Here is a 72,089-nt window from a genome sequence, read left to right as displayed (position 1 = left end):
ATAGGCTTGCTCGTAATTCTGTCAAAGCACCACCTATGTGGGGTATGTCCAGAATGGCAGGGAACGGACCAGGTCCTGTGAAAAGAAAGACTTGTCAGTTAGGCTAAATCATGCACAAGGCGCTGGTCTTAATATACGAGATTCTGTAAAAATAGGAAATAACATGAATTCAACAGCTTTTGACAATTTTTGGATGAAATATTCCTGCCTGATATACAACCCGAAAAAGTTGGGACGCTTTGTAAAATGTGAATAAAAAAAAGAATGCTATGATTTACAAATCATGTCAACCCAATATTTATTTGAGAATAGTTCAAAGGCAACATATCAACTGTTGAAGGAGAGAAATTGTATTGATTTTTGGGGAAAATATGTTCATTTTTAATTAAATGCCAGCAACATGTCTTAAAAAAGTTGGGACAGGGGCATTTTTACCACTGTGTTCAACAATTCTATGAATGTTTAGGAACTGAGACCAGACCAATTGCTAGAGTTTTGAGAATGAAATGTGGTCCCATTCCTGCCCGATATAGGATCAACAATCTGGGGACTTTTTAAATCATGTTTTACATTCCATCATACACCCATAAACAGGTCTGGACTGCAGACAGGACATTTTAGCACTCGGGCTACTTTAAATATGTGCAGAATTATGTTAATTTTTATTATTATTATTATTATTATTATTATTTTCTTCAAATATTCAAAGTCTTCCCTGAAAAGACGTTGTCTGGATGACAGTATACAGTATGTTCCTTAAAACCTGTGTTCATCATTCAGAATTGCAAAATGCTCATGCCATAGGCTCTAATGCACCTCCACACCATCATGGATGCTGGGTTTTGAAATAAGCATTATAACAAGTTGGATAGTTGAATAGTCCCTTTCCTCTTTAGCCCTGATAGGACTCTATGATTTCCAAAAGGAATTGCACATTTTGATTGGTCTAACCACAGGTCCCTTTTCCACTTTACATCAGTCCATTTTAAATGAGCTCAGGCTCAGATAAGATGGTAGCATTTCTGTATCCTGTCTAAATAAAATGTATTCCAGTGTTTTCCATACATTGACTTATTTGTGGCGGCCCACCACAATATCAACATTGACCACCACACAATGATTTTCCTGGTTGTACTAAATTGTGCTTAAATCTGGTTAGAATCATTACTGGTTAACCATATCTGGTTAGAATCAAAACTGATTTGTTTTGTTTGATTGACCAGAAGGCTAACTTGACCCCTTTCCTAGGAATTCCTCTGTTCCGTTTGGTTAGCTGTTGGAATTTGACACACATTTCAGTTTTTCCTGAAACCTCGATGGTGTTTATGGTATTTACTGTTCTTACAATCTGTTAAAGTCATTCTGCGCTAAAACGCCTATTAATAAGCATTTCTAGAAAACATGTTAAGTAGCCTAGGCTATGCTATGCTATGGAAGCCCTTAGAAAAATGTAATGTTTGAACTTCTGGTAGGCCTAACATACCTAATTTGCATATTACATAACTGCAAGAGAAAAAATCCTTCAGACTGACCAGGTGGCACAAACAGTGAACCTCTTATATTGCCACCTTCCAAGGGAAAGTTTTGCACACCATCAGCCATGAATCGCCTCTCAAGGGTTTCTTGGGCAACAACCTGTCCATCGCATATCACCTCAATGTCAACTGACAGTGGCGCTGACACATCCCTCTTGGTTAGCGTACTGTGTGGAACAAGTGGTCGCATCAACGAAAACAACCCCATAGAATCAATTCCACTGTAGCTCCCACCCATCGATGGACATCTACCCAAGTCGATGTGTCCGTTTTTGTCAGAACAAAAAGTGGCAAATGCTTCGAAGGAAACGCCTTTGCTGTCTGTAAGTTTGGATCGCAACTCCACAGATTGCTCAGGGGGGAGTCCGGTGACTTCCATGTGAACAGGCTCGTCAAAATAACTGCATGGCCAAGGTGAAAGTTGTAGGGACACCTTTGAGTCCTCACTTAGCTTCGCAGCCAAACATTTCCTATATGCTGCCCGACAACTCCTGTTCAAAAAAGCCATTTTCTTATTTCCCCACTTCCTTCTTCTTGTTGTTTTTATGACAGTGACAGTAAAGAAAATTCCAATATGGCCGCCATTCGCGAATCCTTCAAAATAAAAGTCAGAACATATTCATTAATTTTTCAATGAAAAAAGTAATGAATATGTTTTAAAAATATTAATTTAAAACTGTATTGTGTTACTAAATGGAAAGTAAAGTTAGAAAATAATTAAATAAGACATTTAAATCAAAAATACACCAGAATGCTATATTGTTTCTACACCAATATAATTAAACTGTGTGGCTGATAAAAAAATAAAGCTGTGCATATTTAAAAGGGGGGTGAAATGGAATCCTTATAACATGTACTTTCAGAATATATATAGATGTTTATACCAAATTCGCCTTTGTAGGTACCAGGCCATAGAACTTTGGGAAATCCCATTCAAGTCAATGGAGCTTTCTACTAGCATTGTGAAGAGCCATATAATAAATATAGATATTTATACCAAGTTCACCTTTGTACTGTAGGTACCAGGCCATGCTAAGTCTGTACCAAGTCACATACCAGGCCTATCATTGCCACATACTGTTGAACTTGAAATTGTGTGGCTGTGAAAATAATAACTTGTGAATATTTAAAAGGGGGGTAAAATGGAATCCTTATAACATGTTATTTCAGGAAATACGATATGGTTGTAAAACCAAATAGATGCGTATGTAAAACCAAATTGAAGGCACCAAAACAGATACAGAAATACATGTGTAATGTTCAAATATTTACAAAAAGAAATATGTACAAATATAGAATTAAAAATAAATGGCCTGCATATGCAAACAATTGTCTTTGTGTCTTGTGGCTTGGTTTTCACTTTGACATACAAGTTGTAGAAGCATCTCAAGGACCATTGATAGATGAGGATGCACCAGAGCTCAATTACAAGCATCATAACAAAGAGTCTGAATACTTATGTAAATTATATATTTCAATCTTTTATTTATTATACATTTACAAAACACTTAAAACACCTGTTTTTTTCTGGAGTATTGTGTGTAGATTTATGAGAAAAACATAACAAAATGTGTAAAACTTGAAAGGGTCTGAAAACTTTCTGGTTGCACTGTATAGGACTGAAAGATTAAAAGAGAAAAACAGATGAGTGTTCAGGAAGATAGGCCTGTTTAGTTGAAAGCCCACTCACCACGTCAAGGTACAGGCCACAAGTGGGATGTTAGTATGACAGGACAAGACAGAGGACAAGGTTAGTAAAACACATATATAAATAAAAAGTAATAAAAGACAGTAAAAAAGTACATAAACAGTGTTTCCCTGTGTTTGTTAGTCTGCATGTGGCAGTAACCTGTGTTTTTTTCAGGAAACTTCGTTTAACTTTGTTTAACTTGTTGACGCCTTTCCTGAGTTCACCCCATACCGCACGGCGGAGGGGCTAGTGTGAGCCTGCTGTCTGCGTTCGCGCACTGCTGCTGGCCGCCGTTTCAGTGTTATTTTCCTTTTGTGTGTGCCAAGTTTCCGGGTTGTTGTTTGTTAACTACTGTGTACCTTATCTGGCTGTTCGCGGCTAGTTGGGCTTGGTGTGAGCCTGCTGGGTGCGTTCGCGCACCGGCGTGGGCCACCGTTATTATTTCTGTTTACTGCTCTGGCAGCCGGAACCTGTGTGGGCCTGATCAGTGCGTATGTGCTCGGCCGCTTAGGCGCTAATGTTACTGTGTGCTTCTTGTTAGCTTTGTTGTTGTGTGCTAGGCTACTTGCAAAAGGTAAGTTTAGCTGTTTGTGTCTGCTAGGTGCAGTCTTGCACGAGGTGCAGGCTGCTGTGTGTCTTTTCTCCAGTTGTCCACTGGTGTACGTCGGCGCGTACACTGGTGGCCGCCTTCTTTGTGTATCTGTTGTGTACCCCCGTCGCTGCTGTCCGCAGCTAGCTGGGCCAGTGTGAGCCTGCTAAGCGTGTCCGCACGCTGCTTCAGGCCACCCGTGTACTGTATTACACCACTGCTGTATCTCTTTACGGGCTGCTGCTTGCAGACCCAGTGCGTTGTACGGCCAAGGTAAGTGCCTTATTGTATTGTATTGTGTTGTATTGCATTGTGTTTTTCTGTGGTAGGCTATGGCGGTACACTACTGCAGAATCTGTAGGGCCACGATGGCCCCCAATGACGGGTATAGAGAGTGTCCCGCTTGCCTTGGGGCCGCCCACCTCCTGGAGGATGTCGACAGCCCCTGCAGCGCAGCCTGTGACCTTCCTAGGGAGGAACGGCTCCGCCGGGCTGACCAGGCATGTGGCCACGTGCGTGGACAGGACAGGCGGCGCTCACCCGACCGACCATCCCACTCTCATAGGCATGGCCGTAAGCATACGCACAAGCGTAAACGGCAACATGAGTCCCCTTCCAGGCATGATCAGGTGGAGGTCCCTGGACCTGCTAAGCGCTCGGCTCCAGCTGCCATGACTGAGGGTAATGGCACAGATTCTCTCAGCTCTCCAGGCTCTAGCTAGGAGAATGGACAGGCTGAAGGGTCTCCAGGGCACGTCATCCCCTTCTCTGCCCCCTGGCCAGGAAGGTCTCTCCCCATCCAGGCCTGAGAGCCATGGTGCGGATGTTGATCTGGGTGATGTGGATGTGCTGTCGCTCCATGCCCCTCGTTCTACGATCGATGACGTAAGCGGGGACGGCCTCCTGGATTAGCTACATTCAGACATGGTGGAGCCAACTGATGAATCCACGGTGCCAGGGGAGGTCCCCGTCGGCTCCTTGATGTCACGGGTGTTGAGTGCCTCCAAGATCCTGGGTCTTCAGGCCCCTATGCCAGACATGGCTTCCCTTGGGGGCGTCTGGGAAGGCGTCTCGCACAGCAGCCCACCACCCTGTATACCCGTGGCAGTGGATTACACGAAGGCGCTGCGGACGGCATGGGGTAAGTCGCTACAGCGCCCCCAATTCAATCCAGGTTGCCGTCAGCTGGCAAAGGCTGCCTATCCGGCCGACTCAGGGCTAGGGGATATGCCACCGGTCGAGCAGTCCATCGCCGCCTGGACTTCCCTGGGGCCTGCCAATGCATCTCCCAATCCACGCTGCCCGCGTAAGGAGTGTGCCAAGACGGACCGTCTCATCAGTCACTGCTTTGACGCATCAGCACGGGCAGCCCGTATGGGCAACGCCCTGGCTATCACTCTGGCGGCTCTGCGAAAAACGATGAGCCCGGAGGACCATGATGCAAGGGCCCTGGTGGATACCGCACTGTCAGCCCACTCCCAGCTGACGCGTGATGTGGGGAGTGCTATGGCCTCTGCGGTGCTGTGCCGTAGACAGGTGTGGCTTGCCCAAACCTCTCTCCCTGATGCCATCAGGACAGACCTGTTAGGTCTCCCCGTGGTGCCTGGGCATGTGTTCCATCCAGACTCCCAGGGGGTGCTGGACAGAGTGGAACAGGCTGGCGCTTCTAGAGAAACTGGTCAGCGTGTGTGCCACAGGCGGGCTCCGGTTCCCCACAGGGCAGCATCAGGTGAGTATGGGCGGTGGCAGCCCGCCCGAACACCACAGGTAAGTATCAACTATGCTGCCCCACGGGACCGGCGCTTTCGTGCACCAGACCAGAGCTCAGCCCCAACTCCCTGGCCCAGAGGACAGCAAAGACCTCGACGGGGCGCAGGCAGAGGTGCAGGCCACGGTGGCGGTCCTGCCTAGGGATCCGGGGCTGCCCGTCGATTGCCCTTCCCAGCTGTCCAGGACCTTCGGCTGGGCAGCTGACAGGCTTTCGGCTGGGCAGACTGGTCACCGCCCACAAAGTCCAGAGGCTGTTGGGCTTAATGGCCGCGGCAGCTGCGGTACTGCCATTGGGCCTGCTGAAGGCACGCCCCCTGCAGTGTTGGTTCAATGCCTTTCAGCTCCACCCGAGAGACGACAGGCATGTGAAGTTGCGGGTGTCTCCTGCTTGCATCCGAGCCCTGCGTCCTTGGAGGGACAGGAGGTTCTTACTCCAGGGTGTTCCACTGGGGGGCCTTCCTCACAAGAGGCAAGTCATCTTGACAGACGCTTCTCTGACAGGCTGGGGAGCTGTCTGGGAAGGGCTGTCAGCGAGGGGCGTGTGGCCTCCCTCCTGGACGTCAGAGCACATCAACGTCCTCGAGCTGAAGGCCATCCATCTCGCCCTGCAGAGGTTCCTGCCAGGGTTGCGAAGCCAACATGTTCTGGTGAGGTCAGACAGCACCTCGGCGGTGTATCATGTCAATCACCAAGGCGGCACGAGGTCCTGGCGGTGCCTCCAGGTGGCGGAGGAGTTGCTGTCATGGGCATGGCCGCGTCTGGCTTCAGTGAGGGCAGTACACGTTCCAAGCGTGGAGAACAGGGCGGCCGACATTCTCTCCAGGACCGGGCCACTCCCGGGGAATGGAGATTGAACCCAGAGGTGGTCAGCCAGGTCTGGGCTCAGTATGGGACTGCACAAGTGGACCTGTTTGCGTCGGCAGAAACGACTCACTGCCCAGAGTGGTACTCTCTCGTGGGACAGGGAGGCAGTTTGGGCCTGGATGCTCTGTCACAAGACTGGCCTGACAGGCTTGACAGGCCAGACAGGCTTGTTGTACGCTTTTCCTCCATCCCCTCTTGTACCTCAGGTCCTACGGAGGATCAGGGAGGGCCAACACACAGTTCTGCTGGTTGTTCCACGGTGGCCAGCGAGGCCTTGGTTCCCAGACCTTCTCCGGCTCCTGCGGGGTCAGCCATGGCAGTTACCCGGCCGGGCGGATCTTCTGTCACAAGCAGACGGGCAGATCTGGCATCCGAACCCAGGTGCCCTGCACCTGTGGGTTTGGCCCCTGCAGAGTCCGTCATTGAACAGCTAGCTGAGTCTGTGCAGGAGACTCTGAACAACGCCAAGGCTGCTCACAGGCGCTAGGGGGAAGCGAGACGGCCACCATTCAACCCGAAAAAAGTCATATAACCATTCCAATGACTCTGAAGCTGGTAAATGAAGGTAAATGAAGCTAAAAAACTTGCATATTAAGCTAAAAAACCTGCATAGTGTGCCTTTAACTTGAATTCAACAGTTTTTAACAAATTAGCGTAGCATGATTATGATGAACCAGATTTAAGCACAATTTAGTACAACCTGGAAAATCATTGTGTGGTGGTTAATGTTGATATTGTGGTGGGCCGCCACAAATAAGTCAATGTATGGGAAACACTGATAAATGACAATTATACATGATAAAGTTTCCATGCCCCTTCATGAAATGTTCTATAATGTATCCCTTTATAACTTCCTCTACTACTGTTCAAGTAAGTAAGGGGGTGCAAACTTTTTCTTGGACAAATAAACAATGGTAAACAATGACAGAAAAACTTCACAAGGACATAACATAAATAAGGACAATAATAAATAAATAAATACACATACATACACATGCACATACATTACCTTAGTGACAGCAGGGGTGTGCATTTTACAAGGACCTCAGCAGGAGCCAGTGCAAAACACTGCAATATTCACACAATGTCAACATTAAACACAACACACACAATTATCACACACACACACACACACACACACACACACACACACACACACACACACACACAACACATATTGCAAATGGCCACAGTTTGAATATTGCACATTGTCCGACATCAAATATTGCACAATTCTCCAATAAATATTATGAATAAGTATAAGTTATATATTATAATTACAATAATACATATTTATCCATAAATAAATAAATAAATACATGTTAAATGCAAACCCCAATATATCCAGGAAAAATATTACAGTATCACCTGGTGACTTAATTCATACTCTAAAATCCTCCGCATATTGCTACTGCAAAATTTGTTTAAATTTGTTTGAAAAAGGAAAGATTTAACAAAAAAACAAACATACACTCCACAGTTTATGCTATCAGACTGTTTTATAAATGTTGGGCATTTATTATAAAATTCATATCTAAATACAAGATTCACCAGCTTCCCATGGATCGCTAGATACTGTAACAATAGGTATCTCTGCAATGTTGGCATTATTTTTATCATTTCATAATCAAATGTTTTGATTGAATCAAAGACTTTTGCTGTTACAGTTATTTAATTATTTTGGGGGTGTTGTTCCCTCAGCTCCAAAATCATAACAGCCCAATGCATGTTGTTAAAATGTACTGGAATCACTACTGTGTGGTAGCGCCACCAATTATTTTCAGGCTTATATATTTTTGGTAATACATTGATGTCAGGGCAAAATATACTTTTTAAACACTGACTTATAAATGTCGATGGGACCATTACAATGTCATTTGTTGTCAGTTTTGCTTGGAGCATTTTCATATAAAGGTCTATTATTTTATCATCTAGCCATTCACTACTTCTAATCACGTTCATATCCTTCTCTGTCATATTTGGAGGCAAGTTAACATCTCCTTGAGGAATCCATTCTTGAATTTCAAATGGTTCATGACTACCACACTGTTTATTATGACCGCCGCTAGCGAAGCAGTCATATAATGATTGTCAAAGTTTTTTTTTTTTTTTTCCCCGTCATCTACTTCCTGAATTTTTGGTCAACGATACCCGGGACACCGAAACACCGGTGCACATGAAATTTGGTGGGTATGTAGCCCCACTAGGTAAAAAATGAAAATGCAATATCATTCTGCTTTAATCGCCCCTATCTTCAGTTAAGATGTTCAGAACTGCACCAAATGTTATGTGTATGATTGACCTGGCATTCTCTGGGGGTATGCCAAGTTTCGTAGAATTTCATCCATGGGGGGGTTTAAAAAAATGGAGGTTATGTGTACATTTAGTGACTGTACACTCATTGGCCTGTAGATGGTGGTGCACACATATACACATGCACACACACACAGGCACGCACATACTATCGGTATTAGAACGGCCGATACATAATTACAAATTCAGTAGGATTAAAAGAAAGCCAAATATTCATCATATCATCATCATGGCTGCATTTCCAGTATTAGCGATACATAGTCGTTTGTCCACTAGATGGCGCATCATTGCAGTGAGACGTAATTTTGTTGGAAGTTAAAAGTTGGTTGGAAAAACAAGGCCCATTTGGACATGTCAGTTATTTGCACCACTGGTTAGATGTAAAACAGCATTTCGTTTCAGACTACTGTTACTTAATTTGTGCATTGACAATAACGTTTCAGACTACTGTTACTTAATTTGTGCATTGACAATAAAGTATCACATGAACTAAAGATGACTAAAATCTTATGTAGAAGAAGAAACATTCACAAAAAATCCATCCATCCAAAAATTACGTTTGTTTTTGATAGCTTTTGAAAACAGCATGGAACTGACAGAGATGTTTTTGTTTATTAATAAATAAATAAATAAAAATATAACATATATGCTGATACCTTTTGCTTTTCCCAAATACAATGTAGCCTACAGGTGTAAGTGACCTTTCATCAATCCAGTTGCAATGGATGAACTGTGATGAACTGCCCTACTTGTGATTGTTTAGAGATTTTAAAGGTTTTATAACAATGCTACAACTTCTTTGGCTATTCTACAATCTATTCACCTTTTCAGCGCCAGAAGGCTACTTTCTGTGCAGCCGCACACACACACACAGGCATGCCAAACAAGCATACACAAAAGTTTCAAGAGTGGGGGATGGAGTAAAAGATGGAGACAAATTGAAGTGTGATTTATTATCGCGGAACGGATGTACAGAACTGAGCGGCGGTCATATTTTGTACAGCTATGCGGTACATCTAGTTAAATATGTGTTGTTCCTCATATAAACGGCATATATTAATCTGTTCAGTGGTCTCCACACAGTATTCAACTAAAAAGAATACGGGATTAAGTTGTATTAAGTTTGCAATTTCTGTTTATTTGTCTGAAACACAATCAAAACTTAACAACTGTATAAAAGGTTTTTCTGAGAGAGATACCAAAAGGGATGCCAGTGAATACTTGTAAATAAAACTGTGTTGAGTGTAAGATGTAATGGGCCTGGTATGGCCTGGTACCTACAAAGGGCGAACTTGGTATAAACATCTATATATATTCTGAAAGTACATGTTATAAGGATTTCATTTCACCCCACTTTTACATATTTTTTTGCATTTTTTTTGCACTATCAAAAACCAACAGAGCTTGATCAGCTGGAGACTTCGCTCACTGCCATGCACAACTGAAAGGCTGAGGAAGTCATTTGTTCCTAGGGCCATTGAACTGTTCAATGCCTCACTAAAGGGAAGAGGAGAGATAGACTTCTCTGCTTAGTCTGTCTGCCTCTCCACCCTCTCCATGTCCATGTTTTTTGAGTAATGACTGCCCACTACTGCTTACTACTGTTTTACTACTGTTTTACTATTGTACACAGCCTAATGTTTTCACTACTGTTTTACTGCTACACTGTTACCTCAACCTGTTCTTGCACTGAAATAGTTTTTTATTTTACCTTGTCTACATTACACTTTACTCTCCTATTTGTCTATATTATTTATGCTGGTCTCTAGACCTTACTGTTGCACTGTTGGACTAATGTTGGACTACTTTTTGCACCTTTTTGCACCTTCACCATGACACCCACTCTCTTGAGCACCTTGCCAGGCACACACAACTAAGGACTATGGTTGGACTACTGTTTGCACCTTCACCATGACACTCACTCCCTTTAGCACCTCACCAGTCCTGGCCCTGTCACTACAAGCGTCTTATGCTTGATCACCCTCAAGCACATTGGACTTTCTTAATTTAACTTATATAGTGTATTTAGTATTTAGTTTTGTTAGTTTCTTATCTTATCTTCTACTGTCATTATTGTACAGTGGAGTTTAGTTATATGTTTATACTATACTAATGTTTACCATTTCTGTTGTAAGTGCATGTTGTGTGTTATGTCTGTATGCTACTGAGACCCTTGAATTGTATCTATCTATCTATCTATCTATCTATCTATCCATATGCACAACTTATTGTTTTCACAGCCACACAATTTGAAGTTCAACAGTGTATGTCAATGGTAGACATAGTATATGACTCGGTACAGAGTTAGTATGGCCTGGTACCTACAAAGGCGAATTTGGTATAAACATCTATATATATTCTGAAAGTACATGTTATAAGGATTCCATTTCACCCCTCTTTTACATATGCACAACTTATTGTTTTCACAGCCACACAATTTGAAGTTCAATGGTGTGCTAATGACAGGCCTATAATACAGTATATGACTCGGTACACACTTAGTATGGCCTGGTACTCACAAAGGTGAACTTGGTATAAATATCTATATATATTCTGAAAGTACATGTTATAAGGATTTCATTTCACCCCCCTTTTACATATGCACAACTTATTGTTTTCACAGCCACACAATTTGAAGTTCAACAGTGCATGTCAATGGTAGACATAGTATATGACTCGGTACAGAGTTAGTATGGCCTGGTACCTACAAAGGCGAATTTGGTATAAACATCTATATATATTCTGAAAGTACATGTTATAAGGATTTCAATTCACCCCACTTTTACATATGCACAACTTATTGTTTTCACAGCCACACAATTTGAAGTTGAACAGTGTGCCAATGACAGGCCTATAATATATGACTCGGTACAGAGTTAGTATGGCCTGGTACCTATAAAGGCGAATTTGGTATAAATATCTATATGTATTCTGAAAGTACATGTTATAAGGATTCCATTTCACCCCCCTTTTAAATATGCACAGCTTTATTTTTTTTATCAGCCACACAGTTTAATTATATTGGTGTAGAAAAAATATAGCATTCTAAGGTGTATTTTTGATTTAAATGTCTTATTTAATTATTTTCTAACTTTACTTTCCATTTAGTAACACAATACAGTTTTAAATTAATATTTTAAAATATTTGAAAATATTTTAAAAACATATTCATTACTTTTTCATTGAAAAATTAATGAATATGTTCTGACTTTTATTTTGAAGGTTTTGCGAATGGCGGCCATATTGGAATTTTCTTTACTGTCGCTAGTTTTACACATAGACAGAGAGGGAGTTAAGTCATTTAGAGACGAATGACCGCGTCGCAGGAAGTGCATCATAATAAAGGGACGCCAGACCCTCTTGTAACAGCTGTACTCAGTGATACTGCAGACTCGTAAAAATTAGTTAGAAAATAAGGCAGAAAAACGACAAGTTTCCTCATGCTGCTTCCTTATGTTGGAATGTGCAAAAATGTACAAACAATCAAGAGGATGCCTTCTTGTATGTGATTTCTGCAACAGTGATACTGCAAACGTGTTGATAGCCTATTGTTGATTTATATGCTGTAGCCTAAAGCATGTCACACAGTAGCCTAGCCTACAGAAAACACTTAATTGATGTGATATAATGATAACTTGTATGCCTACAATGGTTTATTAAACATCATAGTCATTTATTTAGTCAGTCATCATGTTCATGTTAATGAATAGGAAGGACACCTAAACGTTAGCCATAAACCAAAATTTCGCGCAGTATCTGCCGTGAGTCCCTATGCGTGAATCACGAGCTCCTTCCAGCTGACTGGCAGATCTCGTGGACAGTCAGTCGCGATCGATTATTTAATAAATAAATGTGAATTACGAATAATAATAAAAAGCTTCTACCTAATGTGACTATTTTTTCCATGAACTGTAAAAGAAAACACGTTTTTTCCAGCTGTATTCTCCATAAAGAGTAAAGTAAATTATGTACTTATTTCCGGAATTGACGTCACTTCCTGGACACGTCTGAGGCTGGTCTAATGGGTCTGAGGTCTCTCAATGACTTAACCCCTACTGACGCTTTCACCCGCTCTGGCTGTATGCTTATTACGTCACTTTAGCATTGATTTCGGAAAAAAGTTTATTACTCTGTAAGTCAGTTACGAGGTTATGACACCAATCACACAATGTTGTATTATTCCGGAAATAGAAGCAAGCGAGTGGAGTGTGGAGTGGCGGTTTGTTTGTATCTCCAAGAGATATTTTCTTTTCTTGTTTTCATTTTTTTTTTTTTGTTGTTGTTGTTGTTTTTTCATTTGGCGGTTTGGCATAATCTGATTTGTGACTGGGTCTGGATAGTATAATGGAGGAAGATGATGGGAATGATGATTGGTTAAAAGGTCTAGAGGACTGGAAAAGTCAAGGTTATGTACAGTACACGGTAGAGGGAGAGGAGGAAACAATACCAGTGGGGTATACTACGAAGCACGTTAGACATATCTAGGCCAGGGGTTCCCAAACTTTTCCACGACAAGGCCCCCCAAATACTTGATGTTTTATTAATTAAACCCATCGACAATACTACGGCAAATGTAAAAATACATTAAGCTAATCTAATAATTATTTTAGCCACAACCACATCGCGATGGAGCATACAGTGTGTAAACATTTTATTTGGGGCTTTCTGCTATATACGCCAGCAGCCAGACCAATGGATACCTTGTCTTAGCTGAATTACTGAAGCTAAGCAGGTGTGGGCCTGGTTAGTACTTGGATGGGAGACCTCCTTGGAAAACTAGGTTGCTGCTGGAAGTGGTGGTGTTGGTGGGTGGCCAGTAGGTGGCACTCTTCCCTCTGGCCAAAAAAAAAAAAAGATCGATCCCAATGCCCCAGTGCCGTGACGGGGACACTGCACTGTAGGAGATGCCGTCCTTCGGATGAGACGTTAAACCGAGGTCCTGACTCACTGTGGTCATTAAAGATCCCATGGCACTTATCGCAAAGAGTAGGGGGTTCCCCGGTGTCCTGGCTAAATTCCCAACCTGGCTCATTCAATCTGGCCCCCTAATCATCCTCCACTGTAATTGGCTCATTCACTCCCTCACTCTCCACCTCAAGCTGGTGTGTGGTGAGCGTTCTGGCGCATAATGGCTGCCGTGCATCACCCAGGTGGGTGCTACACATTGGTGGTGGTTACTAGTGAGGTCCCCCCCAACCATGTGATGCGCTTTGAGTATTGAGAAAAGCGCTACATAAATGTATGTTCAGATATGTGTCACATTATTATAATGGCATTGTATAACAACCCTCATAGTATATTTTAAATGTTTCAAATGTATTTATTTCTTGCTTTTATTTTTCCTTCCAACTTGCTGAGGCCCCCCTGGTACCCCCTCGCGGCCCCCACTTTGAAAACCACTGATCTAGGCTATGTAGACATATCGAGGCTTGACAAAGCCTTGACTCAGGGGTATACGTTAAGTGATACTACGATTGCAGTTATGTGATATATTTGTCAAACTAGGCTTTCAGCTCAGATCTGTGCGCAGACAGCTCAGACAGCTCAGATCTGTGTTCCTTTAAAGGAACCATATGTAAGATTGTGGCCAAAACTGGTACTGCAATCACTTTCAAAATACTGAAGAGCGATGTATCCCCTCCCCCTCCCCCCTGACTCGAGGTTGCCAACCCTGATGGCGAAACACTACTGACTTCGTGATTAGTAGATAGGTGGAGGGTGGCGCATCAGGCCAAAACACAACATGACAATTACAAAACACAACATCAACATCAGTTGAGGGCTGCAACTTCACTTTTTAAATGACAATATCCTGGCCGGACTACTGTTGTCAGTGATATAAGTATTTGAAATGAACATGATTTCTTAATGTCTAGTGACATATCAGGGCCATTTTATGATTAATTGAAATATTTTTATTACATACGGTTCCTTTAACGGACAACTCCGAGCTGCGCTGATATTCTTCTCTCTTGCACTGCAAGCTCGCGCTGCCAACGTTCTCAATCAGAACGCACTTTCCGCTCAGTCCATAGCTGTCTTAAAGGGCCAGCCGCCCTTTTTAACACTGATTTTATGCAGGGTGAAACAAATGATCCATCATTAACACCTTATTGATTTCACAGTGGAATGCAAGAAGTCTTATAGCAAATGGGCAGGAGTTGAAAGGTTTTATTTATAATTTAGAGGTTAAGCCAGATGTAATTTGCATTCAGGAGACATGGCTTAAACAGTCATTAGATTTTGTTATAAAGGGGTACATAAGTATTAGAAGGGATAGAGTGGAGGGAAGTGGTGGAGGGTGTGCCACATTTGTTAAAAGAGGGATGCAGTTTAGAGAGGTTAAGAAGGGTGTGGATTTAGAATATATTGTAATAGAAATATGGACAGATAGTGCTAGTATGGGTATCATTAATTTTTACAATCCATGCAGACAACTAGAAGTTGAGAATCTGGATGAAATGTGGGATAACTTAAATGGGAAAAGTATTTGGTGTGGTGATTTTAATGCACACAGTACTCTTTGGGGGGATAGGGATGATTCTAATGGAAATGTGATTGAGGAATATTTGGGTGAGAAGGGGCTAGTATATGCTTGAATGATGGCTCAGGTACGAGAATAGATAAAGCTAGGGGATATGAATCTGCAATAGATCTGACTCTGGCTACAAAGACAGTAGCTGATAAAGGTAGCTGGGAAGTATTGAGGGAAAGTACTATAGGCAGTGACCATTTTCCAATTGCAATTAAGGTAGGAGTGGAGGTGATAAGGGAGAGTGTAATGAGGGAAGGTAGGTGGATGTTAGAAAGAGCAGATTGGGACAAATGTAGAGAGTTCAGTGAATACAGATTGGTGGGTGTAAATAAGGATCAAAGTGTTGAGAATTTATGTAGGGAAATCAGCAGCAGCGTATTAGATGCAGCAGAAGTAGCTGTACCTAAAACTAAGAATAAAAATGTCACCAGAATTGTACCTTGGTGGTCTAAGGATTGCAGTGAGAGTATAAAGCATAGAAATAGAGCCTTTAGATTTTTGAAAAGGTCACACAACTTTCAGAATATGATTGAGTACAAAAGATTGCAAGCAATAGTGAGACAGACAATAAGGAAGGCAAAAAAGTATACTGGGAAAAGTTTTGTGATTCTATTGGTAGAACTACACCAATACAACAAGTGTGGGGTATGATAAAGAAAATGAGGGGTAACGGGAGAGAATATGAGTATCCAATAATGATGGATGATAACAGGATTATTACTAATAGTAGACAAGGCCGAAGTTACAGCAAAGACATTAGTAAAGGTACATAGTGAAGCAAATTTAAATCAGGTAGAAAGGGAAGGAAGGGAAGCTACTAAGCTAAGATATAGTGCTGAGTTGGGTAATGATATTGAGGAAGGTGGTGTGATGGAGGTTCTATTTACAATGAAGGAACTGAATTGTGCTTTGAAGAAGGTGGGTAAATCTACACCAGGGAATGACAAGGTTTGCTATGCAATGATAGAAAATCTAACTGATAAACAGGGGTGAAAGTAAGCCGGTACTGGCCGGTACGGAGTACCACTAAAATATTTGGAGAGGGTACGCCGTACCGGAAAGAAAACTATACTGTCTCTGAAAAATATAGCACTTTCAGCATGACAACACAACTGCTAACGTCAAATTACCAGAAGCAACACGTTTCCCCCAAAATATATTTCATATACATCGTTCTGAACTGTATCTGAATTGTGTCTAAACCTCCCGTGCAGCTGGACAGACAACGAGCAAGCTATAGCGCGCGTACAGTAGCCTACAGTAATTGCGCCAACGTGCACTGGTATCCAAAGTGTTTTAGCAAACGGACGTTTCTTGGAAAGTCTCCCAAATAAAAAAAACATACAGGCTAAAGAAAAATATGTTGATGTTTCAATAGCCTATTCTGGTTTTATGTGTGCAGTGTTTCGCTGGAGAGACAGGAGACAGACAGTGCGTGTACGGCTTAACCAGATCTTGCGCAGCAATAATGAAAGTGTTTTAGCGGACAGAAGTATGTTGCAGTCTCCCAAATAAAAAGGCATGACTCAAAGAAACGTGTTTCATGATATACAGTAGCCTATATAAAAAAAAAATTGATTGGAAGTGGGAGCGAGCAGAGTAACTAGGTTAAATAAATAAATGTTGAAATTAAGTGTTTGCAATTTATTCATAATCAAAAACAGATGCAGGTGGGTTAAAGAGTGATACTAGAGTGATAAGAAGTCCTAGTGAATGCTTGATAAGTAGACTATAATACAGTAAATAAACAAAAATAATAAATAATTAGGCTAAGTGAAATTTTCGGCGCGCGCTCTAGGCGCGCATTATAACTCTATATCATAGTACCACCAAGAAATAAAAACTACTTTCACCCCTGCTGATAAAGGTAAGGAAGTAATATTGGCTCTTTTTAATAAAATATGGGTAGAAGGGGTAATCCCTTGCACTTGGAAGGAATTAATTATTATTCCTATAGGAAACCTGGTAAAGACGCTAAATTGCCTAGTAGTTATAGGCCTATTGCACTGACATCTCAGTTGGGTAAGACCATGGAACGAATGGTAAATGATAGATTAGTATTCTTTTTAGAAACTAAAGATGGATTAAGGAATTACCAGAGTGGTTTTAGGAAAGGTAGGGGGGACCATGGACCCAACTGTGTTACTTGAAGATGACATAAGGAAAGCTCAGGTAAACAAAGAAACGTTGGTGTGGCTTTATTTGCAGATGATGGAGCAATGTGGAAAAGGGGAGGAAATGTCAATCACATTGTAAATAAGATACAACAAGCAGTGGATACAGTACACACATGGACAATTGAATGGGGATTCAGGATATATGTGGAAAAAACTAAGGTAATTTTCTTCACAAAGAAGAAAATAAGCCAGGAGTTACAGATTCAAATATCAGGTAAAGAATTGGAAAGAGTAGAGAGCTTTAAATATCTAGGTATATGGTTTGACAAAAGATTAACATGGGCAGTTCATATTCAGAAGATGGTAGAAAAGTGTAAAAAGGTATTGTAATGAGGTGTTTGCGTGGGGTGGAATGGGGTGCAACTAGTGCTATGCATACAATATATGAAGGGTTCAGATGCAAAAGCCTCTAAATGCCACCTATGTCAAAAATGAGATAAAGATGGTGAGGGGATGCTCTTCACACATAGTATACGCTAATCAAATAATTTAACTTCTAAACCCACTAAATACTACTATCTTCCTGCTCTGAAATATCGATTTATAGGCAAAAACCTATAGGAGCCTGAATTTAAATGCTCATTTAAAAGAAAAGTGGTCAGACGGATTTAGAGGGTTTTGCATCTGAACTCTTCATATATTGGACTGATTAGATCAGTTTTTGATTATGGGTGTGTTGTATATGGGTCTGCTGCTAAGACAGCTTTAAATAAACTAGACAGAGTGCAGAGTCGAGGTTTAAGACTATGTTGTGGAGCCATGAAGACAACTCCAGTGGCAGCCATCCAAGTAGAGATGGAGGAGTTGCCTTTAGATCTCAGAAGGGACCAGCTTAGCCTGGTATTTTGGGCAAACCTTAAAGGTCATAGGGAAGACCATTTTAGTTAATCTACATTGGTAGAGAGTCAAGAGAGACAGAATGGTACAAAAAGTAGTTTTGGGTGGACTATTAAACAGAAAATAAATGAGATGGAAATAGCCTTGTTGGATCTAAGTCCTACAGTAGTGTTTCCAAGAGTTCCTCTAAGATCTTTCAGTTGATCTCAGTCTCTTGGAAGAAGCTAAGAATGGGGATATAGATAGTAATGTGGTGCAGGGGTATTTAAGTGAAAGATATGGGGATAGGATTATATTGTACACAGATGGGTCCAAAAGGGATGTGAGAGTGGGGGTGGCTTTTGTTATTCCAAAATTAAAAGTAGTAACACAAAAAACAATTAATGATAATTTAGCAGTCTATACAGCAGAACTAATTGCTATTTTAATGGCGCTCTCTTGGGCTGAGAGTAACAGGCCAAGAAGTTTAGTAATTGCTTCAGACTCAGCGTCAGCTCTGATGAGTATTCAGAACATAAATTCACAATCTAGACAAGACATTGTTATAGAAATGGTCCAAATGGCTAGTACATTAATGAAAGCTGGAGTCAGTGTTGGACTTGTATGGGTTCCTGCCCATAAAGGAGTAACAGGGAATGAGTTGGCTGATAAGTATGCAAAAAAGGCAACAGAAATGGAGTATATAAGTTTAAACATTAAGTATAGTAAAGCTGAGGTGAAATCAATCATTAAAGGAAAGATAAAGGAGAAGGGGCAAGTATTGTGGGAAAATGGTCAGACTGGTAGGAGATTTTATAATATCCAAAAAAGAGTGGGGGTGAGTAGAAGTACTTGCAGAAATACACAGGAGGAGAACATCATTTCAAGAATGAGATTTGGGCACACAGGGTAAACAGCACTTTAATTATTTTTAATGAAAAAACATGCTGATGGGAGGTGTAGTGTATGTAACACACAGGATACCATAGAGCATGCTATTGAAGAATGTACTAGATATAATAATGAGAGGCAACAGTTAATCCAGCAGCTAGAAGATGAAGAGATACCTTTTCTAAGGTAAGGGATATTTTGCTAAGGAATTCTGGTGATTTTTGTTTTGGGGTTTTCTTTTCCTTTTTTAGAAGAACAGGTTTAATAAAGATGATTTAAGTGTAGGGAAATATTTTATTCAGACCCACACTCCATTTCAGATGGTGGCGGTAATGCAAACAGACATTGTCTGCCAACCGCCATAAAAACAAGAAGAAGAAGAAGAAGAAGAAGAATATTTGCGAAACTTTTGTCCAGGAGTTGCGAAAAATAGAAAATGGCCTTCTTGAACAGAAGTTGTAGAGCAGCATACAGGAAATGTTTGGCTGTAAATCTGAGTGTGGACTCAAAGGTGTCCTTACAACTTTCACCTTGGCCATGCAGTTATTTTGACGAGCCTGTTCACATCAAAGTCTCCGGACTCCCCCCTGAGCAACCTGTGGAGTTGCGATCCAAACTTACAGATAGCAAAGGCGTTTCATTCGAAGCCTCGGTCAGATTTTGTTCTGACAAAAATGGACACATCGAGTTGGATAGATGTCCATCGACCGGTGGGAGCTACCGTGGAATTGATTCTATGGGGTTGTTTTCGTCGATGCGACCACTTGTTCCACACAGTAGGCTAACCAAGAGAGATGCGTCAGCGCCATTGTCAGTTGACATTGAGGTGATATGCGATGGACAGGTTGTTGCCCAAGAAACCCTTGAGAGGCGATTCATGGCTGATGGTGTGCAGAAATTTCCCTTGGAAGGTGGCAATATAAGAGGTTCACTGTTTGTGCCACCTGGTCAGTCTGAACGATATTTTCTCTGTCAAGTTCACTGCTCTTGACATGGTCAACAAAAAGACATAGCATATATAAAGCACTTCCGTATAGGAGGGAAAGTAATCTCTGCGTTCCCAGAGTTTAGCTGAGTGGATGGGATTGTTTTTTAGAAAAAATATATCTCGGTGCACATTGGGATCTTAATTTAATGCCTTCCATATGTTAGGCACTGGGGTCACCTCTATTGCTTCAAGTGGTCATACCTTATTTTTAGGATCAGTTGAATTGTTTTGAGTTTTTGTCGTAACACGGTGATAAGGAACTACCAAAGATCCTTGATTACTAGCTAATTTGCTTAACTGGCTTAACATATTTTTGTAATAACGGAACGTGATGTAAACCGCGTGGTGATAACCTTTATGTCAGGATAACTGGTGTTGTGCTTCTACTCACATGAAGAGATAGCTCAAAGTGTTAAGCAAAGATTCTATAGTTAACTAAGATGAATCATAAGACGATTCATCAATGGAACGAAATGGCACTAGTTCCGGTGTTGCACCAAATTCTGTGACCTGTCGAATTTTGTGACTCTAGAGGGCGCTGTTTTATTGGAGTCTATGAATGTACTGAGCTGTACTGACACACTGATGAGGCAATTCTGTTATTTGTATAATTCTTCTAATAAACTTTGTACATTTTTGAAACATGGAACATTGTCTGGGTGTGGGTGTATTACTCCACAGGCCTGCATGTGTATCTTCCTCTCTATACTATCTCTATAGAGTACAGCTAAAGCCTACCCCACCACTCCAGCGAAGAGGTGGACTTCAGCTGGACAGGTCACATATGTTGATAAGCCTACTGTCAAATTATGTTTGACAGTAGCCCACTATATTTACTATTACCCCACTATAACTCTGCAGAAATGGACTGATGTTGTACATTGTCATTGACATCAGCAAACACTTTATTTACATTATTGACAACCTCCTTGTCATTGTCCGTTAATTTACTTTTTGCCACCTCAAACTGATAAACAAACTTAAGGAGGCAGTTAGTGACCTCCACAGCATTTTTTTCTGCAGTTACAGTGACATAATTTGACAGTAGCCTATCAAAATATGTAATCTGTCCTGCTGAAGTCCATCTGTTCACAGGAGTGGTGAGGGGTAGGCTTTAGCTCTACTCTATAATAATACACCCACACCCAGTCAGTGTTCCATGTTTCAAAAATGTACAAAGTTTATTAGAAGAATTATACACATAACAGAATTGCCAGTTATGTGCCAGAATTGTCAGTGTGTCAGTACAGCTCAGTACATTCATAGACTCTAATAAAACAGCGCCCTCTAGAGTCACAAAATTCGACAGGTCACAGAATTTGGTGCAACACCTGACTCCTAAATAGGCGTGTCAAAACATAAACTTTTCTCTGAATAAGCAATAATAACATATACATATAATTTTGTATACTATTTTACAGTCATTGTTTGTGTGTGATGCCAATGAAACACTCTTTCGGACACGGAATGAATAATTTCATTTTGCCCCGTTAACCGAGCTAGCTAGCTAGCTAGCTAACGTTAGCATAGTAAACGGAAAGTGAATGGGAATGTTCGCTAGCTAGCTAGCAGCTAAGAACTTTGGTTAAACTTATATATTGTTGCAAACAAACCTGAAATAACATATGTTCAGCAACTTTGTGGTAGTCTACTAGTTCTAGCAAAAAATATGTTAGGTTAGTTTATCAACCATCTCTGAGTCTAGAGCCTCTGAGAACAGGTGGCTGTGCACCAGAGCTTTGAGGAGACAGTGACAGATCACGAACAAAGCTATTTTTGTCTTTATTTGTTTCGTTGGAAAATACAATTTCAATGTCGGAATGTTAGGGAGACATGTGGCTTCTAGAAAATGGGTTCAAAACTTACATCGCTGAATGTAGGGCTAAGGGATTGGTCATATTCCGTGAAAATGTTCATTTCTCCCATAGGAATACATAGACACTGGACCTCCCGCTAGACTCCTAAATGGGCGTGACTGCTTCGAACCCCACGTCACAACGCATAGACATAATATACATAGACGCCGCATCGACCGCTGCTCCCTACTAGCGCTGACGAGATTTGGAGCCGCCATCTTGGACCGGTCATCCACTCCACTCAGTGTAATCTGTTTGGCCGGTGCAATGAGCTGTCAGCACACTTAATTAATCATATCTCACTGAATACCGAACAGATTTTCACGCGGTTTTTTTTGCTGCAAAGGTCATACATGTAGCTATGATACAGGCCACATTGTTCGAAAATACAAAATACAACCAATAGTACGGTAATGTTAAATCTTACTTGTGAAAAGTAAATCCCCCGAGTATGGTCCGCCGATTTGAGCAGGAACATGCTGCACAGTGCTGTCATCTTGTGTTTTCTGCTGCAACGCAATGAGGAGTATGACCGGTCCAAGATGGCGGCCGCATTTCTTGTTTCCAGCAGCCAATGCGGCGTCTATGTATATTATGTCTATGTCACAACGTGCCAGAATTTACCCTCTTATGAATCGTCTCGCTTTATCAACCGTCTCTGTGTTAAGTGTCAATGCTAACCAGGCTAATAAACAAACCATGCTACCGTGAGTAACGTTGAAGGGTAAAGTCACGTGACTTCTTTTGTAGTTCGTTTATGAAACAAAAGGAGCAATTTCGATTTTCTTAAATAAGGCAAAATAGGGTCTGACATTTTCACAGTTAGAATATTATTACTGTATAGACACTGAAAAATATTTTTGGTGGATAACATCGCTGATTTGGCTTCACAATATTTTTTTTTAAAATAGGTCTATGGGACTTAACATTGGAGCTGCTCTTCGATAGGAACGCAACCACTTGGGGCGCTGGTTTTCACTTTCACTTTTCACAGGTGCATGCCTAGGTGTATTCATGGGTTTCATCAGGTCCCTTTCCACAGGTGTATAAAATCAAGCACCTTAATTATCAATGCAGACTGCATGGTGCTTGATCTGTGGAAAGGGACCTGATGAAACCCATGAATAAGGAATTATTTTGATGGTAGGCCTAATGATCAGATCACTTCTCAATCTGCTAGGCATATAGCTCTAGTCTACGTGCAGTAAATAGTTCTAGTATTTTTTTTTTCAAGTAGAGTAGAACTACTAGGGCTACTGTATGTCGCTGCTTGTTGACATCTTATTATCATGTAGCCCAGGGCCCAAGGGGCGTCACTAGACCTTATTCACTGGGGCACGTGCCTTAGTAAAAGTCTCCAGTGTCCCAGTAAAATTCTAGCGCGGCTCTAGCTGGAAACGGCATTCATGAGCGCATCTCCGTGCCTGCTTTAATCATGGCTCGAGCCTGTCACTTACCAGCCAATAACAAAAAAAACTGGGTAAGATTGAACGCAACAACCAATGAAAATCGTTCACATGATTCTTCCGAGTGTTTCGTTGTACTGCACACACATACACTGTGGAATCCGCTGGGGCTCGTTACATCACTTTGAGCACAGAGTAAGTAGTCCCCTGTTTAATGTTACAACAAATTCACAACTTGTTTGACAGAAAAAATGACAAGTTGATCGCTGTTAGAGAGTGTTGCCCACATAATTAGCATCTTTTTTTTCAATGCTTAGCGTCATTGTAGCCTAAATTTAGCGTCATTGTCATTTAGCAACAGTTTACCAGCTTGTGCTTTCTAATGTGGAGACACAGCACTCCATAGAAATGCATGGGGCTAGTTTGTCACGCCAATATGGCCGTTGTCTACACATATCTCACCCCTTCCTCGGCAAAACGTCGACATGTGAATACATTGAGCCAATCATGTGGTGTGATGTGAAGACATCGTGCCAATCATGTGTTGTGATCTCGCCGCTGGAGTAAGATTGGTGTCGTGAAGCCTTGCGCACGCGCATTTCTGCTGAATAGGATGCCCGACGAGTGCCCATAAAGCGTTGTCATATGGCCGCCGAGTGGAGGGACTTGCCTAAAAGGACTTTGCTTGTGCTCTCTCACTCAAACACTCACACCATGCGTAGGCTGCATGCACACATGCGGACAATTAATAAGGATTTATACTATACTGTAGAGAGAGTCCTGTAAAAGTAGCCTATACTGTTTGTGAAGCTGTCCTACTGTAAAACTAAACAGCCTTCTGATAAACTATTCAGAGATGGACATCAGAAAATTCTTCCTGAACAGAGGGAGAGGAACAGTGAGGAGGATGAGGGAGGTATGATAATTTTGCCCACATTAACGGTACATTAACATTTATGCTGGTAATAGCCAGTGCTGTGATTTGATCTATGATTTAATGGCAAACTTAAATAAGTTTGCTGCATTTGCAAATGTAGCCTATAATAATACACAGAATCAGAGTCATCTGTGTAGATTATTATACGTAGGCTACATTTGCAAATTATCACCAAAAGTCAGTATGAAGGCTTTAGTAGGCTATTTAAGCTACAAAGAACTGCAGTATTGCCAGGATGTCTATAGGACCCTTGCCTGGGATGGAAGTATATCTCAATTTTGACTAAAAATAAGCTTCCCTTGTGTTAGTAGGAAAGCCTATTAAAGTCATGCAGTGAGTATAGGCCTACTTATGCCTATGTGTTTGGATGTTGCTGGATAGTGGCTGCTACAACAATTGAGGGAGAGAGTGCTGGAGGAGGAGGAGGAGGAGGAGAAGAAGGTCAAAAAGAAAAAGAGAGGGGAGAAAGAGCACAGGCTGGGCAGTCCAGAATGCAGGGGGAGGAGGAGGAGGAGGAGAAGAAGAGAGGGGAGAAAGAGCACAGGCTGGGCAGTCCAGTATGCAGGGGGAGGAGAAGAAGGTCGAAGAGAGGGGAGAAAGAGCACAGGCTGGGCAGTCCAGTATGCAGGGGGAGGAGGAGGAGGAGGATGAGAGAGACAGGCAAGAAACGGATGAGAACATGATGGGCTATGCAGAGTATGGAGGAGCATGTCTGTGACCTAGGGGAGATATGTGATGGTCCAAATCAGACTAGCCATTTATTTCATATTGCGCGCACAGTTCATTTTTTTTATGTATTGGGAGTTGAGGGCCTGTGCCCCAGCAAAGCTCAAGGTTTAGAATCGCCCCTGAATGTAGCCTATGATCGCTAAACTTTGATTCTTTTTAATGTCGCAATCGGTTATCTCCGTTCAGCTGCGCTTGTGGTTCAGCTGTGGGCACGCAATTAGCGGCAGGGATGGGCGGTGATGAGCGATGTTTAAGTGACAGCTTAGTACAGTGGTCCCCAAACTTTTTCTTCCGAGGGCCAGCTCACTATGCCTGGCTCTAAGAGAGGGCCAGAGACTCGGAGTATATCAACCATAAATAGCTTAGTGCATCTCTACTATAAACCTGATTTACATTTACATTTTATTCACATTCTACAAAGCATCAAAACTTTTTCGGAATTCGGGTTGTATATCAGGCAGGAATATTTCATCCAAAAATGTCAAAAGCTGTTGAATTCATGTTTTTACAGAATCTCGTATATTAAAACCAGGGCCTTGTGCATGATTTAGCCTAACTGATAAAAGCCTTTGTTTTCACAGGACCTGGTCCTTTCCCTGCCATTCTGGACATACCCCACTTAGGTGGCGCTTTGACAGAATTACGAGCAAGCCTATTAGCGAATAAAGGTTATGTGGTCATGGCTTTGGCATATCATGGTTATCAGGATTTGCCCAAAGTTTTGAGGAAGCTTGACCTGGAGTACTTGGAGGAAGCCGTGGCATTCTTGCGGGCTCACCCCAAGGTTAGTGTTGGAAGGATGCTCAATTAACCACAGTTTCTTTCTAAAAATGTCCTTCAACTCTCTTGTTCAGCTGTGTGCATCTTTCCTAAGTCATTAAAGGAAAGTGAACAAAACAGCAATCTGCAGGGGGTTAGAGACTAGAAAGTTTTAGGTTAAGTTTAAGGTTACATTTTTGATTGATTTGATTTCAATCAACAGCACAAACATGCTCTTTAATCATTTTAACTGCATACTGTATGATATGTAATTTCTCTGAAACAATTCTTTAATATTTGTTTTTTTTCTCAGGTAAAAGGACCAGGCATAGGGATCCTCTCCATCTCCAAGAGTGGAGATCTAGCACTTGCAATGTCAGCATTCCTTCCTGGGATCTCCGCAACTGTCTCCATCAATGGTTCCAATGGTGCCACTGTCTGTCCCATCCACTATAAAGGCATGGTGATCCCCCCTCTCAACATCGACACGGGCAAAATAATCCTCAGAAAGGATGGGCTTCTGGATATAAGGGACGGCCTTCTAGATCCTATGCTGGAAGAGAACCGGAACTCTGTGATTCCCATTGAGCGTGCCGGCTGCCACTTCCTGTTTGTGGCCGCTGAAGACGACAGGAACTGGAACAGCCTTTTATTCAGTGAACAGGCTGCTCAACGACTCCGGGACCACGGGAAAGACAACTATGAGCTGGTGCGGTACCCGAAGGCAGGTCACTTCCTGGATGTTCCCTACATGCCCCACTGCCCCTCCAGTTTCCATCCAGCAGTGGGCGCTGTGGTGGTCCTAGGAGGGGAACCCCAGGCTCATGCTGAGGCCCAGGTTGATCTGTGGAAGAGGGTCCAGCAGTTTTTCAGAAGGCATCTGTAGATAACACACTACCCATAATGCCATGTTGTTGTATATTTACTAAGGCTGTCAATCGATTAAAAAAATATCCTAATTACATACTCTGTGATTAATTAATCTAAATGAATCCCATGCATCCATTTTTGCTATGAACATCTTAAAAACAAATTTGGCAGATGAGTGAGTCAATGAAGAGCCAAACCAACATTATAGACTTTAAAGTTCAACGTCTCTCTCACCGGGAAAAATATATTCTGGAATGCCGTATCCAGGCCTGACATGACAATATCCGCACATGTAGACTGTTTTTTTTTGCCTGTAAAAGGGCTATTTCTTTCTCTTCTTACCCTTCCTCTTCCCCCTCCTCGTCCTCCTCTTGCTCCTCATTGTCCTCTTCCTCTAAGTTCACCTTCTTGTCCTTGTCATCCTCTCCCTCTCACTTCTTCACCTTTGCGTCCTCTTCCTCCTCCTCCTTCTTCACCTCCACGTCCTATTCTTTGGCCTCCTCTAATTCTTACTCTTCTCACTCTTCATGGTCCCTCCATAGTACCCATCGTACATTACCTGTGGCTTATTTATAGTGCTTAGGCTGATTGCAAAGTGAACTAATTATCTAAAACAGTTTTTACATGAGAAACTTCCTGGCTCCCTCAACCAGAAGCTACAGCAGGTCATCTTTAATGCTAAACTGAACACCTTGGAATGCATCCAGTATTTCCATTTCTGTTTGGTCTGATCACTGAGGTGATTTAAGACTATGTCGTCAATGTGAATAGTTGCTTTCTCTGGAACACTGAGGAACATGGTTTTGTTGGGGATTGGAATTTTGATGTTTACACTTCTCTCCATCGCATATCATAATTCTACTGTTTGGAGTGTTTACAAGCCATTTATTACCTACTCTTTCTACTCTTGTTACCGTGTTGTTATCCTCGATGGTCATAGTAGGCTACCTGTGCATTCTTCATCAGGGGTGGATACACCAGAAGCCTATGGAAAAAATGATACAAACTATGCTAACTATCATAGTTTTAAATGAATGACGAATTGATCTAGTGTTAAAGTGTTTGAGATAAACCAAGGTCGTGTCCAAAGTGAAAGAAATTTTCATATTTTTTTTTATATTAATCTAGGCCTATTTAGTTTGTTTATTTACTTACTTGCAGATTACTTATTCCTAAATAAATGAAAAGATTTCACACGTGATTGTACATTTGTAAAGGGACAATGGGGTGTGAGTCAGTAACATGATCTTTCAGGCCTGAAGTGAAGTGAAAGTGCGCCATCTCATGGCCAAGAAACATTTCATGTCCATAGACCTTTTTCCACTTTCGCATAGTAAGTAGTAGGGCAAGTGCAGCAGAATCAAAACCTTTTTTAATGTATTTACTTACACTCTATCTGATTATATGTGCAAGAAAGTTATATACTGTATGTCTTCCTGCATCAGCTCCTCAGCAGGAATGTGACAGCAGCCTTCAACGGAACAATTGGAATATTTGCAGTTCTTATTGCAGAAATGCAGTATTTTGGACGTGGAATTACTACTGTACTGTAGTATAACTGAGTCCTTCTGTTGACAGTTGATATAGACTAATGTGAGATTGTTAGCGCAATGGTTCAAGTACAAGAGGAACTGCAGGTGCATGAGCTCTGCTCTGCCCCTTGTGCAGACTCCACATCCAGCTGTTTCCACCAATCTCTCTTACTTGTACACTTTTATATAGTGTCCCACTGCTTTACGGCTCTCATCTTTTTTTTCTTGAATTTCCCCTGGGGATCAATAAAGTATCAGTATTCACAAATACAGTACACATTTTTCTCAAAAACAGCAGTGATGCTGTGAAAATCACAGAATCTTGTTAAAGTGTTGGCTAATAATCCCGTCCCCCTAACGCAATCTGAATTTGAGAATAAGCCTTAAAATGTAAGCCTATATTAAAGCAATACGTCCTTTGGCTATGTTTTTAAATGTACAGGCTCTACGGTTTGAAAGCTATTAAACAACACGCATAGCCTATGCATTTCAAATACTGTAGGAAACATTTCAAATAGGAAGCGCACGCTTAAAACGTCCATGTTAAACAACGAACAAATTAGTGAGGCGGTTCAAACATGGCCAGGTCCAGGCAGACTAGCCTTAAAAGTTTTTTTCAGAGGACAGACGCGATGGATGATGATAAATTGGTAACGTCTGAAGCCTCAGATGTCCGGTCAACTCCACCACCACCAGATAAAAAGCATAAGTGTCGGGCGTATATGTCGGAATCATGACGTTGGAAGTGGAGTTGCGGGGTTGCGGCCGCTCCAAGACACTGTCATTCTCCGTGTACAGAACACAGACAGCTTTCTCTGTCTATGTTCTGCAGGGTTAGGGCCTCCTCGACGACGAGATTGCTGGTCCGCGGATAATTTCCGGCACAATTAAACGATATCATCGGACCGCGGACCGAAAGAAAAAGAAACTAAACATTTCCCAGAATAGGAAATATTTCTTCATTTATTGTTATCAAATAAAGAGGCATAGCATTAGGGGGTAGTGGTGTGAGCGCTCATTCTTGTGTGTGCGCATCTGTGCAAGTTAAACAGTGGAACCACTGGAGATAACGTGGGTATAGCAGCAACAAACAACGTAGCCTTTTTAAAACAATGAACAAAGCGGACTCTTGCTGTCCATGAAAACATAGATACTGGCTAGATCTTGTTAGGCATGTTTACGTCAGTTAGGCTAATGAACATGTTGCATTCTATTCAGCCTGATTATGTCATTCTTTAAGCTACATAGCCTGTCTCTAGTGTTCCTCGACTTGACTAGGTATTTAAGAAGCGATAATAGGACATTTGACCGGCATATCATTAAAATGTCCGGAAAACGAAACCTCTGCCGGTCACTTTGACCCGCCCTATTTTTCCCAGCGGAAACTTGGTGACATGACACTGTCATGAACGTGTCATAAACAAGTCATAAATGTTTATGACATGACACTTCTGTTAATAAGTGACATTTGTTTTTGTCATAACAAATTAGGGTTAGGAATAGAGTTAGAGGTCAGGATTAGGGTTAGAGCTATAGGGTTCATGTGTCATGACAGTGTCATATGTTCATGACAGTGTCATGTCACTGTTATGTCGATACTGTCATGTAAAGTGTTACCATTGTTAGTGTTTATTTTTACACTACAGTGTCAACAACAACAAAAACATATCAACAACAGGATAGTAATAATAATATAATACTTTTTCTCAGCTTGCAGGGCCAGGACCCTTCCCTGGCATTGTGGATCTTTACACTCTAGGCGGTGGCCCATCAGAACCGAGAGCCAGTTTGCTGGCCAATAAAGGCTTTGTGGTACTCGCTCTGGCTTTTTACCGCTACAAGGATTTGCCTAAAAAAGTTGACAAACTAGATCTGGAGTACTTTGAAGAGGGAGTACGTTTCTTGCAGAAACACCCCAAAGTGAGTAACAAAAATACAGATTGCCTTCACGCACAGTGTATAATACAGGAACAGTGATGTATTTGATATGCTATATATTAAATAATCAGATACATGTCTTGCTTTTTCTGTTTTGTTGAATGTGAAAGGCTCTGGAGTTGGAGTTATTTCAATCTCCAAGAGTGGAGATCTAGCTCTCTCAATGGCATCATTCCTGTCAGGTATCAAAGCAGTTGTCACCATTAATGGTTGCTGTGCCAACACCCTTTTTCCCCTCAAATACAAAGATACCGTCATCCCTGCTCTCATGGCTGACTTAAAGAAAGCACCCATGACAGAGCAAGGACTTCTTAACATCAGCATGATCTTGCAAGATCCTGCGGCCAATGAGAACCTGGCCACTGTTATTCCCGTTGAGCGTGCCGAATGCAAGTTCATGTTTGTAGCATCTGAAGACGACATGAACTGGGACAGTGTCTTTTTCGCAGAACTAGCTGCCCAACGACTGAGAGACAGTGGGAAGGAGAACTTTGAGATAGTGAGGTACCCCAAGGCAGGACACTTTGTGGACGTTCCCTACATGCCCTTCTACCCCTCTGGCGTCCATGCGGCAGTGGGTAAAGTGGTGACGTTTGGAGGAGAGGCTAAAACTAACGCACACGCTCAGGTGGAGTTGTGGGGGAGAGTTCAGGAGTTTTTCCACAAGCATTTAGACACAGGCAACGCATAAAGCAATGCTGTAATACATTACAAGGCACACATTATTCTCTCATAATCTTTTCAATAAATCAAACATTTTTGGCACTCACTTCAGTACACTTTCTCATGGTCTTTTGGTGTGACGCCTTTCACATAAATAGGCCAAAATAAAATTACTTTTTTCTCAATATTAAACCTATGTTACCATGTTGCAGTGAGTAGGCCTATGTTTTAAGGGTGCTATCATATAGCAATGTGGGTCATTGTTGTGCTAAGTGCATGAAATCACATATAATGTGACACCATATCATATTGTGTGACAGGGTTTTTCTCATACCATGAATCATTTTTTTTCAATATTACCTTTAAATCTATGTAACCATGTTGCAGCGAGTGGTTGTTAGGGTGCTATATCATATAACCCCAAAACAGAAAAAGCTGGGACGTTGTGTAAAATGTGAATAAAAACAGAATGTAATAATCTGCAAATCTCTTAAACTTATATTTAGTTGTAAAAAGGACACAGACAACATATCAAATGTTGAAAATGACACATTTGACTAGTTCATGGAAAATATATGTTCATTTTGAATTTGATACCAGCAACATGTTTAAAAAAAAGTTGGGACAAGGGTAACAAAATGCTGGAAAAGTTGTGTAATGAGAAAGAAGTTTGATGCCCAATTCAAAACTGCAGCCAAAATTGTAACAGCTACAATTGTATTGAGACATGATACAGAACATACCACCCTCTTATCTGGCCCTGAGCATGTTTAAAATGGACTTAGGTCCTGTGGTTAGACCAATCAATGTTTGCCATTCTTTTTGGAAATCATGGACTCATCTGGGCTAAAGAGGAGAGGGCCTATCCAAGTATCCAACCAAACCCAACATCTATGACGGTGTGGAGGAGCATTAATGCCTATAGCATGGGCATCTTGCACATTTGGCAAAGCACAATCAATTCTGAATGATGTATACAGGTTTTGAACAACATATACTGCCATCCAGGCAATGTCTTTTCCAGGGACGACCTTGAATATTTCAGGAAAACGATGACAAAATGAATTCTGCACATATTTAGAATATTTCTCCATAGAGGAAGAGTCCAGGTGCTAAGATGGCCTGTCTGCAGTCCAGATTTGTCAAATTAGGTGCATAATGGAATGAAAAGCATGACTAAGAATACCCCATACTGTTTAGCAACTGAAATCCTATATCGGGGAGTAATGGGACATTTCATTCTCAAAACTCTAGCAAATGGTCTTCTCAGTTCCTTAACATTTACAATTGTGTTAAATGAAGAGGAAAAGCAGCACAGTGGTAAACATGCTCCCGTCCCAACTTTTTTTGAAACATGTTGCTGGCATCAAATTCAAAAGTAACATATACTTTAAAATAGTCCAAATTTTCATTTTCATGTACATTTGATATGTTGTCCTTTTTGCTGCTAAATATGGGTTTACGAGACTTGTATATTCTGTTTTTTATTAGCATTTTACACAACGTCCCAACTTTCTGTTTTGGGGTTGTACAACAACATTGTTAATTGTTGTGAAACCTCATAGTGTGATGTCATATCATGTTGTGTGACAGGGTTTTCTCAACACACCATATTATTTATACTTATCACCCGGAGAGAAGAAATACTCTAAGAATAAGAATAGAAATACTCTAAGAATACTCAACTAATAGTTAAGTTTAATGCATGTGTTGTCATATTTAACATGTTTTAACTCTTATTATTTAAGATGTACATCTGCACACACTTCATGTTTAATGTTAAATAGTAGTCTGAGAAAATACATCATGACTTTAAAGGCAACAGTAGAATGCATGTTGTCTTTATTATTGTATTGATCATTTAATCTGATTATTTTTAAAGGGTATGTTTAAAATAAATAAATACATATTTGAATATATTGTTGATTTTTGAGACATTCAGAGAAATGATTCTTCAGTTCTGTGTCTTAAACCCAAGTGCTATACAAAGGTATGCTGTTTTACACTGTTGTGATTTTAACTGTGAACCTATATGTGATTTACCTGTCTTAAACTGATTGTCTGTGAAATACATATTTCCGCATTTACAGATTGTTATGTGGTATGATTCATCCACTGGGATGACACCAAATCAGAAGCCAAGTATATTGAAAGATTGAGGACATGACTGAGTTGACATAAAAAACAATGCAAAATGTAACAAATTTGCGCAAGGAAATGGGTCATTCTATGAAACGGGCGTCATTTGATGAGATGCATAAGGCACAAACTAGAGCCAAAGTGTGCTTCTAAAGCCTAAAGCTTATAATTAAAGAGTTCTTGTTAACATGATGTACAAGGAAATTCTATTCCTAAAGAGTATTACACCATTTTCCACAAGTGCATTGCCATTACCATGTGTCCAGGTTGACCAACATGACATTTAACAGCTAAAATATCACCACATAAATGTGATTCTTATCAAACTTTTGTTATTTTCAGATGTAAATATATTTTCCTGATGACATTACACATGTTTGTCCCTGTTCTCTCCCCTCTCTACCTCTGCTCAGGTGTGATGCAGATAATTGCCTTGATTGGGAGCACCTGGCCCTGATTGATTAGGAGTTAGGCTTTTGGCGTGGGGACTGCTGCCTCTCAGCCTGCCTCTCAGCCGTGGATTTCGTCTTGTCTTTTGATTTGGACTTTGTGTCATGTCTAGTGTTTTGTTATAGTTTATCTTCATGTAGGGATGGGCAGAACGAGGCTTTGTGAAACAACGAAACGTTGGAAGCAATTGCGCCGGAATTGTGTCGAGGCTTCAAAACAATCCGACACACGTAACTCCATGGTGACCTCTAGTGGCCAGTTTTGCTAACATCACATTTTGACCGTGAAACACAACTGCTCCAGACGAAGAATATAAATAGCCAACATGGAACGCATAATTACGTCTACAGCCACGTGGTTCAGTGGTTAACACACTTTCATTCGGCCGGAGCGGCCGGTGTTCGACTCCCTGCTGGTGCTTAAAAAGTTCAGACTAGTATATGCCTTCAGTAACTAGAACATTTTTATATCTGCCAGTTACAGATGTTTTGTTATTTCAGTTTCATAGTACATTATCCTTTGGAATATGCTGGAGAGGAAAATGCTACAATGGTTTTAAAATGTAGGCTATGCTTATGGCCCAGGGTTTTTTTGGGGAACATGTAGGGAAATAAAGGATACATGAATGAAGCAGGTTAGACTAATCAGGTTCAACATGCCAGTGGGGTTGACAAGCGTGTGTACATGCAAAGAAAGTAGTAGGCCTACAAGAAAGTGTTTATTGACGTTTCCTTGACGTTTCAGTCAATTCACACACACGCACGCACGCACGCACGCACACACACACAATTCTAAAGGATGGAAAGCTTTCTGACCCCGACATACGCAGTTTCTGTGACGTGGACCGTTGAAGGGGTCTATCTATACAGTTTGGAGCAAGGCACTTTTATTTTGAAGAAATTTTTTTTATGTACAGAAATGACTCTTAGACTCTTAACTCAACGTTGCGTAACCTACAGTAGCGCTGATCTGCAGGCAGACCCTCTTCGTAAAAAGTATAACGTCCTGTCAAAGAGTCATATTGTCAGATGTTGTACAGAGCTTTTTACTTTTTACATCTGAAACCTCTTACGAGAGTATCTGTTAGGATGTCTGCTTCTGATAGGCCTACTGCTGTAGGTCTACATTTTATACCAACGCGTTGTCATTTTGATGACACAGTACAGGTCATTGTGCGCGGACTCTTTCCTAAACAAATGGTGAAGTTGGTGGCTGAAGTTGAAGATGACAAAGGTATGATTTTCCGGTCGTCTGCAGTACACAGAGCTACCGAACATGGAGAAGTGGATTTAAATAGCTCTCCCTCTCTGGGTGGAACATATAATGGAACTGAGCCTATGGGACTTTTTTGGTCTTTGGGCCCATTGACCCCTCACAATAAATTCACATGGTGGGATGCATCAAGGCCTGTGTTAGTGGATGTTAAGGTGGTCAGTCACGAAAGACCGGAACATGTTCTTGCCAAGGAGACACACCAAAGGCGCTTCATGAAGGAAGGTGTCCAGAGGGTTGTCGTGACAGACGGTAGAATACGGGGAACTCTTTTTATTCCACCAGGTAAGCCTATTTCATGCAAAGACAGAACAATTCGGACAAAGACAGAAATAATGCATGCAGGAATGACTTCGAACTGCAAATGATATGCACTCGAAGCTATGCATAGTTTTGAGCTATTTGTAGCCTACACGCAGAGCCCTTATCCAGGCGCGTAGCAAGCGTGGGGGATGTGGGTGTTATAACGTACACACTTTTGCTGGAACACGATTCTATCCCCCACACTTTTTGTCAGATTAAATTTAAAGTAAAATATGGAAATAAACGCTCCCGTAAAGAGTTGGAACCGTATCTATAACGCACACACAGAGACACAAATTGGTCTGTTGATTTGATTGAACGGTCATCCAGCCAATCACATCAAGTTAGTGAAGAACCAGAGCCGCTGTGATCAAATTCAAAGTGTGCGTCTTTCAAGGCTGTAGGCCTGTCAAACTCGATTCCTTTTAAGGATCCGGGTTAGTCTGAGTCACTCACTAAACTGATCCGGGTTGAACGAGTCACTAGCCTGGGTGTTCCCATGCTGCCTTGCGCGCGATTTGATTCACGCTGCTAAGGCAGCCTGGAGACCATGGAGCAAATTTTCGCCTGAGATAGGGAACCAATCACAGAACAGGGGGGAAAGCAAGACGATGATGAGCTATGCACAGACGCATTTGATAGACATCCGTGGCACCCAATAAACGGATCTGGGCATTTTTTTCAAATACGAGAAAATGAACGTTTGGTTCCCAGACCATGTCTCATTGAGAAGTGGTGGCGCTAGCCAGGCTAAGGAGTCACTTGAGTCAGTATTGCTAAATCGCAAAGAAATTCCATCCTACGTTCAAGCAGTGCAGTGGGGTGCTTCATTTCGTTAAGTGCCTTCTCGTGTTGGATGTGGATCCTCCATGATTTGAAACCAGGTTTTTTGCAGTACTTGCATTTAGCCTTTAGGGTTTTGCTCTCCTGGTCAAGTGCATCCACACATTGTTCATCTTTTTGGTGCTCATGTTCAGAAACTTTGATCTTATTGACAGAGAGGGTAGCCTATATTATAATAATTAATTATTTGTTGTTGTTTTGTTAACAATAGAAAAGTTTGCCTAGGTCTAATGCTACTCTGCTACAATGTTTATTACCACTACTATATATAGTAGGCTACTAGGAATCTATTCTAATAAGTATTATAGGCTGCTAATACTAGGCAACTAATATTACTATTAATCATAGCTATACTGTTAGGTAGCCTAATATAATATAATATAATATAATATAATATAATATAATATAATATAATATAGGGCTGGGACAACGCGTCGACGTAATCGATGACGTCGACGCAAAAAATACGTCGACGCAAAATATGAGCGTCGATTCGTCAAGCATACAGTGTGCTGCTAAATATTTTTAATTTTACACCTTCAGTGTTTTCCATACGTTGACTAATCTGTGACTGGGCGCCACGAAATCAAAACTGGCCAGCACACATTGATGTTCTATGTTGTAGGCCTACTATTTAAATTAGAGATAAGATAAAATAATTTCATTGAGCTGCACTTTTTACTTACAGTCTTTCCTCGCCCCGCCCGCGCTCTCTCGTAATGAGCCCGCTGCTCCTCCTCTGCATGTGCATTTAACAAAATATTCACGATTGTTGAAGGATTGTTGTTGCCACATAGAAGCACTGCATAGAACACAGTGGGCTAAATTGCTATTAAATCCGCTTAGCATCGTGACGGGAAAGAAAGCAGTTTGAGCCAGGCTGTTTATTTATTGTCTTAACCTAGCCTAAGCAATTGACTTTCAATGTAGACATAGAAACAGGAACGTAGAAATGCCCTGCAGTAAATAAATTATTATTATTGTTATTATTATTATTATTATTATTATTACTACTACTATTCTCATTAGGCCTATTATTATTATTATCACCTTGACACGAGTAGAAACTAGGCTACTCGCTCGTCTACAGATCCACTCATGACAATGTAGCCGGCTGATTACCGCTGTCTCGCTATCCGGCAAAAGATTCTTTGGACGCCGCTATTTATGGATTTCCGGCTCCCATTGACTTACATTGAACACATGTAAACAAAACGTCAATTATGTGCTCAAACTAACGCCGCTGACTTATGAAAACAACCATTCCACTTTGATACGAAACTACATAATTGTACAACATTTATACAACAAAAATCACAGAATTTGGATCAAGTAATGTGGAGAAATCTTATGCAAAGTGTCAACCCCTAACAATGTGCCCATTGCCCAAATTTATGGTCGACTAATGTCGAATGTCAGAGTAATGACATTGAAAAAGGTACCTTCATGATACACTTTAATTTATAAAGGTACGAAGTATAAAAAAAAAAACACAATTTATCAGATGGATTACCCATATAATTTGTAACAAAGTACAACATTTATTCGAGGGCACATCTATGGGTGTTAAATATTCCACAACCACTAGATGGCAGCATGATAACATAAAGTACACATACGTTTCGCTGCGACCTGAAGGATGGCGTGGTTGAATATCCACTTCTCTTGCACTTCGGGTCTAATAGCGAGTGAATTGTATGACCACCAGATGACGCCATTTCACTGCACCTCGGGCCTAATAGCTGCTGTAACTTCGTTTAAGTAATAAGCCTCGAGGAGCCGACGGTTACAATTGTTTTATGGGCGTTGTTAGCCACGCTGCGCAAGCCGGGTAGGCTACATAAGAAGCCAATAGGCTACAGTCGCGTGTGTTTGTGGTGATTTATTCCATGTATTAACAAAATAATAATGTAACATTAAAAAAATAGCCTACATAGATAAAAAAAAAAAAAAACACGAAATAATTATACAAATCATTCTTAGCTCCAGTCAAGGCCTCATTGTCTTCAGTGTACATGTAACAGCTGTGCTGCTACAACCTTGTTACTCTTTGATACAGTGGAATAAACCTATTAAGTGTACCAATTAATTACTTACATGTACATATGACATGTATGTTGTGTCTTCGATGTCTTGGAACAGGTCTACTAATTCACATGTACTGTGTGGTGTAACAGCAGACATGTTTCAACACATCAATTACAGGATGCATGACATCATTGACAGGATATAATATGTACATGTAAGTACTTAACTGGTACACTTTATTTGAATGGGTTTATTCCACTGTATCAAAAGAGTAATAAATAACACAGTTGATACATGTACTACAGTATGTAGGGTAATGGCAGACATGTTCCAAGACACCAATGACACAACATGTAATGTAATATGTAATTGTAAGTGGGCAATTCCACGGAAAATTGACTTTTTGTCACATCCATAACGCCAGTGAAATGCCTTGGCATTTGTATGATGTGAATGTTACTATTCATTTTTTGTGCATTTTTCTCATGTACATTCTTCAGCCAAAAATAGCAAATGCTCAAATTTCATGTAATCATTCACATCATACCATACCATCACATTTTATTAGCGTTATGGATGTTAGAAAAAACGTAATTTTCCATGGAATTGCCCAAGTACTTAGTACTTATGCCACTGTATCAAAGAGCAATAAGTGTGTACCAACACAGTTGATGTAGTGAATTAGTAGACCTGTTCCAAGACATCGAAGACACAACATACATGTCATATGTACATGTAAGTAATTAACTGGTACACTTAATAGGTTTATTCCACTGTATCAAAGAGTAACAAGGTTGTAGCAGCACAGCTGTTACAAGGATACAAGGAAGTTTATTGTCACATGCATTTAGTTACTGGAAGTAAGAAATGCAGTGAAATTATGTCTGGTGTCAGCCTATTTGTGCATTTATATAAATGTAGCGTGACAAGTGTGTTTACATACAGCAAAAACTCTTCTGTATTGCCCTCTCTCTGTGTGTGTGTGTGTGTATATATATATATATATATATACACATATATACATACACGCACACACACACACACACACATTACATACATACACATATAAATGTAGCGTGACAAGTGTGTGTTTACATGCAGCACTAACTTCAGTTCAGACCGACAACCTGTTCTGTATTGCTCTCTATATATATGTGTGTGTGTGTATATATATATATATATACACACACACACAGTATATCCATGCATATACATATGTATTGTGTGTAGTATTGCATTACTAGCCTATATCTATCTATACCTATACTAGCCTAATTTGGTTTGTTCTATTGACATGGAATGAATGAACAGGCACACGTGACTATGGAGTAGCCTAGGTCTACTTCATAATTCAGATTTTCAGATGGTGCGTTGTGGCTGACAACGGCCCTAAAATCTCGAGTGTCTAGGTTTATTGCTGGTTCCTGGTTGCTGTAGTGCAATGATGTCATCTGCTGGCCGTGCCGCGCAATAGCGCCACAACATATGTAATTTCACTGGACATTACGGTAAAACTCTTGTTTTTCCTGATAATATTCGTGTGATCCAGCTAACATATTGCTTAATTCTTTTGACATTTCGTTCCTTTATAAATTGTAATGTAATATAAATGTACGTTTTTGAATGTCATTACTCTGACATGTGAGGGATAACGGCCACCGACGTGACCTGTTATACGTGACTCATGGACAAGGGGAAATGCCATTAACTCGGTGTCACGCAGCGGCAATTTTCTTAATATCGATATTTCTCCACATTACTTGATCCAAATTCTATAATTTTTTCTGGATAAATGTTGTACAAAAATGTAGTTTCGTATCAAAGTGGAATGGTTGTTGTCATAAGTCAGCGGCGTTTGAGCACATAATTGAGGTTTTGTTTACATGTGTTCAATGTAAGTCAATGGGCGCCGGTATTCGGCCAATGGCGGCCCCCAAAGAATCTTTTGCCGGATAGCGATACAGCGGTCGGCTGATTCGACTGACTCGCACTCATAACAACATAACGTAACCGGTCCGCCCGGCTGATGCAAATGACCCAGAGGGGTATTCCAGAAAGGAGGTTTAACAAACACTGAGATAAAACTTAACCTCTGGGTTGTCTGAACCTGTGGCGACTAAACCCGAGCTGTCGGTTCCAAAACACCGGTTACCAGTTAGTTCAATCAACCCTGTGTTCGATAACCTAGAGTTGTGCGCGTTCACGGCGAACTTATAAAGACATCATCTATTGAGAGTCGAAACCATGAGTGAAACCGGCGAAAGGAAGAGCACCGTATTTTTCAGAGGCGGAGTAGTCGAGGCGAGGAGGAGAGAACTGTAATAACAAAAAAAAGAGCAATACTTAAGCGCCTGCGTCCGAGACCTTGCTTGGCAGAGAATAGCCTAACTGACCGTGTAAATGCGTATGTTTAAGATAGCCTATTTAATGTCAAAAGCACAATTAAATAATTCACTGGACATCACGTATTGTATTGACAATGATGCTTTCTTAAACTAGCCTACCTTGTCACAGATTGAGTGGGCCATAGAATTCTTTGAGAATCCCAAATGCAATTTTCTATTTTAACGCGGGTTCTGCAGCTGTGGGCCAAGTTAAACTTTTGCGCTCCATCATCGGAAGGATGAATGTCGGAAGGCATGGGTAGCCTATTGGACACATTTCGGTGCACATTTGGAATATTTAATAAGTGATGCTGACCTTAGACTAGACTTTAATGATCATCGTGGGTTTGTGTCCAGGAAAACGAATGAAGTTGCGAAGGAACTGCTTTAGCGCAAGGCAAACTTTACGCACCAACCGACAGCTTGCCGATATGCTCTGCGTCTCCAACACTACAAAAACTCCCAGTCGGATAGCGTGTGTAGCCTATTAAAAAAATATTTTATCCCAAATGCCATCAGCATTCTTAACCAAACTTAGTGACAACATGCATACCCGGCTGAGCTGTACAGCTATTTAAACTTATTTATTCATTTTCTATAGGCTATGTTTCCCCTTTTTTGTACTGTACTTGTTTTAATTATATCTTCAATGTGTCTGAGATGTTGTTTGTCCATCTGTTTGGTGAGCCAAACACAAATGTCCACTATGGTGTAGCTTAGGCTAGCTAGCCTACATTAAAGATTTATTTTATTCTACTCTAATCCACCATGCTTAATGTAGGGATGGAGAATGCTTTTCAAGTAGGATATATTTAGGATTCAGCTGAAAAACTCGTTTGGAAAAGAATGGATAGGCTAGTCCTATCATGTGATGTCGTGGTCTTATCGCCCTCTCACGGTGAATTGCACGGATGAATATTACATGATTTTGTGCTTCTTTGTCAATCGGACCGTCAAAATGAAACGCCATTGTGTGACAAGTGTAAAAATAGCGGCCTGATTGAACATGCACTGAAATAACCGAACATAATTGAACATAACCTGAACAAAACGTACCCCCTACCAGGTTAAGTTCAGAGCTTATGTTACCATAGTTACTTACATAGCCTGATCATTTTTGAGCTTTCTGGAACTGAAATCCCAGGTTTACCGTTTACTCTGGGTTTACATACCCAGTTCAGTTCAGAGCAAAGATTCTAGAATCTTTGGTTCAGAGCCTATGTTACCATAGTTACTTACATAGCCTGATAATTTTTGAGTTTTCTGGAACTGAAATCCCAGGTTTACCGCTAACTCTGGGTTAACATACCCAGTTAAGCCAGTAAACCTGCTTTCTGGAATACCCCCCAGGTAGGCTAGCCTAGGCTCAAGCAACTCCATACAGAGCTTGCAATGTTTCTGCGGGAAGTTAACCAGTTATCTCGGAGTGCCTGCTCACTCAGTCGCTTGAGTTGATTTGTGGAGTTGTGGTTGCCTACGAAATTGTTACATTTTTGGCAGCTACGATGGCTAGGGCTAGGACGCTAGCTAATGTTGCTATAGGTTTGTGTGTGGCGCTGTTTATCGTTTTAGATTGAATTGTAGTAGGACTCAACTGATCCGAGTTAATGATACTAGAGACTCGCGACTCATGGGTTAATTTAAAGACACTGGTGAAAGATCCGAGTGAGTCACGACTCAAACACCTTTACAAGGCTGTGCTGCTGCTTGGGTCTGCATTGTAACGTCTGCAGTGAGCAGATTTCGGATAGAATTGAAATTGTTACCGCATTATGCTTATTTAGTAAACCAAAATTCACTGTCTGACTGACAGTTTTTGTCACAATGCAGAGAGTCAAAGTGAAAGTCACCTGTTTCTGCAGGAAAACCTTTGGCTACTGTTCTCAAAGCATTATGCTTTCTCTGCCTATGATCTGCAGCTTTTCTCAAACTATGGGCCTTCTCAACAATTAACCTACTACTGCTCCACGTAGCCGCGAAATTAAGTTATGCCCGGTGCTTCACACGTCTGTTCATTTGCAGCATACTTATTCATTTGGTGTCATCAACTATATAGAGATAGCCCAGTCAGCACACATACAGTACGTCTCCAAGAAGCTTGGAAAGGAACAGCTTAATTACATCGCGTTCCATTTAGAACGTCTTATTATGACCGCCGCGCAGCGAAGCGGCGGTCATATAGGTTTAGTCAGATTCTTTTTTTTTTTTTCTTTTTCTTTTTTTTTTTTTTTTTTCTTTTTCGCATGCCCAAATTTCCGTCAATGATTCCCGGGACACTGAAAGACCGGGGTACACGAAACTTGGTGGACATGTAACCCCACATGGATAGCATGGAACCATCGTTTTTCGTTTTGATCTGTAGCCCCCCCGCTGAATTGGACCCCCCGAAAGGAGGGTAGGGCAGACACAGTTTTCTGTGAATATCTCGAAAACCGTAGGGTTTAGGAGGACCATTTTTTTTTTGTATGTTGATCTCAAGGGGCCATGTCAACCCATTCCATAACCACTCATTTCATGTATAGCGCCACCTAGTTAAACACAAAAAAGTAAAAATGAGGTGGTGTAATTGAAGGTATCTGTGACCTAACATAGTCAAAACTGCACGAAATTGGAAGTGTAGGATCATTATGACACCCTCTGTATGCACGCCAAGTTTTGTGGAATTCCGTTCATGGGGGGCCACACAATAAATTAATTTATGTTACTATACACCAACTGGCCTGTAGGTGGCCGGAGACAGTTTTCTGTGAATATCTTGAGAACCGTAGGGCCGAGGAGGTCCACCTTTTTTTTGTATGTTGGTCTTAAGGGGGCATGTCAACCCATCCCATTACCACTTATTTCATGTATAGCGCCACCTAGTTAAAAATTAAAAAGCAAAAAATTAGGTGTTTTCATCTCAATATCTCTGGCTGACAAGGTCAAAACTGCACGAAATTAAAAGTGTAGGATCATTATGACACCCTCTGAATGCATGCCAAGTTTTGTGTACTTTCGTTCATGGGGGGCCTTACAATAAAATAATTTATGTGTACATTTAGTGACGTACACCAACAAGGATTCCTGGGACACTGAAAGACCGGGGTACACAAAACTTGGTGGGCATGTAACCCCACATGGATAGCATGGAACCATCGTTTTTCGTTTTGATCTGCAGCCCCCCCGCTGGACTGGACCCCCCGAAAGGAGGGTAGGGCAGACACAGTTCTCTGTGAATCTTTTATGGTATGTTGGTCTCAAGGGCCCACATCAACCTGGCTCATAATCACTCATTTGTGATTTGCCCCCCCCCCCCCCTCCCGCCCCGGTCAAAAATGAAAATGCAATATTATTCTGCTTTAATCGCCCCTATCTTCAGTTAAGATGTTCAGAACTGCACCAAATTGTATGTGTATGATTGACCTGGCATTCTCTGGGGGTCTGGGGGTATGCCAAGTTTCGTAGAATTTCATCCATGGGGGGGGCTAAAAAAATTAGGTTATGTGTACATTTAGTGACTGTACACTCATCATCATCATCATGGCTGCATTTTCAGTATTGGCGATAAGTAGTCGTTTGTCCACTAGATGGCGCATCGTTGCAGTGAGACGTAATTTTTTTGGAAGTTAAAAGTGGGTTGAAAAAATAATGGACACTTCCTACAAGGACTGTAATTTACCGCAGCGAACATCTAATAAGGACAGGACGATGTTCACATGAAGTGTAAGTGAGGATGAAGTGAGGATGTTTATCGGACATGCTTGGTTTTTACTGCAGGTACGTTAATCTTGTAATATCAATAAGGACCTAGGTAATGTTACCGTTAGCGTTGGTTGAGTTTTGTATCTCCACTGTTTGTATCTTTCGACTGTCATTTATTGCACGTGCTACAAAATCATTCTGTGCAATGGAAGATTTACCAACGTTACACACGATACAGTTTTGCCTATACATGCGTGAGACTGAGACGCCTGTTTATTTTGTTTTAAGTGCGTGCAGGGTGTGAGAGGGGAATCGATGTGCTTTGATTCCAGCTTGGTAGTTGTAGTCTGTGAAATTAAAAAGCACGTGTGTGTGAAGTATCCAAACAATGACACCTTCATTTCATTATGGCTGCTTTAGCAACACACCTTAAGCTACTGTGTAGTGGGTCCCATTTAGAAGTGGCTACTTCATTCGCGCTTTCCTTGACTCATGGAACTGCGTGAATGTTATTACAACTTTTCGCCAGGATATGGCAGTTTAAGTCCGCTTGATACTGTAAGTCGTAAGCCATTGGTTTCCAAAGGAGATTTTATTTGTGTCGCCAGCATAGCCTATTGACAATTTATGTTGTAAATAGGCCTACCTTATAATCCTACCTGTAGCTTAGGGAAGCTAACCGCTTTCTATTAGGATCTAGTTTGTTAGTTACAGTTTTGTCATAACTCCCTAATGCATTTTTGCATTTAGAATAGCCAGAGCGTGTATATCTCAATCTGAAAATTAAACAATATCGGGTGCCTATGGACTAGGCTGGGTGAACCCAGCCTGATCTGCCCGCTATTTATTTTTTGATTTCTTAAAAGATTGAGCTTGGTCTGATGAAAGCCAGACTAGCCATGGACCTCAGTTACACAATGCAAGGGAACATGAATCAGCCTATATTTGCACGAACAATAACGGACAAAAGCTCTTCAACTTTGGCCCGTTAAAATGTGTATGAACAGTCTAGCGACGCATTTCATCAAGGCCCATTTGGACATGTCAGTTATTTGCACCACTGGTTAGATGTAAAACAGCATTTCGTTTCAGACTACTGTTACTTAATTTGTGCATTAACAATAACGTTTCAGACTACTGTTACTTAATTTGTGCATTGACAATAAAGTATTACATGAACTAAAGATGACTAAAATCTTATGTAGAAGAAGAAATATTCACAAAAAATCCATCCATCCAAAAATGACCTTTGTTTTTGATAGTTGTTGAAAACGGCATGGAACTGACAGAGATGTTTTTGTTTATAAATACATAAAAAAATAAATAAATAAATAAATAACATTATGCTGATACCTTTTGCTTTTCCCAAATACAATGTAGCCTACAGGTGTAAGTGACCTTTCATCAATCCAGTTTCAATGGATGAACTGTGATGACCTGCCCTACTTGTGATTGTTTAGAGATTTTAAAGGTTTTATAACAATGCTACATCTTCTTTGGCTATTCTACAATCTATTCACCTTTTCAGCACAAGTAGGCTACTTTCTGTGCAGCCGCACACACACACTCAGGCATGCCAAACAAGCATACACAAAAGTTTCAAGAGTGGGGGATGGAGTAAAAGATGGAGACAAATTGAAGTGTGATTTATTTTCGCGGAATGGATGTACAGGACTGAGCAGTGGTCATATTTTGTACCGCTATGCGGTACATCTAGTTTTATCTGATCTTACAAACGGCGGCGTCAAAACACATTTGAGTTCTACATCGGAGATAGAACGCTTATGAGCCCTCATGCAATGTGTGCGTCCCTGCAGCAAGTGAAACTGTAGCCTAACGTGGGATAGAAGCAACAATAGTCTAAACAAGAACGTGGCCTCCTGTAACTATCAATGGAAAAATGCATAGAAACTGCTAATCATAATCTTTAAATTGACATTAATTAAGCTGGCTATATGCAACACAATTTATTTATATTCCCTTTGCATATGTTTGGGTAGACTTCAAACGTTTTTGAATTTGAGCTTACAGTTCCTTTACATTTATTTAATAGGTATTAGTGATACCTCGAAATTAGGCTGCTGTCTGTTAGGCAATTTATTGTAGCCTGCTAACCCATATGCACAAAACATAATTTCTGAAATGATTTCTTGATTTATAACATGAGATATGTCTCCATGTAGGATAGTGTCAAATAGTGAAGTGATAGCAGGTAGATCATGTAGGCCTACATGTCACATGAGCCACACATATGAGGGGCGCTGCTTCTTCTGTCCCTCCCAAACTGCATTAAAATGGTGTGTTTAGCAATCAGAATTTCAATTTTTTTTCGGGGGAGAAACTCCCGGACACCAATATAGTCCGCACCCCTCAGAAAATACTTACAACGTCCCTGTAGGGAGTTATTTATAATTTGGCCAGATTGTTTCATTTTTCTTATCCCACAACCCCCACACTTTTAAAAAGATTGATACGCCTCTGCTTATGGCACATTATATTGCGCTAAGGGCCCTCTGCGTCCACTAAGGGTGCCCGAAATGACTGGGAACTTTTTTATATTTTCAACCTGTCATGATTCACTGATCGTGAGTCGTCTCGTCCTTCATATACATTCCAAAATAAATCATGTGTTTCTCCCTTGATGCACATCAAATAAAACTCTGCCGGATCTTTCCCTAGTGACATCAAAGCACAGAATATCACTATCCTAAGTCCTAAGTTCTTTGGTATTGAAGTTGAAACATTGCTGAAAAATAGATAGAGATAGAAAGATACTTTATTGATTGCTATGTGAATGGTTGGATTTAATATCCTGTATCCATCATAAAACGTAAAACAGTGTTTCATCTGCACTTAGATATCATCATCAAAAGAATACATTTTTATTATTATTCTTAATAAAGTATTTCACACAGTAGACTACTCGCTGTTGTCTGAATATTGTCGATTACTCTGCCTAACATACTCTGCTAACATTTAACCAGGATATTGAGGGTATTAATAAATGACCAATAACTTGTCCTTCGTTTGCAGGGCCAGGACCCTTCCCTGGCATTGTGGATCTTTACACTCTAGGCGGTGGCCCATCAGAACCGAGAGCCAGTTTGCTGGCCAATAAAGGCTTTGTGGTACTCGCTCTGGCTTTTTACCGCTACAAGGATTTGCCTAAAAAAGTTGACAAACTAGATCTGGAGTACTTTGAAGAGGGAGTACGTTTCTTGCAGAAACACCCCAAAGTGAGTAACAAAAATACAGATTGCCTTCACGCACAGTGTATAATACAGGAACAGTGATGTATTTGATATGCTATATATTAAATAATCAGATACATGTCTTGCTTTTTCTGTTTTGTTGAAGGTGAAAGGCTCTGGAGTTGGAGTTATTTCAATCTCCAAGAGTGGAGATCTAGCTCTCTCAATGGCATCATTCCTGTCAGGTATCAAAGCAGTTGTCACCATTAATGGTTGCTGTGCCAACACCCTCTTTCCCCTCAAATACAAAGATACCATCATCCCTGCTCTCATGGGTGACTTAAAGAAAGTAACCCTGACCGAGCAAGGACTTTTGGACATCAGCAAGGCCATACCAGATCCCACGGCCAATGAGAACCTGGCCACTGTTATTCCCGTTGAGTGTGCCGACTGCAATTTCATGTTTGTAGCATCTGAAGACGACATGAACTGGGACAGTGTCTTTTTCGCAGAACTAGCTGCCCAACGACTGAGAGACAGTGGGAAGGAGAACTTTGAGATAGTGAGGTACCCCAAGGCAGGACACTTTGTGGACGTTCCCTACATGCCCTTCTACCCCTCTGGCGTCCATGCGGCAGTGGGCAAAGTGGTGACGTTTGGAGGAGAGGCTAAAACTAACGCACACGCTCAGGTAGACTTGTGGGGGAGAGTTCAGGAGTTTTTCCACAAGCATTTAGACACAGGCAACGCTCAGCATAAAGCAATGCTGTAATACATTACAAGGCACACATTATTCTCTCATAATCTTTTCAATAAATCAAACATTTTTGGCACTCACTTCAGTACACTTTCTCATGGTCTTTTGGTGTGACGCCTTTCACATAAATAGGCCAAAATAAAATTACTTTTTTCTCAATATTAAACCTATGTTACCATGTTGCAGTGAGTAGGCCTATGTTTTAAGGGTGCTATCATATAGCAATGTGGGTCATTGTTGTGCTAAGTGCATGAAATCACATATAATGTGACACCATATCATATTGTGTGACAGGGTTTTTCTCATACCATGAATCATTTTTTTTCAATATTACCTTTAAATCTATGTAACCATGTTGCAGCGAGTGGTTGTTAGGGTGCTATATCATATAACCCCAAAACAGAAAAAGTTGGGACGTTGTGTAAAATGTGAATAAAAACAGAATGTAATAATCTGCAAATCTCTTAAACTTATATTTAGTTGTAAAAAGGACACAGACAACATATCAAATGTTGAAAATGACACATTTGACTAGTTCATGGAAAATATATGTTCATTTTGAATTTGATACCAGCAACATGTTTAAAAAAAAGTTGGGACAAGGGTAACAAAATGCTGGAAAAGTTGTGTAATGAGAAAGAAGTTTGATGCCCAATTCAAAACTGCAGCCAAAATTGTAACAGCTACAATTGTATTGAGACATGATACAGAACATACCACCCTCTTATCTGGCCCTGAGCATGTTTAAAATGGACTTAGGTCCTGTGGTTAGACCAATCAATGTTTGCCATTCTTTTTGGAAATCATGGACTCATCTGGGCTAAAGAGGAGAGGGCCTATCCAAGTATCCAACCAAACCCAACATCTATGACGGTGTGGAGGAGCATTAATGCCTATAGCATGGGCATCTTGCACATTTGGCAAAGCACAATCAATTCTGAATGATGTATACAGGTTTTGAACAACATATACTGCCATCCAGGCAATGTCTTTTCCAGGGACGACCTTGAATATTTCAGGAAAACGATGACAAAATGAATTCTGCACATATTTAGAATATTTCTCCATAGAGGAAGAGTCCAGGTGCTAAGATGGCCTGTCTGCAGTCCAGATTTGTCAAATTAGGTGCATAATGGAATGAAAAGCATGACTAAGAATACCCCATACTGTTTAGCAACTGAAATCCTATATCGGGGAGTAATGGGACATTTCATTCTCAAAACTCTAGCAAATGGTCTTCTCAGTTCCTTAACATTTACAATTGTGTTAAATGAAGAGGAAAAGCAGCACAGTGGTAAACATGCTCCCGTCCCAACTTTTTTTGAAACATGTTGCTGGCATCAAATTCAAAAGTAACATATACTTTAAAATCAAATTTTCATTTTCATGTACATTTGATATGTTGTCCTTTTTGCTGCTAAATATGGGTTTACGAGACTTGTATATTCTGTTTTTTATTAGCATTTTACACAACGTCCCAACTTTCTGTTTTGGGGTTGTACAACAACATTGTTAATTGTTGTGAAACCTCATAGTGTGATGTCATATCATGTTGTGTGACAGGGTTTTCTCAACACACCATATTATTTATACTTATCACCCGGAGAGAAGAAATACTCTAAGAATAAGAATAGAAATACTCTAAGAATACTCAACTAATAGTTAAGTTTAATGCATGTGTTGTCATATTTAACATGTTTTAACTCTTATTATTTAAGATGTACACCTGCACACACTTCATGTTTAATGTTAAATAGTAGTCTGAGAAAATACATCATGACTTTAAAGGCAACAGTAGAATGCATGTTGTCTTTATTATTGTATTGATCATTTAATCTGATTATTTTTAAAGGGTATGTTTAAAATAAATAAATACATATTTGAATATATTGTTGATTTTTGAGACATTCAGAGAAATGATTCTTCAGTTCTGTGTCTTAAACCCAAGTGCTATACAAAGGTATGCTGTTTTACACTGTTGTGATTTTAACTGTGAACCTATATGTGATTTACCTGTCTTAAACTGATTGTCTGTGAAATACATATTTCCGCATTTACAGATTGTTATGTGGTATGATTCATCCACTGGGATGACACCAAATCAGAAGCCAAGTATATTGAAAGATTGAGGACATGACTGAGTTGACATAAAAAACAATGCAAAATGTAACAAATTTGCGCAAGGAAATGGGTCATTCTATGAAACGGGCGTCATTTGATGAGATGCATAAGGCACAAACTAGAGCCAAAGTGTGCTTCTAAAGCCTAAAGCTTATAATTAAAGAGTTCTTGTTAACATGATGTACAAGGAAATTCTATTCCTAAAGAGTATTACACCATTTTTAACCATTTTCCACAAGTGCATTGCCATTACCATGTGTCCAGGTTGACCAACATGACATTTAACAGCTAAAATATCACCACATAAATGTGATTCTTATCAAACTTTTGTTATTTTCAGATGTAAATATATTTTCCTGATGACATTACACATGTTTGTCCCTGTTCTCTCCCCTCTCTACCTCTGCTCAGGTGTGATGCAGATAATTGCCTTGATTGGGAGCACCTGGCCCTGATTGATTAGGAGTTAAAGGCTCCAGGATCCAGTTCCTGAGGAGAGGCTTTTGGCGTGGGGACTGCTGCCTCTCAGCCTGCCTCTCAGCCTGCCTCTCAGCCGTGGATTTCGTCTTGTCTTTTGATTTGGACTTTGTGTCATGTCTAGTGTTTTGTTATAGTTTATCTTCATGTAGGGATGGGCAGAACGAGGCTTTGTGAAACAACGAAACGTTGGAAGCAATTGCGCCGGAATTGTGTCGAGGCTTCAAAACAATCCGACACACGTAACTCCATGGTGACCTCTAGTGGCCAGTTTTGCTAACATCAGATTTTGACCGTGAAGCACAACTGCTCCAGACGAAGAATATAAATAGCCAACATGGAACGCATAATTACGTCTACAGCCACGTGGTTCAGTGGTTAACACACTTTCATTCGGCCGGAGCGGCCGGTGTTCGACTCCCTGCTGGTGCTTAAAAAGTTCAGACTAGTATATGCCTTCAGTAACTAGAACATTTTTATATCTGCCAGTTACAGATGTTTTGTTATTTCAGTTTCATAGTACATTATCCTTTGGAATATGCTGGAGAGGAAAATGCTACAATGGTTTTAAAATGTAGGCTATGCTTATGGCCCAGGGTTTTTTTGGGGAACATGTAGGGAAATAAAGGATACATGAATGAAGCAGGTTAGACTAATCAGGTTCAACATGCCAGTGGGGTTGACAAGCGTGTGTACATGCAAAGAAAGTAGTAGGCCTACAAGAAAGTGTTTATTGACGTTTCCTTGACGTTTCAGTCAATTCACACACACGCACGCACGCACGCACGCACACACACACAATTCTAAAGGATGGAAAGCTTTCTGACCCCGACATACGCAGTTTCTGTGACGTGGACCGTTGAAGGGGTCTATCTATACAGTTTGGAGCAAGGCACTTTTATTTTGAAGAATTTTTTTTTTATGTACAGAAATGACCTATAGACTCTTAACTCAACGTTGCGTAACCTACAGTAGCGCTGATCTGCAGGCAGACCCTCTTCGTAAAAAGTATAACGTCCTGTCAAAGAGTCATATTGTCAGATGTTGTACAGAGCTTTTTACTTTTTACATCTGAAACCTCTTACGAGAGTATCTGTTAGGATGTCTGCTTCTGATAGGCCTACTGCTGTAGGTCTACATTTTATACCAACGCGTTGTCATTTTGATGACACAGTACAGGTCATTGTGCGCGGACTCTTTCCTAAACAAATGGTGAAGTTGGTGGCTGAAGTTGAAGATGACAAAGGTATGATTTTCCGGTCGTCTGCAGTACACAGAGCTACCGAACATGGAGAAGTGGATTTAAATAGCTCTCCCTCTCTGGGTGGAACATATAATGGAACTGAGCCTATGGGACTTTTTTGGTCTTTGGGCCCATTGACCCCTCACAATAAATTCACATGGTGGGATGCATCAAGGCCTGTGTTAGTGGATGTTAAGGTGGTCAGTCACGAAAGACCGGAACATGTTCTTGCCAAGGAGACACACCAAAGGCGCTTCATGAAGGAAGGTGTCCAGAGGGTTGTCGTGACAGACGGTAGAATACGGGGAACTCTTTTTATTCCACCAGGTAAGCCTATTTCATGCAAAGACAGAACAATTCGGACAGACAGAAATAATGCATGCAGGAATGACTTCGAACTGCAAATTATATGCACTCGAAGCTATGCATAGTTTTGAGCTATTTGTAGCCTACACGCAGAGCCCTTATCCAGGCGCGTAGCAAGCGTGGGGGATGTGGGTGTTATAACGTACACACTTTTGCTGGAACACGATTCTATCCCCCACACTTTTTGTCAGATTAAATTTAAAGTAAAATATGGAAATAAACGCTCCCGTAAAGAGTTGGAACCGTATCTATAACGCACACACAGAGACACAAATTGGTCTGTTGATTTGATTGAACGGTCATCCAGCCAATCACATCAAGTTAGTGAAGAACCAGAGCCGCTGTGATCAAATTCAAAGTGTGCGTCTTTCAAGGCTGTAGGCCTGTCAAACTCGATTCCTTTTAAGGATCCGGGTTAGTCTGAGTCACTCACTAAACTGATCCGGGTTGAACGAGTCACTAGCCTGGGTGTTCCCATGCTGCCTTGCGCGCGATTTGATTCACGCTGCTAAGGCAGCCTGGAGACCATGGAGCAAATTTTCGCCTGAGATAGGGAACCAATCACAGAACAGGGGGGAAAGCAAGACGATGATGAGCTATGCACAGACGCATTTGATAGACATCCGTGGCACCCAATAAACGGATCTGGGCATTTTTTTCAAATACGAGAAAATGAACGTTTGGTTCCCAGACCATGTCTCATTGAGAAGTGGTGGCGCTAGCCAGGCTAACGAGTCACTTGAGTCAGTATTGCTAAATCGCAAAGAAATTCCATCCTACGTTCAAGCAGTGCAGTGGGGTGCTTCATTTCGTTAAGTGCCTTCTCGTGTTGGATGTGGATCCTCCATGATTTGAAACCAGGTTTTTGCAGTACTTGCATTTAGCCTTTAGGGTTTTGCTCTCCTGGTCAAGTGCATCCACACATTGTTCATCTTTTTGGTGCTCATGTTCAGAAACTTTGATCTTATTGACAGAGAGGGTAGCCTATATTATAATAATTAATTATTTGTTGTTGTTTTGTTAACAATAGAAAAGTTTGCCTAGGTCTAATGCTACTCTGCTACAATGTTTATTACCACTACTATATATAGTAGGCTACTAGGAATCTATTCTAATAAGTATTATAGGCTGCTAATACTAGGCAACTAATATTACTATTAATCATAGCTATACTGTTAGGTAGCCTAATATAATATAATATAATATAATATAATATAATATAATATAGGGCTGGGACAACGCGTCGACGTAATCGATGACGTCGACGCAAAAAATACGTCGACGCAAAATATGAGCGTCGATTCGTCAAGCATACAGTGTGCTGCTAAATATTTTTAATTTTACACCTTCAGTGTTTTCCATACGTTGACTAATCTGTGACTGGGCGCCACGAAATCAAAACCGGCCAGCACACATTGATGTTCTATGTTGTAGGCCTACTATTTAAATTAGAGATAAGATAAAATAATTTCATTGAGCTGCACTTTTTACTTACAGTCTTTCCTCGCCCCGCCCGCGCTCTCTCGTAATGAGCCCGCTGCTCCTCCTCTGCATGTGCATTTAACAAAATATTCACGATTGTTGAAGGATTGTTGTTGCCACATAGAAGCACTGCATAGAACACAGTGGGCTAAATTGCTATTAAATCCGCTTAGCATCGTGACGGGAAAGAAAGCAGTTTGAGCCAGGCTGTTTATTTATTGTCTTAACCTAGCCTAAGCAATTGACTTTCAATGTAGACATAGAAACAGGAACGTAGAAATGCCCTGCAGTAAATAAATTATTATTATTGTTATTATTATTATTATTATTATTATTATTATTATTATTATTACTACTACTACTATTCTCATTAGGCCTATTATTATTATTATCACCTTGACACGAGTAGAAACTAGGCTACTCGCTCGTCTACAGATCCACTCATGACAATGTAGCCGGCTGATTACTGCTGTCTCGCTATCCGGCAAAAGATTCTTTGGACGCCGCTATTTATGGATTTCCGGCTCCCATTGACTTACATTGAACACATGTAAACAAAACGTCAATTATGTGCTCAAACTAACGCCGCTGACTTATGAAAACAACCATTCCACTTTGATACGAAACTACATAATTGTACAACATTTATACAACAAAAATCAACAGAAATCTTATGCAAAGTGTCAACCCCTAACAATGTGCCCATTGCCCAAATTTATGGTCGACTAATGTCGAATGTCAGAGTAATGACATTGAAAAAGGTACCTTCATGATACACTTTAATTTATAAAGGTACGAAGTATAAAAAAAAAAACACAATTTATCAGATGGATTACCCATATAATTTGTAACAAAGTACAACATTTATTCGAGGGCACATCTATGGGTGTTAAATATTCCACAACCACTAGATGGCAGCATGATAACATAAAGTACACATACGTTTCGCTGCGACCTGAAGGATGGCGTGGTTGAATATCCACTTCTCCTGCACTTCGGGTCTAATAGCGAGTGAATTGTATGACCACCAGATGACGCCATTTCACTGCACCTCGGGCCTAATAGCTGCTGTAACTTCGTTTAAGTAATAAGCCTCGAGGAGCCGACGGTTACAATTGTTTTATGGGCGTTGTTAGCCACGCTGCGCAAGCCGGGTAGGCTACATAAGAAGCCAATAGGCTACAGTCGCGTGTGTTTGTGGTGATTTATTCCATGTATTAACAAAATAATAATGTAACATTAAAAAAATAGCCTACATAGATAAAAAAAAAAAAACGAAATAATTATACAAATCATTCTTAGCTCCAGTCAAGGCCTCATTGTCTTCAGTGTACATGTAACAGCTGTGCTGCTACAACCTTGTTACTCTTTGATACAGTGGAATAAACCTATTAAGTGTACCAATTAATTACTTACATGTACATATGACATGTATGTTGTGTCTTCGATGTCTTGGAACAGATCTACTAATTCACTACATCAGCTGTGTTGGTACACACTTATTGCTCTTTGATACAGTGGCATAAGTACTAAGTACTTGGGCAATTCCATGGAAAATTACGTTTTTGTGTATGTTGTGTCTTCGATGTCTTGGAACAGGTCTACTAATTCACATGTACTGTGTGGTGTAACAGCAGACATGTTTCAACACATCAATTACAGGATGCATGACATCATTGACAGGATATAATATGTACATGTAAGTACTTAACTGGTACACTTTATTTGAATGGGTTTATTCCACTGTATCAAAAGAGTAATAAATAACACAGTTGATACATGTACTACAGTATGTAGGGTAATGGCAGACATGTTCCAAGACACCAATGACACAACATGTAATGTAATATGTAATTGTAAGTGGGCAATTCCACGGAAAATTGACTTTTTGTCACATCCATAACGCCAGTGAAATGCCTTGGCATTTGTATGATGTGAATGTTACTATTCATTTTTTGTGCATTTTTCTCATGTACATTCTTCAGCCAAAAATAGCAAATGCTCAAATTTCATGTAATCATTCACATCATACCATACCATCACATTTTATTAGCGTTATGGATGTTAGAAAAAACGTAATTTTCCATGGAATTGCCCAAGTACTTAGTACTTATGCCACTGTATCAAAGAGCAATAAGTGTGTACCAACACAGTTGATGTAGTGAATTAGTAGACCTGTTCCAAGACATCGAAGACACAACATACATGTCATATGTACATGTAAGTAATTAACTGGTACACTTAATAGGTTTATTCCACTGTATCAAAGAGTAACAAGGTTGTAGCAGCACAGCTGTTACAAGGATACAAGGAAGTTTATTGTCACATGCATTTAGTTACTGGAAGTAAGAAATGCAGTGAAATTATGTCTGGTGTCAGCCTATTTGTGCATTTATATAAATGTAGCGTGACAAGTGTGTTTACATACAGCAAAAACTCTTCTGTATTGCCCTCTCTCTGTGTGTGTGTGTGTGTATATATATATATATATATATATACATACATACACACACACACACACACACACACATTACATACATACACATATAAATGTAGCGTGACAAGTGTGTGTTTACATGCAGCACTAACTTCAGTTCAGACCGACAACCTGTTCTGTATTGCTCTCTCTATATATGTGTGTGTGTGTATATATATATATATACACACACACACACACACACACAGTATATCCATGCATATACATATGTATTGTGTGTAGTATTGCATTACTAGCCTATATCTATCTATACCTATACTAGCCTAATTTGGTTTGTTCTATTGACATGGAATGAATGAACAGGCACACGTGACTATGGAGTAGCCTAGGTCTACTTCACAATTCAGATTTTCAGATGGTGCGTTGTGGCTGACAACGGCCCTAAAATCTCGAGTGTCTAGGTTTATTGCTGGTTCCTGGTTGCTGTAGTGCAATGATGTCATCTGCTGGCCGTGCCGCGCAATAGCGCCACAACATATGTAATTTCACTGGACATTGCGGTAAAACTCTTGTTTTTCCTTATAATATTCGTGTGATCCAGCTAACATATTGCTTAATTCTTTTGACATTTCGTTCCTTTATAAATTGTAATGTAATATAAATGTACGTTTTTGAATGTCATTACTCTGACATGTGAGGGATAACGGCCACCGACGTGACCTGTTATACGTGACTCATGGACAAGGGGAAATGCCATTAACTCGGTGTCACGCAGCGGCAATTTTCTTAATATCGATATTTCTCCACATTACTTGATCCAAATTCTATAATTTTTTCTGGATAAATGTTGTACAAAAATGTAGTTTCGTATCAAAGTGGAATGGTTGTTGTCATAAATCAGCGGCGTTTGAGCACATAATTGAGGTTTTGTTTACATGTGTTCAATGTAAGTCAATGGGCGCCGGTATTCGGCCAATGGCGGCCCCCAAAGAATCTTTTGCCGGATAGCGATACAGCGGTCGGCTGATTCGACTGACTCGCACTCATAACAACATAACGTAACCGGTCCGCCCGGCTGATGCAAATGACCCAGAGGGGTATTCCAGAAAGGAGGTTTAACAAACACTGAGATAAAACTTAACCTCTGGGTTGTCTGAACCTGTGGCGACTAAACCCGAGCTGTCGGTTCCAAAACACCGGTTACCAGTTAGTTAAATCAACCCTGTGTTAGATAACCTAGAGTTGTGCGCGTTCACGGCGAACTTATAAAGACATCATCTATTGAGAGTCGAAACCATGAGTGAAACCGGCGAAAGGAAGAGCACCGTATTTTTCAGAGGCGGAGTAGTCGAGGCGAGGAGGAGAGAACTGTAATAACAAAAAAAAGAGCAATACTTAAGCGCCTGCGTCCGAGACCTTGCTTGGCAGAGAATAGCCTAACTGACCGTGTAGGCTAAATGCGTATGTTTAAGATAGCCTATTTAATGTCAAAAGCACAATTAAATAATTCACTGGACATCACGTATTGTATTGGCAATGATGCTTTCTTAAACTAGCCTACCTTGTCACAGATTGAGTGGGCCATAGGATTCTTTGAGAATCCCAAATGCAATTTTCTATTTTAACGCGGGTTCTGCAGCTGTGGGCCAAGTTAAACTTTTGCGCTCCATCATCGGAAGGATGAATGTCGGAAGGCATGGGTAGCCTATTGGACACATTTCGGTGCACATTTGGAAAATTTAATAAGTGATGCTGACCTTAGACTAGACTTTAATGATCATCGTGGGTTTGTGTCCAGGAAAACGAATGAAGTTGCGAAGGAACTGCTTTAGCGCAAGGCAAACTTTACGCACCAACCGACAGCTTGCCGATATGCTCTGCGTCTCCAACACTACAAAAACTCCCAGTCGGATAGCGTGTGTAGCCTATTAAAAAAATATTTTATCCCAAATGCCATCAGCATTCTTAACCAAACTTAGTGACAACATGCATACCCGGCTGAGCTGTACAGCTATTTAAACTTATTTATTCATTTTCTATAGGCTATGTTTCCCCTTTTTTGTACTGTACTTGTTTTAATTATATCTTCAATGTGTCTGAGATGTTGTTTGTCCATCTGTTTGGTGAGCCAAACACAAATGTCCACTATGGTGTAGCTTAGGCTAGCTAGCCTACATTAAAGATTTATTTTATTCTACTCTAATCCACCATGCTTAATGTAGGGATGGAGAATGCTTTTCAAGTAGGATATATTTAGGATTCAGCTGAAAAACTCTTTGGAAAAGAATGGATAGGCTAGTCCTATCATGTGATGTCGTGGTCTTATCGCCCTCTCACGGTGAATTGCACGGATGAATATTACATGATTTTGTGCTTCTTTGTCAATCGGACCGTCAAAATGAAACGCCATTGTGTGACAAGTGTAAAAATAGCGGCCTGATTGAACATGCACTGAAATAACCGAACATAATTGAACATAACCTGAACAAAACGTACCCCCTACCAGGTTAAGTTCAGAGCCTATGTTACCATAGTTACTTACATAGCCTGATCATTTTTGAGCTTTCTGGAACTGAAATCCCAGGTTTACCGCTAACTCTGGGTTAACATACCCAGTTAAGCCAGTAAACCTGCTTTCTGGAATACCCCCCAGGTAGGCTAGCCTAGGCTCAAGCAACTCCATACAGAGCTTGCAATGTTTCTGACTGTCTTCGCGACCTAATTGCATTTTAAAGTAGGCTATGCGTGCAGAACATATGTTATTTTAGAAGTGAAAGCATGGCTTTTGTTGTGGATTTGCTTTTCACCTTGACGAGGAGTTACTCGCTCCTCTAAAGATCCATGACAACGTAGCCGGCTGATTCGGCTGACTCGCACTCATAACGTAACCGGCCCGCCCGGCTGATTCGACTGACCCGGGTAGATACTCAAGCAGCTCCATGAGCGTGCAGTTCGGACTGTCTGCACGACCTAATTGCATTTTAATATGCTATACATCTATACACCAAATCTAATTATCTAGGCTACATGCAGAACATTGAATGTTATTTCAGAAGTGAAAGAATGGCTTTTGTTGTGGAATTGCTTTTCACCTCGAGGAGGAGCTACTCGCTCTCGCAGATCCACTCATGACAACGTAGCCGGCTGATTCGACTGACTCGTACTCAACGTAGCCTAACCGGCCGGCTGATCCGACTAACCCGGATTGCTACTCAGCCGCTCCAATCTGAGTCCCATGGTCTGTAAGTCTGCAATGTTTCCGGCTCTGCGGGAAGTTAACCAGTTATCTCGGAGTGCCTGCTCACTCAGTCGCTTGAGTTGATTTGTGGAGTTGTGGTTGCCTACGAAATTGTTACATTTTTGGCAGCTACGATGGCTAGGGCTAGGACGCTAGCTAATGTTGCTATAGGTTTGTGTGTGGCGCTGTTTATCGTTTTAGATTGAATTGTAGTAGGACTCAACTGATCCGAGTTAATGATACTAGAGACTCGCGACTCATGGGTTAATTTAAAGACACTGGTGAAAGATCCGAGTGAGTCACGACTCAAAACACCTTTACAAGGCTGTGCTGCTGCTTGGGTCTGCATTGTAACGTCTGCAGTGAGCAGATTTCGGATAGAATTGAAATTGTTACCGCATTATGCTTATTTAGTAAACCAAAATTCACTGTCTGACTGACAGTTTTTGTCACAATGCAGAGAGTCAAAGTGAAAGCGGGGTGCGTGCACCAAGTCACCTGTTTCTGCAGGAAAACCTTTGGCTACTGTTCTCAAAGCATTATGCTTTCTCTGCCTATGATCTGCAGCTTTTCTCAAACGATGGGCCTTCTCAACAATTAACCTACTACTGCTCCACGTAGCCGCGAAATTAAGTTATGCCCGGTGCTTCACACGTCTGTTCATTTGCAGCATACTTATTCATTTGGTGTCATCAACTATATAGAGATAGCCCAGTCAGCACACATACAGTACGTCTCCAAGAAGCTTGGAAAGGAACAGCTTAATTACATCGCGTTCCATTTAGAACGTCTTATTTTATCTGATCTTACAAACGGCGGCGTCAAAACACATTTGAGTTCTACATCTGAGATAGAACGCTTATGAGCCCTCATGCAATGTGTGCGTCCCTGCAGCAAGTGAAACTGTAGCCTAACGTGGGATAGAAGCAACAATAGTCTAAACAAGAACGTGGCCTCCTGTAACTATCAATGGAAAAATGCATAGAAACTGCTAATCATAATCTTTAAATTGACATTAATTAAGCTGGCTATATGCAACACAATTTATTTATATTCCCTTTGCATATGTTTGGGTAGACTTCAAACGTTTTTGAATTTGAGCTTACAGTTCCTTTACATTTATTTAATAGGTATTAGTGATACCTCGAAATTAGGCTGCTGTCTGTTAGGCAATTTATTGTAGCCTGCTAACCCATATGCACAAAACATAATTTCTGAAATGATTTCTTGATTTATAACATGAGATATGTCTCCATGTAGGATAGTGTCAAATAGTGAAGTGATAGCAGGTAGATCATGTAGGCCTACATGTCACATGAGCCACACATATGAGGGGCGCTGCTTCTTCTGTCCCTCCCAAACTGCATTAAAATGGTGTGTTTAGCAATCAGAATTTCAATTTTTTTTCGGGGGAGAAACTCCCGGACACCAATATAGTCCGCACCCCTCAGAAAATACTTACAACGTCCCTGTAGGGAGTTATTTATAATTTGGCCAGATTGTTTCATTTTTCTTATCCCACAACCCCCACACTTTTAAAAAGATTGATACGCCTCTGCTTATGGCACATTATATTGCGCTAAGGGCCCTCTGCGTCCACTAAGGGTGCCCGAAATGACTGGGAACTTTTTTACATTTTCAACCTGTCATGATTCACTGATCGTGAGTCGTCTCGTCCTTCATATACATTCCAAAATAAATCATGTGTTTCTCCCTTGATGCACATCAAATAAAACTCTGCCGGATCTTTCCCTAGTGACATCAAAGCACAGAATATCACTATCCTAAGTCCTAAGTTCTTTGGTATTGAAGTTGAAACATTGCTGAAAAATAGATAGAGATAGAAAGATACTTTATTGATTGCTATGTGAATGGTTGGATTTAATATCCTGTATCCATCATAAAACGTAAAACAGTGTTTCATCTGCACTTAGATATCATCATCAAAAGAATACATTTTTATTATTATTCTTAATAAAGTATTTCACACAGTAGACTACTCGCTGTTGTCTGAATATTGTCGATTACTCTGCCTAACATACTCTGCTAACATTTAACCAGGATATTGAGGGTATTAATAAATGACCAATAACTTGTCCTTCGTTTGCAGGGCCAGGACCCTTCCCTGGCATTGTGGATCTTTACACTCTAGGCGGTGGCCCATCAGAACCGAGAGCCAGTTTGCTGGCCAATAAAGGCTTTGTGGTACTCGCTCTGGCTTTTTACCGCTACAAGGATTTGCCTAAAAAAGTTGACAAACTAGATCTGGAGTACTTTGAAGAGGGAGTACGTTTCTTGCAGAAACACCCCAAAGTGAGTAACAAAAATACAGATTGCCTTCACGCACAGTGTATAATACAGGAACAGTGATGTATTTGATATGCTATATATTAAATAATCAGATACATGTCTTGCTTTTTCTGTTTTGTTGAAGGTGAAAGGCTCTGGAGTTGGAGTTATTTCAATCTCCAAGAGTGGAGATCTAGCTCTCTCAATGGCATCATTCCTGTCAGGTATCAAAGCAGTTGTCACCATTAATGGTTGCTGTGCCAACACCCTCTTTCCCCTCAAATACAAAGATACCATCATCCCTGCTCTCATGGGTGACTTAAAGAAAGTAACCCTGACCGAGCAAGGACTTTTGGACATCAGCAAGGCCATACCAGATCCCACGGCCAATGAGAACCTGGCCACTGTTATTCCCGTTGAGTGTGCCGACTGCAATTTCATGTTTGTAGCATCTGAAGACGACATGAACTGGGACAGTGTCTTTTTCGCAGAACTAGCTGCCCAACGACTGAGAGACAGTGGGAAGGAGAACTTTGAGATAGTGAGGTACCCCAAGGCAGGACACTTTGTGGACGTTCCCTACATGCCCTTCTACCCCTCTGGCGTCCATGCGGCAGTGGGCAAAGTGGTGACGTTTGGAGGAGAGGCTAAAACTAACGCACACGCTCAGGTAGAGTTGTGGGGGAGAGTTCAGGAGTTTTTCCAGAAGCATTTAGACACAGGCAACGCTCAGCATTAAGCAATGCTGTAATACATTACAAGGCACACATTATTCTCTCATAATCTTTTCCAATAAATCAAACATTTTTGGCACTCACTTCAGTACACTTTCTCATGGTCTTTTGGTGTGACGCCTTTTACATAAATAGGCCAAAATGAAATTACTTTTTTCTCAATATTACCTTTAAACCTATGTTACCATGTTGCAGTGAGTAGGCCTATGTTATAAGGGTGCTATCATATAGCAATGTGGGTCATTGTTGTGCTAAGTGCATGAAACCACATATAGTGTGACAGCATATCATATTGTGTGACAGGGTTTTTCTCATACCATGAATAATTTTTTTGTCAATATTACCTTTAAATCTGTGTAACCATGTTGCAGCGAGTGGTTGTTAGGGTGCTATATCATATAACCCCAAAACAGAAAAAGTTGGGACATTGTGTAAAATGTGAATAAAAACAGAATGTAATAATCTGCAAATCTCTTAAACTCATATTTAGTTGCAAAAAGGACACAGACAACATATCAAATGTTGAAAATGACGCATTTGACTAGTTCATGGAAAATATATGTTAATTTTGAATTTGATACCAGCAACATGTTTCAAAAAAAGTTGGGACGAGGGTAACAAAATGCTGGAAAAGTTTGAGAAATGAGATGTGTAATGAGAAAGAAAACAAAAGGAGGAATGTTTCACAACTAATTAGGGTAACTGGCAACATGATTGGGTATGAAAAAGAGCATCCCAGAGAGGCAGGGTCTCTTAGAAGTAAAGATGTACGTGTATTCATCACTCTGTGTAAACCTGTGTGCACAAATGATGAAAAAATGCCATTTTAATGCTTCTTACATGAAATTGTGACGTATTTAGGGAGTTCATCATTTACAGGACTATTATCTATACTATATTATTAAAACATTCAGAGAATCCAGAGAAGTCTTTGCAAACAGGGGAAATAGCTGAAAAACAAATTGGATGTTCGTGGTCTTTTGGACCTCAGATGGCACTGCATCAACACAAGACCTGTTTCCAGACCTATCGTTGTATGGGCTCAGGAAAACCTCTGATAACCATTGTCTATGTGCCCAGTTTGATGCTCAATTCAAAACTGCAGCCAAAATTGTAACAGCTACAATTGTATTAAGACATAATACAGAACATACCACCCTCTTATCTGGCCCTGAGCTTGTTTAAAATGGACTTAGGTCCTGTGGTTAGACCAATCAATGTTTGCCATTCTTTTTGGAAATCATGGACTCATCTGGGCTAAAGAGGAGAGGGCCTATCCAAGTATCCAACCAAACCCAACATCTATGACGGTGTGGAGGAGCATTAATGCCTACAGCATGGGCATCTTGCACATTTGGCAAAGCACAATCAATTCTGAATGATGTATACAGGTTTTGAACAACATATACTGCCATCCAGGCAATGTCTTTTCCAGGGACGACCTTGAATATTTCAGGAAAACGATGCCAAAATGAATTCTGCACATATTTAGAATATTTCTCCATAGAGGAAGAGTCCAGGTGCTAAGATGGCCTGTCTGCAGTCCAGATTTGTCAAATTAGGTGCATAATGGAATGAAAAGCATGACTAAGAATACCCCATACTGTTTAGCAACTGAAATCCTATATTGGAGAGTAATAGGACATTTCATTCTCAAAACTCTAGTAAATGGTCTTCAGTTCCTAAACATTTACAATTGTGTTAAATGAAGAGGAGAAGCAGCACAGTGGTAAACATGCTCCCGTCCCAACTTTTTTTGAAACATGTTGCTGGCATCAAATTCAAAAGTAACATATTTTAAAATAGTCCAAATTTTCATTTTCATTTACATTTGATATGTTGTCCTTTTTGCTGCTAAATATGGGTTTACGAGACTTGTATATTCTGTTTTTTTATTAGCATTTTACACAACGTCCCAACTTTCTGTTTTGGGGTTGTACAACAACATCGTTAATTGTTGTGAAACCTCATAGTGTGATGTCATATCATGTTGTGTGACAGGGTTTTCTCATCACACCATATTATTTATACTTATCACCCGGAGAGAAGAAATACTCTAAGAATAAGAATAGAAATACTCCAAGAATACTCAACTAATAGTTAGGTTTAATGCATGTGTTTTATGCATGTTTTAACTCTTATTATTTAAGATGTACACCTGCACACACTTCATGTTTAATGTTAAATATCCATAGTAGTCTGAGAAAATATATCATGACTTTAAAGGCAACTGTAGAATGAATGTTGTCTTTATTATTGTATTGATCATTTAATCTGATTATTTTTACAGGGTATGTTTAAAATAAATAAATATATTGTTGATTTTTGAGACATTCAGAGAAATGATTCTTCAGTTCTGTGTCTTAAACCCAAGTGCTATACAAAGGTATGCTGTTTTACACTGTTGTGATTTTAACTGTAAACCTATATGTGATTTACCTGTCTTAAACTGATTGTCTGTGAAATACATATTTCCGCATTTACAGATTGTTATGTGGTATGATTCATCCACTGGGATGACACCAAATCAGAAGCCAAGTATATTGAAAGATTGAGGACATGACTGAGTTGACATAAAAAACAATGCAAAATGTAACAAATTTGCGCAAGGAAATGGGTCATTCTATGAAATAGGCGTCATTTGATGAGATGCATAAGGCACAAACTAGAGCCAAAGTGTGTTTCTAAAGCCTAAAGCTTGTAATTCAAGAGTTCTTGTTAACATGATGTACAAGGTAATTCTATTCCTAAAGAGTATTACACCATTTTTAACCATTTTCCACAAGTGCATTGCCATTACCATGTGTCCAGGTTGACCAACATGACATTTACAGCTAAAATATCACCACATAAATGTGATTCTTATCAAACTTTTGTTATTTTCAGATGTAAATATATTTTACTGATGACATTACACATACCAGTAGTTATTATTACCCCCCATCTTGTCTGTTCACAATTCTGAGAAATTCTTGAATTGTGTGCATGTGTACATGTTTATATGTGTGTGCATGCATGTGCTTGTGTGTGTGCCTGTGTGTGTGCGTCTGTGTGTGTTGTTAAGGCTGCATGTGTTCCAAGTGCTGTTTGTCCCTGTTCTCTCCCCTCTCTACCTCTGCTCAGGTGCCGCAGATAATTGCCTTGATTGGGAGCACCTGGCCCTGATTGATCAGGAGTTAAAGGCTCCAGGATCCAGTTCCTGAGGGAAGGCTTTTGGCGTGGGGAGTGCTGGCTGTCTTGCTGCCTCTCAGCCCAAGGGCGCGGGAAGGGGGGTGCTGAGGGTGCTGCAGCACCCCCTGCTGGCAGGAGATAGATTTTTAAAACTTGTTATATAGCCTATATTTTTAAATAATTAGGCTACTAATTCGCTGTCTGTCATTATTTATATTTGTGTATGTGAAATGATGAGTCAAATAGCAAAAAAGGGTTATGGATTGGTTGGAATATAGGCTACTAAAAATTAACAGTTATAGAGATCAACGTGAACGTGAGTCAGTTACTGTAAGAACCGTAGCGTGGTTTCAGCTATGTGATAGCCAGAGAATGTAATCTGTAAACGGGCTCTGGTGATAGCGATCAAGTGTGTAGGCCTACGATTGATATAGGCCTACATATTCTATGCGATTTACACGTTCAAAAAAGCATGGATAAGCTGAAAGAAACTTTAATTGTGTTGTACAGTTTTGCAAAATTTATAAATTATAGCTAGTGAAATCATTTCACTAGTCGCAGATAGAAATTATTAGGACACATTCTTGCTGTGGAGACGACACACTTTAGGCTATTCAGGAATTATTTGCGAGATCATTGCAGCCTGATTATTGGCCTATATTTAAAGCCAAACATCTCTGGTGTGGTTTTGACGATCAGAAAAGTAATTTTCCTTAGCTATACTGAAATAGGCTAATGATGTCAAGTGCGCTTCTGTGGGTGCACTGGAGTCAGAGTGCTGTCGCGGAACATTGGAATTTGTGGCTGCCCAGGACGTAGATAGATAGATAGATAGATATACTTTATTGATCTCTAAAACTTCTCTCTATCACCCGCACACCGCACTAAAATGATGTATTTAGCAGTCAAAATCCGAAACATGTCCAGGAGGGGAGAAATCGCCGGAAATCCATTATTTTTGTTATTCAGCACCCCTGGTCAAAAATAGGTTCCCGCGCGCCTGTCTCAGCCTGGGATTTCGTCTTGTCTTTTGATTTGGACTTTGTGTCATGTCTATGTAGTGTTTTGTTATAGTTTATCCTCATGTAGGGATGGGCAGAACGAGGCTTTGTGAAACAACGAAACGTTCGAAGCAATTGTGCCGGAATTGTGTCGAGGCTTCGAAACAATCTGACACGCGTAACTCCATGGTGACATCTAGTGGCCAGTTTTGCTAACATCACATTTTGACCGTGAAGCACAACTGCTCCAGACGAAGAATATAAATAGCCAACATGGAACGCATGATTACGTCCACAGCCACGTGGTTCAGTGGTTGCATTCGGCCGGAGCGGCCGGTGTTCGACTCCCTGCTGGTGCTTAAAAAGTTCAGATTAGTATATGCCTTCAGTAACTAGAAAATTTGTCAGTTACAGATGTTTTGTTAGTTTCATAGTACATTATCCTTTGGAATATGCTGGAGAGGAAAATGCTACAATGGTTTTAAAATGTAGGCTATGCTTATGGCCCAGGGTTTTTTTGGGGAACATGTTGTAGGGAAATAAAGGATACATGAATGAAGCAGGTTAGACTAATCAGGTTCAATATGGAAAAAATAAACAACACATTTTTTGTATGTCAACATACATTTTTATTTAGGAATAACAGTTGTTCTGCCGTCTTGGCATTTAATCTGTTTCTGGTTTTTGAATAAACCTCCCCAGCCTTGGAAAAAAACCTTTCACAAGGCACACTTGTTGCTGGCATGCACAAATATTTTTTTGCCATCACACTTAGGTTTGGATAAACCCCTCTCCTCTCCTGCCAGTATTTCAAAGGGTTACTAGACTATATCTATCTAAACTATCGCTCACTGTCGGTCTCTATCGTGTCAATTAATCTATATCACTAACCTATCAATCACAAGAATGCACTATCAATCGCTATATGTTGCTATATCTCTCAAAATTAATTTGCTCAGCCTGTACCAGAGTTTTCCGCTGGGAAAAAATGGTGCCGGTCAGAGTGACCGGCAGAGGTTTCGTTTTCCGGACATTTTGATGATATGCCGGTCAAATGTCCTATTATCACTTCTTAATTACCTAGTCAAGTTGAGGAACACTGGAGACAGGCTATGTAGCTTAAAGAATGACATAATCAGGCTGAATAGAATGCAACGTGTTCATTAGCCTAACTTACGTAAACATGGCTAAGAAGATCTAGCCAGTATCTATGTTTTCATGGACAGCAAGAGTCCGCTTTGTTCATTGTTTTAAAAAGGCTACGTTGTTTGTTGCTGCTATACCCACGTTATCTCCAGTGGTTCCACTGTTTAACTTGCACAGATGCGCACACACAAGAATGAGCGCTCACACCACTACCCCCTAAGGCTATGCCTCTTTATTTGATAACAATAAATGAAGAAATATTTCCTATTCTGGGAAATGTTTAGTTTCTTTTTCTTTCGGTCCGCGGTTCAATGATATCGTTTAATTGTGCCGGAAATTATCCGCGGACCAGCAATCTCCTCGTCGAGGAGGCCCTAACCCTGCAGATCATAGACAGAGAAAGCATAGGCCTACTGTATGCTTTGGGTACAGAACAGTTGCATGTCCAGTGTACACGGAGAATGACAGTGTCTTGGAGCGGCCGCAACCCCGCAACTCCACTTCCAACGTCATGATTCCGACAGATACGCCCGACACTTATGCTTTTTATCTGGTGGTGGTGGAGTTGACCGGACATCTGAGGCTTCAGACGTTACCAATTTATCATCATCCATCGCGTCTGTCCTCTGAAAAAAACTTTTAAGGCTAGTCTGCCTGGACCTGGCCATGTTTGAACCGCCTCACTCATTTGTTCGTTGTTTAACATGGACGTTTTAAGCGTGCGCTTCCTATTTGAAATGTTTCCTACAGTATTTGAAATGCAGCATAGGCTATGCGTGTTGTTTAATAGCTTTCAAACGGTAGAGCCTGTACATTTAAAAACATAGCCAAAGGACGTATTGCTTTAATATAGGCTTACATTTTAAGGCTTATTCTCAAATTCAGATTGCGTTAGGGGGACAGGATTATTAGCCAATATCAATCGGACAATTTGACCGGAGAGATTTAATTTTGTCGGACATTTCATTTTTTTTCCGGTCAATGTCCGGTAATTACCGGACAACGGAAACCCTGGCCTGTACGTCTAGCATCAAACCATAGGGATTTCTATTGGCTGACGCCGTGGACGTCATCCAATCACAGCGCTCTATTTTGTTAGAGAGTCTTAAGGCGGGCTTAACAGGATAACGACAGTCCTGCGACGGTGAACAACAAGGAAGGTGGCTATGGTGAACGAAGAGCGGTTGTTTGAATCAGCGTTGGCTTCAACTTTGGAGGTATGATACTGGTATGATAAGGGATCAGATTCCAAAAATAATTCAGTGGAAATGCATGGATTCCAGTTTCTTCCAGTAGCAGCAACTGGAATCCATGCATTTCCACTGAATTATTTTTGGAATCTGATCCCTTATCATAGCTGTTCATTCTTACTCGTTGCTCGACTTATCGTGACTAAATTCAAGATGGCTGCAAACGCTAAACTTCGTGAAGATACTGTCTGTATAAATCGTCTTGTAAGTAAACTACCAGTGCTTTTTCAAAGTTCTCAATGTCTCGTTTTAAATGTCAGGGCCCTCGGAAGTCTACCAATGAAGTGTGGAGATACATTGAGCCTCGTAAATGGGTGTAAAACAGTGATTTATTTGCATGGCTAGCCCGATGCCGAAGCACCACTATTGAAAAAGCTGTTGGTAGCATCGGCTAACTAGCGCCAGATTTTGGAGTGCAGGGGACAAGCCGAAATGGGCTATGAGACATACGTTCACATCATGTTTCAATACACTTTAGGTCAATATCACACCGGAATTCTCCTTTAAGGTGGTCAGTCACGAAAGACCGGAACATGTTCTTGCCAAGGAGACACACCAAAGGCGCTTCATGAAGGAAGGTGTCCAGAGGGTTGTCGTGACAGACGGTAGAATACGGGGAGCTCTTTTTATTCCACCAGGTAAGCCTATTTCATGCAAAGACAGAACAATTCGGACAAAGACAGAAATAATGCATGCAGGAATGACTTCGAACTGCAAATTATATGCACTCGAAGCTATGCATAGTTTTGAGCTATTTGTAGCCTACACGCAGAGCCCTTATGGCACATTATATTGCGCTAAGGGCCCTCTGCGTCCACTAGGGGTGCCCGAAATGATTGGGAACTTTTTTACACTTTCAACCTGTCACGATTCACTGATCGTGAGTCGTCTCGTCCTTCATATACATTCCAAAATAAATCATGTGTTTCTCCCTTGATGCACATCAAATAAAACTCTGCCGGATCTTTCCCTAGTGACATCAAAGCACAGAATATCACTATCCTAAGTCCTAAGCTCTTTGGTATTGAAGTTGAAACATTGCTGAAAAATAGATAGAGATAGAAAGATACTTTATTGATTGCTATGTGAATGGTTGGATTTAATATCCTGTATCCATCATAAAACGTAAAACAGTGTTTCATCTGCACTTAGATATCATCATCAAAAGAATACATTTTTATTATTATTCTTAATGAAGTATTTCATACAGTAGACTACTCGCTGTTGTCTGAATATTGTCGATTACACTGTTTGCCTAATCACAGCAACAAAAAAAGTTAACATTTAACCAGGATATTGAGGGTATTAGGCCTAATAAATGACCAATAACTTGTCCTTCGCTTGCAGGCCCAGGACCCTTCCCTGGCATTGTGGATCTTTACACTCTAGGCAGTGGCCCATCAGAACCGAGAGCCTTTGAAGAGGGAGTACGTTTCTTGCAGAAACACCCCAAAGTGAGTAACAAAAATACAGATTGCCTTCACGCACAGTGTATAATACAGTAACAGTGATGTATTTGATATGCTATATATTAAATAATCAGATACATGTCTTGCTTTTTCTGTTTTGTTGAAAGGCTCTGGAGTTGGAGTTATTTCAATCTCCAAGAGTGGAGATCTCTCTCTCAATAGCATCATTCCTGTCAAGTATAAGCAGTTGTCACCATTAAATGAATTATCCGGAGTAAAATGCACTTTACATCAATTTACGGATGATTGGGAGTACATACGTTGAGTTGACATCAAAATCATGTCATTGAGATGTGTTTTGAGAAAGTTCGATTTTACCGTTTTTAGTCAAAACTCGTTAGCCTGGAAGTGACCAGAGCAAGTAATTTCGCCGCTACAAAACGCTATTTATATACCTCTTCTGCAGTTCCAAACAACATTACACTTACGTGGTAGTGAGTAGAGGGTCCCTAAAGCCAAACCGAAGTATCCCGAGGTCTTTATGTAGTCGGATAGAGAGTCCAGAATGAATTTCATCAAGCCAGTACTTTTCCGGAAATGTTGCTGCTGCAGCTGGCGTCTTTAGGGGAAAGTCCGTAGGAGTCGATTGCCGAGTGTGGAGTAACACGCTCTGGAAATTCACAATTTCGTCGCCGTTTAAAAAAAAAAATAAAAAAAAAAAAACATAGTCCAGTATTTCTTTCGAAATTGAAATGAAGTTGTATGGACTGGACTATGTTTAAAAAAAAAAAAAAAGGCGACGAAATTTTGAATTTCCAGACAGTGTTACTACTAGAGACAGTGGGAAGGAGAACTTTGAGATAGTGAGGTACCCCAAGGCAGGACACTTTGTGGACGTTCCCTACATGCCCTTCCACCCCTCTGGCGTCCATGCGGCAGTGGGTAAAGTGGTGACGTTTGGAGGAGAGGCTAAAACTAACGCACACGCTGAGGTAGACTTATGGGGGAGAGTTCAGGAGTTTTTCCGGAAGCATTTAGACACAGGCAACGCATAAAGCAATGCTGTAATACATTACAAGGCACACATTATTCTCTCATAATCTTTTCAATAAATCAAACATTTTTGCCACTCCCACTTCATTACCCTTTCTCATGGTCTTCTGGTGTGACACCTTTTACATAAGTAGGCCAAAAAGAAATTACTTTTTTGTCAATATTACCTTTAAATCTATGTAACCATGTTGCAGCGAGTGGTTGTTAGGGTGCTATAGCATACAACAACATAGTTCATTGTTGTGAAACCTCATAGTGTGATGTCATATCATGTTGTGAGGGTTTTCTCATCACACCATATTATTTATTTGTCACACTATATATCATATGTAATTATTTCCTACATAAATCATGTTTTTTCATACATATGTTAAACTAATAGTTAGGTTTAATGTGTTGTCATATTTAACATGTTTTAACTCTTATTATTTAAGATGTACACCTACTGTACACACACTACATTTGACATGTTAAATATCCATAGCCAGTCTGAGATAAAAAAAAATAAAATAAAAAAAAAATACAGACAACGGTAGATTGAATGTTGTTATTATTATTATTGTCCAGTGAATTAATTTAGGCACAGGTGGACTCCAATCAAGTTGTAGAAGCATCTCAAGGACCATTGATAGAAGAAGGATGCACCAGAGCTCAATTACAAGCATCATAACAAAGGGTCTGAATACTTATGTAAATGAAATATTTCAGTCTTTTTTTTTTTTCTTTTTTTTTTTAAATGAACAAAACACTCCAAACATCTGTTTTT

General features: G+C 40.6%; 5 protein-coding genes across 8 annotated transcripts in view; 4 read left to right on the top strand and 1 right to left on the bottom strand.

Annotated features, from left to right (window-relative positions):
* The window catches only part of LOC121712033 (putative acyl-coenzyme A thioesterase 6), a 3,837-nt gene extending 1,737 nt beyond the window's left edge, over positions 1–2,100 (bottom strand). The window contains exons 1-2 of one of the 2 annotated variants that reach the window (XM_042095956.1): positions 1,533–2,100; positions 1–75 (exon numbers count right to left, since the gene is read on the bottom strand). The exon at positions 1–75 is cut by the window's left edge and continues 128 nt beyond it. In XM_042095956.1, the coding sequence (XP_041951890.1) occupies positions 1–75; positions 1,533–2,043 (586 nt within the window). In that variant the 5' untranslated portion in view covers positions 2,044–2,100. Of the gene's footprint in view, positions 76–1,483 lie in introns of both variants that reach the window. The other variant, XM_042095957.1, reaches the window with a different exon arrangement.
* A 17,398-nt stretch (positions 2,101–19,498) lies between these two features.
* Positions 19,499–26,819, top strand: LOC121712012 (acyl-coenzyme A thioesterase 1-like). Of its 3 annotated transcripts, none has more exons than XM_042095913.1 (3): positions 19,499–20,127; positions 25,678–25,880; positions 26,169–26,819. In XM_042095913.1, exons 1-3 carry the CDS (start codon positions 19,617–19,619, stop codon positions 26,739–26,741), a joined length of 1,287 nt encoding a protein of 428 aa, XP_041951847.1. In that variant the 5' UTR covers positions 19,499–19,616; the 3' UTR covers positions 26,742–26,819. The 3 variants fall into 3 exon arrangements, with proteins under 3 accessions (XP_041951847.1, XP_041951849.1, XP_041951848.1); XM_042095915.1 differs by lacking the exon at positions 19,499–20,127 and adding an exon at positions 23,124–23,167; XM_042095914.1 differs by lacking the exon at positions 19,499–20,127 and adding an exon at positions 23,186–23,625.
* A 3,130-nt stretch (positions 26,820–29,949) lies between these two features.
* Positions 29,950–30,955, top strand: LOC121712013 (acyl-coenzyme A thioesterase 2, mitochondrial-like; the record flags this gene model as incomplete). Its single annotated transcript, XM_042095916.1, has 2 exons — positions 29,950–30,177; positions 30,299–30,955. Coding segments are annotated over 2 exons (816 nt in total), but the record flags the coding sequence as incomplete, so codon positions are not given.
* Positions 30,956–34,406: 3,451 nt separating this feature from the next.
* Positions 34,407–48,016, top strand: LOC121711718 (acyl-coenzyme A thioesterase 1-like). The gene is made up of 3 exons (XM_042095535.1): positions 34,407–35,004; positions 46,992–47,194; positions 47,316–48,016. The coding sequence occupies exons 1-3, from the start codon at positions 34,476–34,478 to the stop codon at positions 47,919–47,921; spliced, it is 1,338 nt and encodes a 445-aa protein (XP_041951469.1). The 5' UTR covers positions 34,407–34,475; the 3' UTR covers positions 47,922–48,016.
* Positions 48,017–51,476: 3,460 nt separating this feature from the next.
* Positions 51,477–62,737, top strand: LOC121712291 (acyl-coenzyme A thioesterase 1-like). Its single transcript, XM_042096433.1, has 3 exons — positions 51,477–52,074; positions 61,381–61,583; positions 61,705–62,737. Exons 1-3 carry the CDS (start codon positions 51,546–51,548, stop codon positions 62,296–62,298), a joined length of 1,326 nt encoding a protein of 441 aa, XP_041952367.1. The 5' UTR covers positions 51,477–51,545; the 3' UTR covers positions 62,299–62,737.
* The last annotated feature ends 9,352 nt before the right edge of the window (positions 62,738–72,089 follow it).

This window comes from Alosa sapidissima, chromosome 6, assembly GCF_018492685.1.
Source record: "Alosa sapidissima isolate fAloSap1 chromosome 6, fAloSap1.pri, whole genome shotgun sequence".
Lineage (NCBI taxonomy): Eukaryota > Metazoa > Chordata > Actinopteri > Clupeiformes > Clupeidae > Alosa > Alosa sapidissima.
This window is presented reverse-complemented; position numbering and strand designations above follow the sequence as displayed.

Coding starts and splice junctions, on each gene's coding strand:
- LOC121712012 (XM_042095913.1), top strand. CDS start 19,617: ATGGCCTTCTTGAACAGAAGTTGTAGAGCAGCATACAGGAAATGTTTG. Junction 20,128..25,677: donor TTCACTGTTTGTGCCACCTG/GTCAGTCTGAAC, acceptor TTGTTTTCACAG/GACCTGGTCCTTTCCCTGCC. Junction 25,881..26,168: donor TCTTGCGGGCTCACCCCAAG/GTTAGTGTTGGA, acceptor TTTTTTTCTCAG/GTAAAAGGACCAGGCATAGG.
- LOC121711718 (XM_042095535.1), top strand. CDS start 34,476: ATGTTGTACAGAGCTTTTTACTTTTTACATCTGAAACCTCTTACGAGA. Junction 35,005..46,991: donor AACTCTTTTTATTCCACCAG/GTAAGCCTATTT, acceptor CTTCGTTTGCAG/GGCCAGGACCCTTCCCTGGC. Junction 47,195..47,315: donor TCTTGCAGAAACACCCCAAA/GTGAGTAACAAA, acceptor GTTTTGTTGAAG/GTGAAAGGCTCTGGAGTTGG.
- LOC121712291 (XM_042096433.1), top strand. CDS start 51,546: ATGTTGTACAGAGCTTTTTACTTTTTACATCTGAAACCTCTTACGAGA. Junction 52,075..61,380: donor AACTCTTTTTATTCCACCAG/GTAAGCCTATTT, acceptor CTTCGTTTGCAG/GGCCAGGACCCTTCCCTGGC. Junction 61,584..61,704: donor TCTTGCAGAAACACCCCAAA/GTGAGTAACAAA, acceptor GTTTTGTTGAAG/GTGAAAGGCTCTGGAGTTGG.